General features: G+C 48.7%; 2 protein-coding genes and 1 long non-coding RNA gene across 13 annotated transcripts in view; 2 read left to right on the forward strand and 1 right to left on the reverse strand.

Annotated features, from left to right (window-relative positions):
* The first annotated feature begins 17,933 nt into the window (after positions 1–17,933).
* On the forward strand, positions 17,934–44,105 carry STX16 (syntaxin 16). Of its 11 annotated transcripts, none has more exons than XR_326704.3 (11): positions 17,935–18,757; positions 22,765–22,935; positions 26,549–26,560; positions 33,118–33,225; positions 33,839–33,979; positions 35,089–35,254; positions 36,284–36,375; positions 36,915–37,058; positions 37,792–37,978; positions 38,430–38,510; positions 41,235–44,105. XR_326704.3 is itself a non-coding variant. In XM_006049032.3 (9 exons), exons 1-9 carry the CDS (start codon positions 18,677–18,679, stop codon positions 41,337–41,339), a joined length of 981 nt encoding a protein of 326 aa, XP_006049094.1. In that variant the 5' UTR covers positions 17,939–18,676; the 3' UTR covers positions 41,340–44,105. The 11 variants fall into 11 exon arrangements, 4 of the variants coding, with proteins under 4 accessions (XP_006049094.1, XP_006049095.1, XP_006049096.1 ...); XR_326707.3 differs by having other exon boundaries at positions 22,820–22,935; XR_326705.3 differs by having other exon boundaries at positions 18,670–18,808.
* Positions 18,713–19,692, reverse strand: LOC123329190. The gene is made up of 3 exons (XR_006544500.1): positions 19,595–19,692; positions 19,202–19,269; positions 18,713–18,886 (listed from the first exon to the last, which is right to left on the reverse strand). It is a non-coding gene; the product is annotated as an uncharacterized LOC123329190 (long non-coding RNA).
* Positions 44,106–56,029: 11,924 nt separating the features above from the next.
* Positions 56,030–69,893, forward strand: part of NPEPL1 (aminopeptidase like 1) — a 16,793-nt gene continuing 2,929 nt past the window's right edge. The window contains exons 1-7 of the mRNA XM_025263755.3: positions 56,030–56,271; positions 56,936–57,121; positions 57,686–57,856; positions 60,841–60,930; positions 61,376–61,457; positions 63,098–63,240; positions 67,576–67,653. Of these exons, the coding sequence (XP_025119540.1) occupies positions 56,122–56,271; positions 56,936–57,121; positions 57,686–57,856; positions 60,841–60,930; positions 61,376–61,457; positions 63,098–63,240; positions 67,576–67,653 (900 nt within the window). The 5' untranslated portion in view covers positions 56,030–56,121. The remainder of the gene's footprint in view (positions 56,272–56,935; positions 57,122–57,685; positions 57,857–60,840; positions 60,931–61,375; positions 61,458–63,097; positions 63,241–67,575; positions 67,654–69,893) is intronic.

Below are 69,893 nucleotides of genomic sequence, written 5' to 3' on the forward strand. Positions count from 1 at the left end.
CACACACACACACACACACACACACACACTCACACCACATCTTCTTCATTCATCTACTGATGGACACCCGGGTGGTTTCCATATCTTGCAGGCCAGATCACATCTGGTAGACAACACAAGGGGCTGAGATACAGATTTATGGGAAGACCTGGCAGCAGGGTGCAGCCAGGGCACTTCTCGGAGGAGGGGACTTGCAGCTGGGACTTGGAGGCTCATAAGGAGCCAGCCATGGTAGGAGCTAGGACAAAAGCATTTTAAGCAGAGGGAACAGCAGGTGCAAATCCCCTGGGGAGAGGAATGTTTGGCCAGTTCTAGGAATGTATACAAGTTGCCCATGGCTGGATAGCAGTGGGTCTCCCTGAAGCGCAGGGATGCAAGATTGCCATGTGATCAAAGGCCAATGCACTAGTGAGACAGCCAACACATTGGCAAGCCACCTCCTCCAGGAAGTCTTTCAGGCTGGCTATGGTGGAGGCAGGCAGCAACCCCTCAGAAAGCATAGACCTCCTGCCATGGCCTCATCCGACCATCAACATTCATGGCTCTGATGCTCTAGGGTCTTTATTTTGTGAGGAGTGCATGTCTCATCTTCCCAAGATACCCAGACTATTTAGGGCAACAAGATGTCTGTTACTCTATTGATCACCAGGACAGATAAGACACATTTGGCTGGTGAAGTAGTGACCCCTTCTGTCTCAGAGCTACATACTGAAAGACCTTTCCAAGGAGGAGCTGCCTGGAACTGTACATCAGACCAAATTCTTGAGCTCCATGTCCAGTGATTGATTAGCAATGTCTGCTAGGAGCACGGGCGGGAAGAGCGGGGGCAGGAGTACCGTGTATTTGCCATTCTTCATCCCTGAGAGCCTCATTCCCCCCTTCCCCAAAGCCCCATACATTTCCCAGGTCTTAACCCAGTGGCATATACATGATAGATGCTAAAAATATTTGTTATTTGATCGATAGTTTATTCAACAGTCCTTTTCTAGCCCGGTGACTACAGGCTAGATGAAGCAAGGGGGAAGAAGAGCATGGGGGGTGGTGGGGTGGGCAGGAGGATCTGTCTGTCAGAGAGGAGACAGGGCAATGTGCTAGAGACAAAGACCTTGCCCATCTGGGTACAGAAGTCATCTGTCTCTGCCTACTAAGTACTGCTGATATGGGTCCTGAATGCTGGAGGCCCTGTAGTCCCTGCTCAGGAAGGCACCTTCCTGTCTCTAGTTTCATGAATCTGATGCCAGGAAACCCTCTTGCTTCCCTTAAGCCCAGGTCTTCAGGGTGGAGATGCCAGCCCTGGTGCGAGGGTCTCTGTGCTGCCTCCGGAGTGGGAGAGGGGATCCCAGCTGTCTGACAAACATTCATGTGAAAGCAGTCCTCAGCAGGAGAGAAAGGCCCTATTTAATGGGGCCGTGTCAGAGTCTGGAGCTTAAATTTTCTTCTCGAGAAAGGAAAAATGCCATCGAGACCCACACCAGCAAATGCATAAATGTGGGCGTGATTTATTAACCACACGTCAACCAGTGTTTTCTCTGAGTAACTGAAATCTTTCCTTCTCTCTGAACAAGACATCAACAGTATGGTCACTGTATACATTTTTCCACTTTTTCCAGAGCCAAGAACCAGGGGAAAAAAAAAGAAAAATGAAAGTGTAAGAAAAGAAAGCTCAGACCACAGGCACCCCAGTTTAGGAAGCCATGTATGTGGGGGTGGTCTCATAGAGCCTTCAGGCCCCCCTCCTCTTCCTTGGGGCCTCATGCCCTGCCGGGATCAGCTATGCTGGAGATCCGAAGACCCGTCTCCCCCTGCATTGAGCACCTGGGGGGACACCACTCACCGAAGGGGCTGGTGCTCCTGCAGGTCACAGAGCGGCAGGACCTCTGGGGCTTTGGGAGGATGCTGTGCACCCTGGGGGCCTTCCTGAGCTTTCAGAGGAGGCAGCACTGCCTCCCAAGAGAGGGACCTCCTGGGCAATGAGGTGTCCAGGTGAGGTGAAGGGCCGCCTTGTACCAGCTTGGGGCCTAAGTCTCTCCTGTTTCCCATGGCGTCAGCGTTCCCCCGCCCTTGAGTCACCAGGAGACCTTGAAGGGTGCCAAGTCCAGACAGTTACGAGGGGACACCATCCGGGGCCTTGGGATGTGCTGAGCAGTGGATCTCAACGTGGGATGTCTGGCAGCGTCTGGAAACATTACTGGTTGTTACAATTCAGGTTTTCCACTGGCATCTCATGGGTGCAGACCAGAGATGCTGCTAAACACCCCACAATGCATAGCACAGCTTTCCCCCAGAGCATCCAGCCCCCAGGTTGGGGAACTAGTCTAGAGAGATTTCTCTCCTGCTTCCCTTCTTTCTAGCCCTTGCAACCACATGGACAACACCCCAGCTTCTGTCTCTCAAGACTCTCCTGTGGGATGCCCATTTGAGGAGTGGACAAACTGAGGAATCCAATGGGGAAGTGACCTCCTCAAAGGTCAGGAACAGTCCCCGGATGGCTGTTCCCACCCCCGTTCCTTCCTTCTTCCCGCTCTCCTACTCTGTTCTTCGATGTTGGCCTGTTGCACCTTTAAAATCAAATGAAAGAGAGAGAGGGAGAGCCAGAAACAGTCCTGCAAACCTTTTCCACAAGAGGAAAGAATGTGAAGCCAGCTGGAGACCTGTGGTTGTTGAGAGACGAAAACAAATCAGAAAGAAAATGTTCTTCACGGTGAAGCTCCCTGGAGGAGAGTGGAAAGTGCTGGCCAGCCCTCGTGTCACACAGAGATGTTCCGTAGAAGTTTCTGGAGAAGGGCCTCAGAATCCTTCCATTCCAGGTGATGGCAAGGGCAGGCGGCCACAGGGATGGGGAATGAGACCACCCAGCCAGTGGGAGCCCGCCAGACCCAACATTGAAAGGCCGACTCAGATCCTCCTCTGTGGCTATAGCTTGGAGGGACTGGATGGATGCTTCCAGATTGGGGGGAATTGCTGATCTCAGACCGCAGCCCTTAGGGGAGTGAAGGTTTCACAACTGGAGAAGGAACCTGATTCGATTCAGCCAAATCCCAAGTCCTTCTGGCAACATCACAGATGCCACCATTCCCTTGCCCTGAGACACTCTTTCCTAGCCATTGTCTGCTCCAACATCACCTCCTGACACATTTGTCCTTGGAGGACTTGCTTACAAGGTGCTCTTGGCTGAGTGGGCTTAGCCAAGATCATCGTGGGTGGCAGTATTAGATTCCTTCAATATCCATAACATGACTGAGGAGCTGGGCATGTGCCCTGGAGCCAGCCGGACCTGAGTTCCATCTTGGCTCTGCCTCTCCACGACCTCAGAAACACTGGCCCCTACAACTATCAGGAGGGTTATTTGAGATGACTGCTATCAGGAGCAGTTGAGCCTCCACACCCCTCCCCGCAAGGAGAAGCATGGTTAGGCAGAGTTTCTTGAAAAATGGGATGCTTTTTCTTTGTGAGCCAAGAGCCTGGGGATTTTTTTTTTTTCCCCAAGCAGGTCCTTTGGGGGCTACCAAATCATTCCAGCCTTCATTCGCCTCTCATTTTAAAAGACCAAGGAGCTGTGAAAAAACCACTCCCACACATGGGAAACTCAATCATGGGATTTGCATGAAAAGCATCCCAAAGCAGCCTTGTTTAGCGTTCAGATATGCATGGCCCCTTCCCACCTCCCTTTCCAGATGTTAAAGACGGCCCATCAGAGCTTTTCACGCTGGAAACAACAGAGCTGTCTGTTCAGTCACTGTTACCTCTGCCCAGCATTGCTCCCAGGGGCCCAGGGAGCCCCACTCTGGCCAGGCCAACCCCCAAGGAAGGTATGCTTCCCCGCCATCTCTCCTGGATGCCGTTCAGGCCCCCAGAAACCCACACCCCCTCAACTCAGGAGATAAGCCTACCAACAATTCTCCATTCTGGGCTGGTGATGGCTCGGCTTCTCATCAGCAAGGAAGCCATCATTCCCCAGGGCCCCCTCCTATCACTCTGGATCCATCTGTTGCCATGAAAATTTCTCCAGGCCCAGGGCCACAGGCCAAGGCTGACATGGGGGAAGAACAGCCCTCATTTCACAGGGAGCTGCACCCTGAGTCCATGGCCCTGCCGCCAATGTGCCTGCTCACACGGCCTCCGGCTTAGCATCAAGCTCATGTGCCCTTGGCAGGGGGTGGTCAGCCTTCTGGGGCCCTGTGTGCTCTCCATGAGCCAGACATGGGGTCCAGGACCACCCCCTACAACTGTCAGAGTCCCTGCTCTATTCCCACCGTGGGGACTGCTTCTCACTTCCAGAAGGTCCACAATTCACTGAACAATTTATTTATTCTTTCATTCACTCCACAAATGTTGACAAAGCCCCTGCCCTGCCTGAGCATAATATAGAGATGAACACGTGGTCCTGCAGCTCTCTGTGGTTCTGAAAGGAGATGAGGAAATTTGTGTTTTCGGTCTTTGGGTCTTGCTGGTCCTTTTGCCAGCCCAGCTTCGACTTTCTCTGATTCTGGTGACAAAGCCCTAATGTTCCTTGGGAAGTTCTCCCCTGGCCTGCCTCAGCCCTGGTAGATGAACCAGGCCAGGACAGACAGACACACACCACCACCACCCCCACTGCCCCCAGTAGGAATGACGGATGGGTTTCCAGATGAGGCAGGTGACCTAAATCTGGCCAATGAGACTCAATTCTGGAACTTTAACTGGAATGACCCATGAGTCCAGAAATTCTGGTCGAGGCCAAAGAGTCCCTTCATCTTCCATCCATCCAGGAAGCTTCTTGGAGGCACCGCTTTGGGTCTTAAATGAAGGGAGAGGTGAGCAACAAGAATTCTCACACAGTGATCAGCCACTTTTTGACCCATCCACCCCAAACTGGTTGAAGACATACTAAGTACCGGGTGGCTCCAAGAGAAGCTGGCCATGTTTTAAGCCCATGTGTTTTGCAACCCACTCCAATACTCTTGCCTGGAAAATCCCATGGACGGAGGAGCCTGGTAGGCTGCGGTCCATGGGGTCACTAACAGTCGAACACAGCTGAGTGACTTCACTTTCACTTTCACTTTCCTGCATTGGAGAAGGAAATGGCAACCCACTCCAGTGTTCTTGCCTGCAGAATCCCAGGGATGGGGGAGCCTGGTGGGCTGCCATCTATGGGGTCACACAGAGTTGGACACGACTGAAGCGACTTAGCAGCAGCGGCAGCTTTGCTGAAGGGTCCGAATCCATCCCTTATTTGTAAGTGGTCCCCTGCTGTTGTTCTTTCTGACCCACTTCCTGCTCATGAACAGGCCACGATCTAAGTGATTTAGTGAGAAACAGGACCAACCCTTTATGAAAACCACACAGAAGATGGGCCGCCTGTTGCCAGGGACTCTGGGGAAAGACCAGTTCTTCTCAGAGGGACTCTTACTGTGCACCAGAGGGCTGCTCTGGGAGTCAAGCTAGGTTTACGGCCAAATCCTGCCACTGGGCAGCGTGTGACCTTGGCCAAATGGCTTCCCTTCTCTGGCCTCCATGGTCTATAAGCATCTATCCAATAAATCCATTATTTCTAAATCAATTAGAAACACTGAAGCCAGGAGGTCTGGAGTGGGAGTAAGGGTACGCAGAGCTGACCTACGAACCCTGGGGAAGGTGACTACCATCTGTCATGTTCGAGGGGTCCTTCCTGGGCTGAAAGGGGGGTGCTGTACTACCCCCTTCCCCGGCCCAGCTCCCCAAGACCGTTCCTCCCCTTTCGTTTCCCTTCTGTTCCAGGCAGAACAGGGTAAGAAATTCTGTTGAATACAGGCAGAAGGGCTCAGTGTTGCTAATGGCGTCCCAGGGAAATGAAACGTAAAACCGCGTGAGTGATTCAGCTTTGCGTGATTCTTTTATCCAGGGCCTGGAAAGATCTTCTTAGCAGGAGGAAGTCTGATTTCCTTGGAAAGATGGAATTCTGGTGAGACCAGCAGGGAGCCAGGACACAGGGCAGAAGGATCTGCAAGTCAGCCCGAGGCAAAGACCAAGACATGAAATTCCTCTCTGTCCCTCACAAACACACACAGAGCAAGACCATGGTTTATCCCCACTTTTCAAAGGAAGAGCTCTGTGTGGGCTCTCTCATGGCCAACTCTGAAAGATGCCTTGATTTTAGGATGCTTCTAGAATAAAATCCAGATGCTGACTTGCAAGGCTATCGAGGCCCTCAGCTCCAACCCCACCCCTCACTCTCTCTGCTCCTTCACAATCCACCAGCCTGTCCAGCTTCTTCCTGTTCCTCAAAGACTCCAGCGCGACCTACCTCAGAGCCCGTGACCCACAGTCTGAGCCTCTACAGCTGGCTGATGGGCAGGCCTCCCTGAAACATTCTTGGCCTAAAGCAGGCTACTTAGTTTTTGTTTTCTGCTGTCATGACCTTACTTTCTGATATGTTATTATTTATTTGTTGTGGTTTTCTTTTTATATAAACTTAAAAAATTTTTTTATTTGGCTGCTTCAGGTCTTAGCTGAGGCACCCGGACTCTTTAGTTGGGGCACTCAAACTGTTAGTTGTAGCATGTGGGATCTAGTTCTTTGACCGAGGATCGAACCCAGGCCCCCTTCACTGGGAGTGCAGAGTCTTAACCACTGGACCACCAGGAAAGTTCCCTTATTTGTTGTTTACTTTCTGATTCTTCCTTCTCGAAAGGGAATTGTAGGCGGGCAAGCAGCACACTGGTTTACCCATCCTGGATCCCAAGTTGGGAACAGGGCCTCCAGAAACTTGCAAGGACCTCCTTGTGGCCCATCCTGACTACAGACAGAGAAGAAAGGAAGTTCCAGGAAACGTAGTTCATCCTGGCCAAGTGCTGTGATCTGAATGTCTGTGTCCCCACTCCCAACTCCCTGGAATTCCCATGATGAAATCCCAACCCCCAAGGTGATGGTGTCAGGAGGTGGAGTTTTGGGAAGTAATGAGCTCCTGAGGGTAGAGCCCTCATGAATGGGGTCTCCTTACAAAGGGAGACCCCCCCCCCGAGCCCCCCACCCCACCTGAGAAATTAACCAGGTAGAGGGCCCTCACCAATGGTCGACACTGCTGGCACCTTTATCTTGCACTTCCTAACCTCCAGGACTGTGAGACGTAAATTTCTGCTGTTTATAAGCAGAGACATCACTTCGTCAACAAAGGTCCATGCAGTCAAAGCTATGGTTTTTCCAGTAGTCATGTAAAATGTGAGACTCGGACCATAAAGAAGGTTGAATGCAAAAGAACTGAAGCTTTTGAACTGTGATGCTAGAGAAGATTCTTGAGAGTTCCTTGGATTGCAAGGAGATCAAACCAGTCAATCCTAAAGGAAATCAACTCTGAATATTCATTGGAAGGTCTCATGCTGAAAGCTGAAGCTGCAATACTTCGGCCACCTGATGTGAAGGGTTGACTCATTGGAAGAGACCCTGATACTGGGAAAGATTGAGGGCAGGAGGAGAAAGGGGCAACAGAGGATGAGATGGCATCACTAACTCAACAGACATGAATTTGAGCAAGCTCCGGGAGATAATGAAGGGCAAGGAAGCCTGATGTGCTGCAGTCCACTGGGCTTCAAAGAGTCAGACATGACCGAGCAGCTAAACAACAACCAGTCTGTGGCATTTTGTTGAAGTAGCCTGTTGGATTTAACCTGGCAACTGAGACACCAAGTTAGCATACTTAAAAGCCATCCTGCTCGGTCTGCATCAGTATCGACTGATGGAGCGGATGAGTGTGTCCAGGCTAAGGACACACCTTAGCCAGTCCTCCAGGCTAAGGTGTGAACTCCTTAGCCTGGGACACCATTCTCATTAAGGTGCATCTTCTGCCTGTGTGTCTTCCTCCCAAGCATCTTTACCGGCCTTGGAACACTTCAGGCTCCTTTGGGCGTCCCCTCCCCCAGAACACAGCTCTTCACCCATCCACTGGCTGCTCTTCAGCATGTTTTAAACTTCAAGTGATGTCTCCCTTTGGAGTCATTTCACACCAAGGCTGTCACAGTCCTCCTCTGGGCTCGCCAGCCAGCTCCTCTCTCTGGAAACCACCATCAGTCCCTGTTTCTTGCATCTCTTTCCAGAGATGTCTAGTCATTTACCAGCAAAACACACACATCATTTTTCCTCACATGAAAGAGAGCAAGAGAGCATACAATATATTTTTTTCTGGATCTTGCTTCCCCCACCCCTTCTCTTAATACTACATCTTAGAGACCTTTCCCAATCAATATATACTAAACAGCTTTATCCTTTTTAACTGCTCTACAGGGATACCATATGGATGGACCATCATCTATTTCATCAGTGGCTTTTTTTGAGAATTCAGATGGTCCACCCTCTCATTGCTGTGAACATCTTTGTACACGGCCAGGTCATGCTTCTGCCTCTTCCACACCTGGATGATTTCCAATGCCCTCCAAGTTTCCCTCTATGAAGCCCATGTTAATCTTTGCTAAGTGAGGCTGGCTGCCCATCTCCGGCTCCCCAGCTCCTGGGGGGTACCTCCCCTGTAACACTTACTGAAGGATATTTATTAAAGTGTCTGACTTTCCTTGTATTTTCTTAATTTCTGAGCCTCCAGCATGATTCACAGTGCCCGTTACACACAAGATAAGTGCTTATAAATTGCATGAATGTCACATTTATTTTATGATATTTTAAAAATATTTAAAAATTTTATTTGATTTGACTGTGCCACGTGGGATCTAGTTCCCTGACCAGGGATTGAACCCAGGATCCTTGGATCGGGAGCACCAAGTCTTAGCCACTGGACCAACAGAGAAGTCCCTGAATGTCACCTTTAAAGCCCTGACATCCAGAGAACTCCAAGTCTGGCTCCACCCTGACTGATTTCTGCATTGTCACCTCCCCAGTGTGTACTGGGTTCTGGGGAGCTCTTTCCTTGTCCCTCACCCACCTTCTTCTTCTCCCTCACCCACCTTCTTCTTCTCCTGCTTCTCCAGCTTTGCATGTGCTGTTTCCCCCTCTCTGGGGTGCCCTCCCCTTTCTGAAGCCCTTGCCCCTCCTTCAAGGAAAAGGTCCTCCCCTGCCTCCTTCATGAAGGGAGCTTTCACTGAAATATCAATCTCTCCCTTTTCTGAACTGCGGCTGCCTTCATAGTCACTTCGGCATATTTTTTCAAGCTCCAATGCTCACTAATTGTTTCCCGTCTGTTGGTTTTGTGTCCCCAGCTAGACTGTGAGTTCTTTGAGAGCAGAGCATCTTTTGAAACTCCAGCAGCTCTACAATGCTATGCCCATGGTAGCTGTTCAATACTTCTGTATTGGTAAAGCAATGGGGGTCTCCATCAGTTGAGTTGGATCTTAATACCAAAGGCTGGAAAAGGTCCTTGGGGCACCCAGGAAGTGCTAAACATCTCCATCCTGGTAACTTTTGAAGTGGGAGATGTGACCCATGTAGAACAGCCTGTGGGAGCTTGGCTCTTCCCTAGCCTGCTTAGACTGGGCCTCCAGGGAGTCCTGTTACTCTGCAGTCCTTATAGGCCTGAAGATACCTCTCCATTGCATGTTGCACATAGCACATGCCCTGCTTCCCAGGATCCATGGGAGACACAGAGCACCCAGAGAAAATCGAATGAATTTCACCCAGACCCATGTCCAGTCATATTTCCAGAGGTAATTTGACTCCAGTCCGACTGGCTCAGCCTCCATTTCCATCAAAAAGACATGAAGCACACCATCCATCCCATCAGGGGAGAATAGTGAAGTCACATCTCATAGAGACAAAGGAAACACTTAACCAGTTTTGCAACTGGATTTTGAAAGCAACAAAAGGGAAAGAAGGTAACAGAGTCATGTGTTTACCACCGACAATCCAACGTTGAAGCTCAAATTGATTGGGACTGAGGCTTAGGACAAGTCGGCCTTTGGTAGATAGGAGATCTGCCAACTAGAGATGCAAAATTCAGCTGGATCTTTCTCCATCTCCACCCCTCAACCCCATCCTCATTTTATACTACCTTCTCATTAGCCGAAATACCTTGAGCCATTTTAGCTTATGGATGACGCCTGATCAGAAAGAGCTGGCCCTCAAGATATCTACCAGGACTTTCTTTGCCCAGCCTGGCTTACAAACCGCACATCCCAAACCCTGGGATTTGGTGGTTAAACAGAGATCCATCTTCACACTGTGATGTTCTGTAGCCTGCCTCCCTCCCCATCCCCCAACAGCAATGCCCAAATGTCACTCATCTGGTCATACTCCATGAGCAACCACTTCCTCTGGCAGTGCCTACCCTCCCCATGGTCCCCGTTGAGTGGAGGAGGCAGATGTGGAAACAGATCAACGCAAGACAGGGTGGCACGTCCTCCGTGTCATGAATGAACATGGTGCTTTGTGCTCCAAGAAATGAAAGTGACTGATGTTGCCTGCGGGGCTGGGGAAGGACTCACTGGCAACAGGGAGCTTCATCTTGAAAGGTGAGTGAGTTTTTCAGGAGGAGGGGGTGGGAGTGGAGGAAAGAATTCAAAGCAGAAGCTATCAAATGTCACAAGGCACAGAAACGGTAACCATGGAAGGTGCCAAGAACGTTCCACAAGGCGAAGGATTCCTGGCAGGTCTGGCTTAAGAGGCATGGGTACTACAGGTGTTTAGAGGCACAGTTAAGTAGTTCATTCTCCCCACCGTAGGCAGTGAGATGACAGAGCAGGCGTCTAATCAGGAGAGGTGCACGACCAGATTAATCTTTTTGGAAAGGTGATTGTTTAGAGAACATCCTGCATCGGGGACCAGCATCAGAGGCACGGAGACAAGGCAGAGGGGCTTCTTTTGTGATTTTCAAGGCAAGAGAGAGAATGACCAGTGGAGCGGCCGTGGGCAGGATGGCTGGTAGGTAGGAGGCAGAATCTTCTGCACTCTGATCGTGGATGGTATGTTTACCTCAGGTTAAGAGGAGCCAGAATGGCAGATGAGGCCAAAGGCTCTGTTTAGGGGGCAGACTGACTCTTGGTGCCATAGATAAGGGATCCAGGAGGAGGGGGAGCATACCTGGGTGGGAACCCAGCGGTTCACCAAAGGGTGGGCAGGACATCCAGGAGGCTCTGTGCAGGTGGACACGATGGAGTCTGTGGTATCTGAAACCACGGGCAGGTAAAGTCTAAGACACAACAGCAAGAACAGAACATCTGGGGACCGGCCTACAGACAGACTGAAAACGAGGGAGCGAGATTCAAGGAGAGGCAGATGGCCATGTGTGAAGGGCAGAGTAAGGATTGAAAACTGGCCTGAAGCAGAAATCTGCTGCATATAGTACCCAGCATTCTTTCTCTTGGGCCCAACACATGTTGTTGTGTTATTGTTGTATGTGTGTGTGCTCAGACATATCTGACTTTTTGTGACCCGATAGACTGTAGCCCACCAGGCTCCTCTGTCCATGGAATCCTCCAGGCAAGAATACTGGAGTGGGTTGCCGTTCTCTTCTCTAGGAGATCTTCCTGACCCAAGGACTAAACCCTTTTCTCTTGCATCTCTTGCATAGGCAGGCAGATTCTTTACCACGGTGGCACCTTGGAAGCCCTGGGAACCTTAACACAGTGATTTCAAAAAAGGGAGAGCTCACAGTGCATCTTGTTTGAGTGACCCAGACCCGGCTACCCTCACCTTCCTGAGTCCAGAAGTGGTCACATGACCCAAGCCCAACCAATCAGATGATCACTACTTTCTGGCTATTAGCTTGGCATTTTAGGGTCCAGGGATGAGGATGGGACTCAAGATAGGCCAGTGAGAGTCAGTTCTAGACTTTTTGTTGAAATTATTAAGAAAGAGAAGTGAACTTTCTACTGGGGTTGCTATGGTGTGAGACACCAGAGCTGGGCTTCCAGACGTCAATTTACCACCTCCTGGGGAGAACTAGCCTGAACATGAAAACCCTGCAGAGCAAGGAAGAGCTGAGAAATAGACTCTTATGGATACCATTTACCCTCTGGATCCAGCTACGTCTAGATATTTCTTTTATCTTTTTTCTATTGTTATTTGGGCCAATACATTTGCTTTTAAGCTTAAACCAATTTGCTCTGGGTTCTGTCCCTTGCAGCCCAAGGAGTTTTGACTCTTATAAGGTCACATGGTTAATGAGAAGCTGCTGGTTACCAGAGTGGCATCTGGAGAAGACTGGATCCAGGTCTGTACTTGACATCACTCAGAATACCATGTCATGTGGTTACTGCCATGGGGGTGGGGGTGAGAACAAACTAGAAATGGAGGAGCTGGCTGAGTCTCAGTACCTGTTAGCGAGAAAATACAATAATTTCTTCTATATTTTTCAAGGGTTGAGTCATCCCGGTCAGCCCCAGCTTGGCACTTCAACTAATTGTTCTTGCCAAGGAAGATGGTGAAGACAGGAAGGCTGATTTATTTGAGGATACACGTATCAACATCATCCTACAGAAGAAAACCAAAGGTATGCTTTGCTGGTGTGAGCTGTTACCTAAGAGGTTTCTTTGGAGACCTCTAAGACCAAAAGCCATGAGGTTAGATGTTCTTTGAGTCTTGAAGATGATCCAGCACAGATACATGGCATGATGGCCCAGGACCCTGGGAGAGGACATTCCTTTCCTGATAGCACCAACAAGGTTGGAGGATCACTTTATACAAGGTGATCTGAGACCCGGGTCCTGAGAAGGAGCCAGTCGTGTGAATGACTAAGTAGGCAGGAACAGCAACTTCTAAGGTGGTTTGAGAACCAGAAGGAAGGCCATTGTAGCTGGAGTATGGTGAGTGAGGACAGAGGCGGACGACTTGACCTCCTGGTATATGCTGGTTCTGAGTATATTTCCTCTCATCTTTCCATCTGTCAATCCATCCACTCATCTATTCCATAAACATTTGTGACATGTAGACAATGGATGATGCTAAGACATGAAGGAAATGTTCACAAAGCAAAAGGGGAAAGACCCACAATCTAGGCAGAGAAAACCACATTAGTCAAGCCCTGGAGAGGGACAAGCACACTGCTTGAGGGTTGGGGGATGTTGGGAAGGGTCTTGAATGCCTGGCCTCCCTCCCAGGGCATCCCCCACCATGTAGAACACATACGTGTGGAACAACAGGAATTTTTTTTTTAAATTTTTTTTTATTTTTGGGTGTGCTGGGTCTTCAGTGCTTTGCAAGGGCTTTCTCTAGTTTTGGCGAGCCAGGCTACTCTTCATTTCAGTGCACAGGCTTCTCATTGTGGTGGTTTCTCTTGTTGTGGAGCACAGGCTCTAGAGCAAGGGCTCAGTAGTTGCAGCACATGGGTTTAGTTGCTCCAAGGCATGTGGAATCTTCCCAGACCTGGTTCCTTATCCACTGCACCACCAGGGAAGTGCCCAGGAAATACTGAGATGTGAAAAAACAGTTTCAATAAAATTCATGATTCTGGAATAAATCAGATATAGTCTTATACTATATTCTAAACAGCCAAGGGGTAGCAGGAACCAAAAGCTTAAGAAAAGTGAGGGGGAGAAACACCTATCATGGAAGACTATTCCATCAATTAGCTTAATTTTTTTCTGCCAACCAAGCAAAGACCATCATTAGTTACTATTAGCGATGGCCTGGCTTGGAGAACACCTGTTTTCTGCTGAACGTCACTGGTATAGGCCAGAGGGAGCTGTTTCAGAGCCTCAATCAGGCGGTGACATGATGAGATTTGTGCTTTGGAAAGGTCACCATGGCTGCAGCGTAGAGGATGGATGGAGGGGAAGAGAGAGCATGTGTTAGGCTGCTGGAGAAACACGCACGATGAGAACCAGCATTTGGGCAGAATTAATGGAGGCTGCATTCCTTGAAGGCAAGAGTTGTGCTCTGTTTCAGCCCTTGTAGCAGCGCCTGGCAAGAGCTAGGCAGAGTCACTGGTAGATTTTTTAGAAATGCTTCTTGAATTGAATTGTCTGCTATAAAAACCTAATGGAGTCTGGACAAAACAAAACTTGCCTCTCTGCGGCATCTCTCTGCTCATGAGAGGTGTCGTGGCTAGAGACAGACAGAGCTAGGGAGTTTCCAGAGGTTGGAAGTGCTCAGGGTTTTGAGGAGCTGTTTGGGGTGACAGAACACAAAGCTCCTGTCTCCTGAATCTGGCCAGAATCTGCCTGTTATGTCAGATCTGTGCAAATGAGACATTCATTAGGCTTGGGGGCTTCTGTTGCTCATCCTGATTTAGGAAAAAAAAAAAAAAAAATGACCATCTGTCTTCCAAGAGGAGCTAGGAAGGCCCAAGTTAAGAGGTGTCCGTTTGAGACTATTTCAACCCTTTTTCCACCTGTTTAGACACATCTGGATTTCTAAACCACAGAATCTGAATCTTAAAATGTATTCAGGACCCACCCCCATGCTCCAAACTCTTTGGAGTTTGCTGTGAAGCTTTCCAGCAGGGAGTGTAGCCTGTGTGAACTTTGTGCTGCTGAACTCAAACACATGGCCATATATGGAGCACTTACTGTGTGCTGGCCCACGGAGTGAGGGCTCCATGAGACCTATCTCATCTAAACGTCTTCCCTGAAGGGTGTGGGTCTCGCCCTGCTGACCCATTTTGTCTAACCTCTAACCTGTCAGCACTTGAAAACCTCCTCCTGCCCCTGCCATTGTCTGTCTGCAGCTGGGAAAGTCCATGTTTATGGTTCCCTTCCGCACTGATTACGATGACAAGAAGACAATGAAACACTTGTCTCCCAAAGTGACTTCTTGGATCCACTGACAAAATGTTAGAAAGTGGGTACAAAGCCCAAGAAACAGGACACCCAGCCTCTGTGAGCTTGGGGAGTATTACAGAATCCTATCGCAGGCCAAGAATGAGTCACAAAGAAAGCTTTTAAAATATAAAACCATCAACCTAGATTTCAATTCCAAGGAAACACATACTTGGCCATGAGGGAATGCTTGAAAAAAAAAAAAAATCAGGCTTAAGCCACTTGACAGGAAAATAAAACAGCCAAGGAACATTCAAATATAATGATTTATATCCTCCCCCCACCAACCCACCTCACTCCCAGTATGGGTCAGGGTGTACACAGACTGGACATGGTCTATAGCAGGGTGCGTGTCCCAGCCAGGGCTTCCATTTCACTTAACACTATTTCCCGCACACGATCCCATGCCTGGATGCAGCCGGGTTCTTACTGCACAGTGCTGCCTTCGGGTTGCTATGCCAATCTCATGGATGCTTCATGGTTTCTGTGCTTTCGGGCTCTTGGGTTGCTTGAGGTAGCTGTTCTGGGAATACGAGGTTTTTTCTTCCATTATTTATGTGAGCAAGTGCCTGTTCATTTCTCTCAAAGAAATGGAAGCTTGATTGATTTCCTAAACGTAAGAACAAGATTGTCCTGCAAAAAACATTTAAGACTGACCAGGAAGGGCAACCACCATCTACTGAAACACAAGCCCAGGAGTCTCTAAAGCTTTCCCAGGAAAGGGAATGAATGAACAGCTATCCTATATAATATTTGCTCAGCACCTGATAGTTGACAAAGGTTTTCACTTAGCTCATTGGATCTTCACAATAGCCCCGGGGAGGAAGACAGGGAGCACATTACATGGATTATTAAAACCCCACATTTTCCCCCTTCCTAACCGTTAATGGCTCTAAAGGCTTAAAGTCACTCCAGGGCGGTCAGAGAGTTTGTGGAGGATATCTCAGGTCTCTAATTCACTCATGCACAAATTTAAAAAACATTTATCCGGAGCCTAGTACCAAGTAAATGCAATGGCCGAGGGTACAAAGATGAATAAAACACTAAAAACACGGTGCCCGGCAAGAATATCCCGTTCTAGCCTGGGGGAGAAAGCCACAAGTAAACATGTCCCTGCTTTGCAAGGTGCTGAGAGCTCCAACGAAAGGAACACGATGCCGACCACGTTTCTGTCTGATGTCTTGCCTAACACCCGCTCGGTTGTTATTTACATTGTCTATTCTCCGAAGCAGGAGTAGGGGGCTTAGCCATGCGCCTTGGGTCAGGTCTCACTGCGGGGATCGCACGCGCTGTGGGTGGAGATAGGACTTGTCCCTCTTTCGGCAAACAGGCACATATGTCCCGGGGTGCCGAGCTTGCCTGGGGTCCGCACACAGGCTCTCTGAATTTCCCTCCCCGAGATAACCGGGGTCCCTGCCTTTGGAGCAGCGGCTTTCTCCAGCCGCAGCCGCCCGCTAGGAGAGGCAGGCAGCTCGCTGTCCGCGGTGACACGCGGCGGCGAGGTTTTGTTTCGCCTGGGCATCGTCCAACGTCCGCGAAAGCCCGCGAACGAGCGCCCCTTCCCTGAGCACCCCACTAGCCCACAGTCTGGCTCCGGAAACCACAGCCCCTTCCTCCAAACCAACGCGCCAGCCCTGCTCTCTGGCTCTCCCGGTTCTTTCTATTTTATGCATTTGGACATTTCCCTCCCGAAGATATGTTTCACAGTAATTTTTCTTTACACAACAGATACACAGAAACGTTCTCCTTTAGAAAACAAAATTATATGTATGTATGTACAGGGTGCCGCCAGCGACACGGTGAAACCCGGCGGGACCCTCGCCCCGCGCCCCGCGGGTGCTACTGACATTCGCGCGCGGGTCTCCGCGCCGGCCCGGCTGCCGCCCTTTGTGAGCGCCGACACCGGCTTTGTGTTTCCCATGTTTGCTATCTTTCCTTTGCAAACTCGGCGCTTAGCACGGGGGAGACGCTCGGAAAATGCACGTGTGTGTGTGTAAAGTTTGTTTCATGCAGAAACAATTGCAGGGATCGGGCCGGTCCCGGGTGCCGGGGCGATTTTCCTTTGTTAAGACTACACTCTCGAGTGCGGCTCGGCGGCCCCACGGTGGTCCCGGCTCGACCCGGGAAGGGGAACCCGTTGCCGCCCCAGCCCCGAGCCCCTGGGGAGGGGCGGTTGCCCGACTCCACGACCCCGATCCACTCGGGCCCGCGCGCCCGGCCCAGGCTTTCTGGCTCGGGCTTCGGCCTCTGGGCGCTAGGGGCGGCGGGGAGGGAAGGTGACCTCGTACGGCCAGTAGGGTGGCCTCCTACGGCCCGTGGCGTGGCCCCGGGCAGGACACCCCGCAGGACTCGGGCCTCGCTCGCTGGGCGATAACCTGGCCCCCGCTTGCCGCGCTCGGGCTCGGGCGACTCGATTCCAACGCGCCCCGGCGCAGCCTCTGCCCAAATCCCGCCAACCCGAGTCCACAACCAAGTGCTGGGGTGGCGGAGGGCTCCCCGACCCAATTCCAGGGCGCGAAAGCGGGCTGGGGGTGCGGGGGGCGCGGGGCCCGGCTTGGCACACGGGCGCGCTGGCCCACTAGGCAGGGAGAAGTGGTTGGGGGCGGGGGGCTGTCAAAGTTTCGGGAACTTTTCCACTTGAGATTGTACAACCCTGCAGTGCCCCCTACAGAACGCGGCAGCCGGGCAGGTCCCCACGACCCCCTGACTGCGGGCGGCGGCACGGCCCAGGCGGCCTGCAACTCTAGCTGGAGCTTTTGCCTTTTTTTTTTTCCCCTTCTCCTGCTTGTTTTCCTGACACTTTTTTTTTTTTTCTTTCAGAATTGGGGAAAAAAAAAGAAAAAAGCGAGCGCGAGCCGCCGCCTGCAGTGGAGCGTGCTCGGCCTCCAAGAGGCAGTCGTCTCCAACTTTTCCTCTCCCGCCCCAACTCCGCGCGTCTCAAACTTCGGCTCTGCTGGAGCCCAAATCTGCCTGCCGCTCAACTCCACTCTAATAAGGGCGCCAAGGCCCCTGGCAGTTGTTTGCAACGTGGGGCCCACGTTCTCGAGGCTCAGGCCTGCCCGAAGGCCTGCTCTCAGCGCCTGGGCCCAGTTGGCAAGGGGGAACCTAGCGTCCCGGCTGCACCCCGGGAGAGGGCGGAGCGCTCCCGTGCCCCGGGGCAGGGGGGTAGGGATCTCCCGCGCCCGGAACGTTGCGAGCAAGGCTTGTGAACGTCGCAGGGGGGCACTCTCGAGAGACGGACAGGAAGAGGGCCAGGGGGGAACGCCAGAACCCGGGACCCACAGCACGGAAACGGCCCAGGGGCTGAGCAGAAGTCAGATCCCGGGATGGAGGGAGCCGAAGAAGAGTGAGGAGGCCGTGAAGGCAGGCTCTGCTGCCCTCCTGGAGGCCGGCAGCCTGCTGAGGCAGTGGAGGACCAGGCCACCCATAAAGGGAAGGGGTCAGGAGGTCGGGGCCCCGGCCTTATAGGGCTCAGACCAGGCCCCAGCAGGAAGCAGCAGGCGTTCAGGGCCCAGGCCTGGCTCGGTTGTCCAAAGGGGGGCCTCAAGCAGGCCTCTCAGGCCTCTGGAGGGCAAACTGAGCCAGAGGCAAGCCTGAAAGCACGGCCCAGACGCGTGTGAGCCAAGTCAGACATAGAAGGCTCGGGCCCTAGGGGGTGTCAGAGACTGATGTGGTAGGGGGCTTTCGAGTCTTCCAGTCCAAAGCCGGATTGGCCAGTTAGACGCTTGTAGATCCAAGGTTGGATTGGGGAGGGGTCTCTGGGAAGTTGGCTAGCAACGCAAGGATTGGGGGGATTTGAGTGCTTAGAGATCGGAGGCAGGCCCTGGGTAGGGGGAGTCAGACAATTGGAAAGCCGAGGTGTCATCTGGGGAGGGGTCTTTGCGCTTGGAGGAAGCACAGAGCAGCACCTGCTTGGCTGCAGGCCTGCGAAGGGGACCAGACCAGGCCAAGAGAAAGAAAGTGAATAAACCTGGACTCTTAAGTGGGCGGGGGGCCCCTGAGCTGGGGGTCACAAAGGGTGAGACATGGCCACGAGGCGTTTAACCGACGCTTTCTTGTTGTTGCGGAATAATTCCATCCAAAACCGGCAGCTGTTAGCCGAGCAAGTGAGTAGTCACACCACCTCCAGCCCTCTGCATTCACGTAGCATTGCTGCGGTGAGTCTCCAGGCGGCCTCCGACACACGCCCTGTGTGCACTGCGGCTCTGCCTGTCTGTCTGTCTGTGTCTGTCTCTCTGTTTAAAAAAGAAGATAAGACTAGCATGGAAGTGCGGGGTCTATTGGCTGGGGTCTGCGAGCTTCGATAACCCTGGCTGGGGAAGAAGCATCTAGATCCTGCTCCACCTCTGCCTTGCACGCTCTCTTCACTTCCGCATCCCTCTCCTTCCTCCCCCTTCCACCCCCCGGGTTGTCCCCGCGCGACCGGCGCCTCCAATTTACATATGTTTTAGCACTGAGATTTGGAGGCTTTTTTTCCTGAAGCCTTTTTGTTCCGTTTTGTTTTAAGCGCCCCCCCTCCTTCCCCCGTCCGCCCCCGCAGACAGCCTCACTTTGGTTCTGATGGTCGGTTTGCAGGCTGGCAGATCCAAATCCTTGCAAATGAACGATGCCCTCCTCCCTAGAGAGGAAGGAGTTGGGGTTTTTTTTTTTTTTTTTTGGTGGCTGGGGGGGGGGGGGGGGTTTAATGGCCTCGCAGCCCTCTGTGTGCCCGTGTTCTCTGTGAATAATTGCTTTGCTGTTTTTCATGGGGGTTCTTGTTTGTGAGGCTGTAAGGTGCTTGCTTCTTCGTTTTCTATTTCCCAGACAGGAAATTAAGCTTTTTCTTCCATAGGAACTTTTTAAAACGAACGTAATGTGTATGTGAAAATTAACCCCCCAAATAGCCCACGGTTTTGATTTAATTAACCTGAACCTTTCTTTAGCCCAGCTGTAGAATCTCTTACAGGGAGGGCCTGGAAGGATGACTGTTGTTTTCCTGTTTGTTTGTGATAAAGGGCTACTTTCCCCGTCCAAACCTCAGTCTCCTGCTCTGTTGAACAAGGAAGTGGGTGTAGATGGTCTAAACAAAGGGTGATGATGAGCTCTGGGTAGCCTAAATTGAAAAGTTATGATACTAATTTGTAATGGGGGGGCTCCTGCCTGTAGACAGGTTGGGTTTGAATAGAAGCAGCATTGGGGGGAGAGTAAAATCACTCCAAGACTGGATTCTTGGAGGTTATGCTTGACATAAGCAGTTTTGGGGCTCTCACACTTACTTCACCTGTTACGGATTATATTCTTTTTAAATTTTTTATGACTTGATCTAAATGCTTCACACCAAAAAATGGCCATCTGTCTTGATTATTGACAGAGCACCTACAAAGACAGTTTTTCCTTTTTGTTAATCACAAAAGAAAAATGTATTTGTCCATCTTGCTTATGTAGAAAAGCTATTGTAAACTGTGTGAACAGCTTTAGGAATAAAATCACAGTAAACTTAAATCAAAAAGCATAGAAAACAGGGACCAACTGAGTGTGTGTAGGTTTTCAGTTACTTGAGAATTTGAAGATTTTTTACATTTGTAAACTGAAAAAAAAAAAAAGGTATTATACTAAGTGCAAAATTGAAAACAGGCTAATTCCAGCGCTAATTTTGAAAAGAATTTTCTGAAATAAACTAAGAAATAGGGAGTAGAAATTCAGTGGGGAAAAAAACAATCCTTAGTGGAACCTTAGTTTTGCTAAGATGTAAAAATTCCATGTTCTTCAAATGGCTTGATTTTATGCTACCTTGAAAGGAAAAAAAAACAACTAGAACTCATGTTAATATTTCTAAAATATTAGTTTTTAACTGATTTTAAAACGTTTGCTTTAAAATTTTTAATCATATAACGTTCAAATACACTACACCATAGGATAACGTGAGGCTTTTTTGTTGTCGTTGTTAACCATTTGGTCAGACAGTTTAAAAACCTGATGTCCAAGCCGGCAGCTTTTTAAAAGTGCATCTCTAAGTAAAACCTATTTTTTAAATGGATTTCTTAGGCAATTTTAAATATATATATAAACTAAGTCATATAATTTAAAATATATAGCTCATGTGTACAAGTTGGAAAAACAGATATGTCAGAAAATGTACAGGTATATTTAGCTAACTCAGACATTTTCTCAAAAATAGATTTCTAAGTCAAACTAAAAATACATACCTAATTCAGAACACTAAAAAATATTTTCTACATAATATACCATTGAAAATTTTACATATATTGGTTTGACTATTTAAAAATTTTCTCAAATGCTTATAAAAATCAGATCTTTTAAAATATCCTTATTAAAAAATCCTTGTAGTCAATTCAGATTATCTGAAAATAGGTTTTGCAATTAAACAAACATAGTTTGCCTAATTTAGAATTAAATAAGTCACATGTTTATATATTTTTATCGTGTGCATTAAAAATACATGGCATGTCATAGATTTCTGAAGTGTTTAGGGGTAAATTATTATATTTTCAGCTTGCTTGCAATTAATTCTACAGAAACCATTTCTGCATTTACACACAGAAATAAATATGGCAAGACAGCATGACTACATAGAGGGTACAATATTTTTCAGCTTTTCTGCAAGCTGAAAAAATGTTGTAAACATTTTGGGGGAAAAGCCGTGTCTAACACAATTTTTAAAAACTTTATTAAATAATATTTTTAACTGCATATCTAGCTCATACAAATTTAAAAACGTCGTTTCTGAGTTGTAAATTTTCAAAATCTTGTAGCAAATCAAAATTAATGCTGTCAAATTTGACTGGGTTTTAGGTGATATTAAGAAATTAATTAAAATTCAATAAATTTATTAGACTTATTAGTGAGATCTACTGAAATGTTTACTATTGAAATGTCCAAATATCACTTACTTTATATATTTAATCATAATCCCCCCCACACACAAAGGAAACAAATAAGGCAGAGTGTTACTTACTAATTGTTAAGTCTACTGATGAGTATTTCAGGGGAGGCTGTTTCATTTTACATACTTTTCTGGGTGTTTGAAAAAGCATAAATAAAAACTTAAAAAATAAATACCTGTCATGTTGAAAACACAAGTAAGACAATTAAAATACAATTTGTATATATTTACTAAAACTCAGGTAATTAAAAAAGAAGTAACAAGGCTCTAGTGTCTAACTTAATTAAAAAATAAACTGAAATTTCTACTTTCTAGTTAGAAGAAAAGGCTGTAGAAGTTGATATTGGGGTGGGCAAATTATCTCACAATTAGAAATAGATCACATTAATTTTTTTCTTTTTTTTTTTCAGTTTTAAGCCTGAATTTTCACCTCATTTGGGTGAAAGCTGTGGAAATTGATTGTAAAGTGGCATTTGTGCATGAATGTATATATGACACACCTCAAAACAAAGCTCACATAAAACTGTATTCTTCAGAAAAATTAAACAGGCTTTTTTTTTTTTTTACATCCCTGTTGGAGGAAAAAACTAGAAGTTGGTGGTTGAGGGTGGTGTGGTTCATTGTGTGCACCTATAAATGCACACTAAAACAGGTTTTTGCATGCTTCAGGCAAATATGTCACAGCTAAGCAGGAATTGAAGGAGGATATGCAGTGACAAAACAAAGTCCCAAGGGCCAGGGGGGACCTAAAGGTCATTTGACCCAACATCCCCTCTGTGATAACCCCTCTGCCTGCTTGCCTTGACTGCATTCTGTGATGGGGATAGGAAATTCCAGCAGGCGTCACCCCCACCTCAATTACTACCAAAAAGCGCTTGCCTCCGTGAACCCCATCTGTCAGTGTCTTGCATCCTGTGATCCCTGGCCCTGGCCCCCGGCCCCTAGGGTCTGACACAGGAAGCCCTTTCCTCCTCCTGCAGGACAGATAACCCTGCAGCTTGCTTGTGCCCGGGACCTTTCTCTAGCTCAGCAGTCCTGGCTCAGGCAGGGAGGTTAAGTTTCTTGCCTATGCATGAAGTCTAGTTTTCTGGTTTTTTCCTGTGGGCATTTTAAAGTTCAGCGCCCAGAACTGAACAAAATTCTACTTAATTGTGGTCTCCATTGTGTTGATATTAGTAAAACTAATTGTGAAAGGCCAGGGGTTTGATTTTTTTTTTTTTTTTTTTTTAGACTCTCAGCAAAATGCAGCTGTTGCCATTTCCCATTCATTCTGCTTTGGCCTCAGTTTCAGATGCCCCATCACGGTTGTGCCTCAGGGCAGCATGAAATACAGGGAAGAGCACTGGACTCCAAACCTGGGGATTTAGGGCCAAGTCACACTCTGGCTGGCTCAGAATGCAGGTCTCTGGGCAAGCTTTTAATCTCTTCTGACATCTTTTGCCTGATTTGTAAATTGAGGGTTTGAGTTAGGGGAGATTTCTAGTAAGTAGTCCTGTGGATTCAGCAGTGCTTTCTCAAATTCTCTTTTAATGCATTGTTTCTCCTAACCAAGCCTTGCAGTCTTAGCTTTAATTTGAAAAGGAGGAAATCATAGTCAACAGCATTGCCCTGTCCACCAGCCAGATGTTACCGCAAAAATCCTCAAAAGTAGCTCCAGTACTGTGGAGAAGTAGCTTTGACATTCCATCTGCCAAGTGCAGGTTTTAAGGCAACACCTCATTCAAAAAGTTACAGGCAGCTTAGCTTTAGGAAGCTAAGAATTTATAGTGTTAAATAGTCACTCAAAAAAAAAAAATGTGTAAAGTCTTAAACGAATGACAGGTAGATGCTAGGTTGCTCTTCTGATCTGATGAGGTGTTATGTGGCCTGTGTGATTCCCTTTCATCCCTGGAAACAGATCTTATGAGGGGACTTGAGCTACTTTGCCTAATCTATTCTCTGCTTTAAAATAATACACGATCTATAAATGGAAGCTGAAGTTAATTGGTCTTAGATTAGTTTGAAAGTAGCACATTATTTTTAATAAAATACATGGTGTGTTTTGTGGGGGAAGACTGAAGGTTAAATATGTTTATAAGAAATCTGAAGTCCTTCTTCAGTCTTGACAGTGATACTAGCCCAAGATTTATTGAGCGCTCACTATGTGCCTGGCTTGGGGCTTGTCCTTCTGCACGTGTAGCCTCACTTAGTCCTCATAGAGCTCCATCACACAGGTGCTGCTGTTTTTTTCTCTTGATACAGATCCAGAAACTGAGGTTTCAAGGAGTTAGGAAACTTGCTCAGTGGTGCCCACCGGACGAGCCAGGGAGCTGGGATAGGAACGCAGGCAGGCCTGGCTCTGAGCCTCTGCTACCTAGTGGGCCACAGGCGTGCTGGCAGCTTTTCCCAGACATGTGCTGCAGGTCCCGGAGAAAGGAGGAACCCATTTAAAAGAATATATATACACACATATATACATATATATTTTTTTTACTATAACATCTTTCTTTATCTCACTTTACAATCACGCCAGTCCATTTTAACTTGCACATTGAAGATTCTAAGTTTTAGTCCATGCCGAGTCTGTTGGAAAATTAGTCCCCTGTCTTTAGAATCCAAATATGAAATCATTGTATATTTCTCTTTAGATCTATTTGCTTTTCTGCTTCTAAAGATTCCATTTGAGCAGAGAGGCTTACTTGAGCATAAGGGTACTTTGTTGGATGAAAGTGAAGCAAACTTTTATTTTGGCAGTAACGGAAATAAAGTAAATATCACTATAGCATAGACCTGTATTTCCAACTCATTTTGCTCAACTTTTCCAGACTTCCTGAGTAAACACAGATGGGTTTCCACTTATTTTTCAGTTTTATGTAGAAAGTTCTTTAGACCTTAAATTCCACATGCTACTTGGAGTTTTCAGTATTTGCTTGATTGCACGCCATTGGCAGGTCAGAAGCCTAGATTTAGACATTATAAAGATTTAGAAGGTGATGATGTGTAGTATCGTGTTTTTCTTTGGCTCTGTTTTGGTTTTTCCTGATGGTAATTCTAAATGTTTTAATTCAGGTCTTGACAAAGTTTCCTGGTGAATTGGTGGCAGGGGGAGTTTCGAAACCTGCTAATTTTAAGTAGCAAAGTCGGAGGGATTGATGCGCTTCAAAAAGATGATCTCCTGAATCTAGTTCCTGATGTGGTAGTAGCTGCCTATCACTAGTAACTCCCTGAAGAGCTGGTAAAAGTAGAGAGGCTGGAAGGTGGGGTAGAAAGAGGCCTGAACACCTGGGTCTGTCTGAATCTCAGCCCTGTGCCTTTGGGGAAATGAATTTATATATTCTAAAACTTGATTTTCTTATTTGTAAAAGAAAAAAAGAAAAATATACCCAAGATTCTGATTTCACCTCTTGTCAACTAATAATTGCAGAAACTGAGAGATCAGGCTGTGTGCTTCATTAATAATCCAAGAGGCCAGGCTCCTGTGCAGCAGAGATCTTAACCAGGGTTTGCAGTAATATTTTATCCAAAGATTAGACGCCAAGGAACCCCTGCAAAATGGGTAGATGTGCAGGTTGAGATACCGAATTAGAGGTTTTGCCCTGTGTCTTGTATTACTAATAAAAACACCTCAATGCTTTCGTGCTGAAATGTTAGCTTTTTTTTTTAAAAAAAGGAGGTTTTTCTTTTATTAAAGTAAAAGGTAATTAAATCAGATTTCCATTTGACACTATCTCCTCTATTAGCATCTTATAGAACTACTGTCATGGCAGGGTATACACAGAAATACAGTTCTTGCTCTCATGGCAAATTGTAGAAGGAATGAAGGGGCCTTTCAGCTTCCTATAATGTCAGCTAATTGAATTTTTACACGGAGGAATGTTGTGTGGTTACACTGTTATTACTGTCACTGTTTAATAGTATTTTGGCCCTGATAGACCAGTTTCATTTGCACTATTAATTTTTAAATAAGGAAGTTATGTTTTTTTATTTTCTAAATTTACTGCTCAGGATAAAAAAAAAATCAACACAGTTGATTATTGAAATTCACCACTAAGTATTTCAGTGATCAATACTGTTAAAAAAAAAAAGGACCTATTTGTTCACATTATCTACCATTAGTAAAGATCTGTTCAGAAAATAGAGTTCCACGTTGATTGTAAAAAGATCCTTTCCTTTTAAATTGAAACTTAATCTTCTGCCTGCCGATGCTTCTTCCTTTCTGCTCCTCTTAAAAAAAAAAACTCCCCTTTTTGTTTTGTTTTACTTTTTTAAATAATAGCCTTATAATAACAGTGTGCCTCCTAGACTTATAATATATGCCAAGCAAATGGGGAGAGTTTTTCTTTTCTTGTACCACCTGTGTCTCTCTCCGGGGACAAGTGGTTTCTCGGCTTGCTTATTGCCACGGAGGAAGCCGTGTCTGCGGGATTTAATTTGCAGAGCCCTTACATATGTGGTCACTCAAATATCATCTGAATACAGCCATAGACAATTCTTGTGGGCTGTTCACGTTCTGATTTTGCTGCATTTGCAGTGCTGATTTACGTGCTAAAATTTACTTTTATTTGACACAGTGAAATTATGTTTTAGCTTTGCTCTCTTATCTTCCTAAGGGAAATTTAGAATATTGTATATGCTATTTGACATTTGTGAAATAGAAATACCATTATATTTTATTGCATTTAAAACAAGTATGTTTTATTTGTTTCTATTGTATTTTAATTTTTACAGCTGTTTATTGTTTGATTCCTACCTCTCTTACCAGAACAAGCACAGTAAATGAAAGTAAAAAACACAGTAAATTAAATATTGATATAGCTTTTTTTTTAAAGCAAGAATTAGAAGGGGGAGATTTTTTAAAAGCTTTGATTAGTAGATCTGTATTTTTAGTCAACTTTAGAGTTGCTTGAAATCTCAGTGTTTTCTCAACTGACCATCCCTTATCTGTCTGTCTGTCTGTCCGTCCCCATCCTTTGTTTTTTTTTGCCCCCCGCTGTCCCTAACTGGATGGGCTGATGGCAACAACATATCTCTTCAGGAGCTGGATGAGGTATTGTGTTTTCAATATTTTTGACTGTCAGTATATACAATTAATGCCTGTTTCTCTTGAAATCTTTGGTTATATGTAAAATGCTAACAGAGTTTACACATATTTTAGCATTTGTCATGATTACTTCTCCTTGTTGTGTTTTACAGTTTAATCCTTAGGATTCATTTACTGTGTTTTCACACCAGGTGAATTGACGATTTAGAGAAGGGCTTGGTAACAGTATCTGCTACTCTTGGGAAAGTGTCTCAACTCTGGAGGCAGTAAAGGTTGAACGCGTTCTCCCACTTAAAATCAGCCAGATTGTTTTCAGATGATGCACGAAGCTCCCTTGGCTCCCCAGGCTGTGCAGGGGTGTCGTGGGGGCGGGGTGGTGGTGGTGCAGGAGGACGTGATGTCTGGCAGAAGCCCTCAGGAAGCCGGCCCCAGAGCCACCAGACCTGTTGAGCTGTCTGCTGAGGTGTCACTGGTATGGAGCTAGTGACCCTTGGGTCGTGCTGGCTGACTAATGGTTACGTGGCCCCCTTCCTAGCAGCACGATTTTGGCCTTTTCATTACTTATTAGCAATTCTCCCGGAAGATGGAGAGGGTACGTGTTCACAGCACTTTATTCCAGTCATGCTAATAAAGCGTGGAGGAAAAAAGAGATTGAACTGTGATGGTTGGCTTTGTGTTTTCTATTATCTGTTTCAGCCAGGAAGGGGTTGGAAATACTTTTCCTCAGGATATACGTTTTGAAAAGGGCCCTTTTAAAATTGGGGGTGGGAGGGTGTCCTTGGCTTTTGTTTTAATTTGGAAGTATGAACTGTGAGGTGGGGTTAGACCCACTCACTGTCTTTGAAACCAGTGGGTCCCTTACTTGTTGGTAATAACTGCAGATGGGACACAGCCTGAAGACCCTTCCTGGGGAGCTGGTTGCCTGAAGTGTGCAGCCTCACTTGCTCCCTGTGCTGCGCCTGTGAGAGGCTCCAGCCTGTCTCAGGCCTGCGGGGCAGTGAGCTCCCAGATGCAAGGCCACGTGGGAAGAAGCCTGATGTATAATGATGGATACTGCAATTCCCACTCTTTTTAAAAAAAATTATTTATGTTTTATTTATTTATTTTTTTTTTTTTTTTAAGAAAAATAACTCACATTCAGGCTTGTGAGTACTTGGGAGATTTTTGAAAAGAGACACAAGAAGCTGTTGACAATGGATAACTTCCAGGAAGTCTGGGGTGGAAGGGAAACTGCCAGCCCTTTTCTTAGGTCGGGCAGATAGTTTTAAACCATGCGCGTCTATTGCTTGAGTCATTAAGAACCAATTAGTATTGAAAACCAAACCCATCCATCTAGGAATGGGTGCTGCCCTTACTGAATGGTTTGGAAACGTGGAACCTGTGGCCCCCAAAAAAAAGTGTGCCCTGGTTGGGGTTGAGGGGGGCGGTGCTGGGAAACAGTCACAGTGGCCTAAGTTTGAACACTTCTCCCACTCGGCTCATCAGGGTCATCTTTCCTGAGGGCTCCGCCGTCTGAACCTATTTCCAGGCTCTCCTACTTCCTCTTCAGGCAGCAAGTTCCAGACACTGGCTCCCCCCGCCCCACCCCAAGTTCTCTCTGCCACATTCTGGAGCAGAGACCCAGAGTGAGAGCCACCTTTCCGGCCACATGCCCCGAGGCCCAGCCTGTCCATTCTGGGGCCGCATGGCCCCTCAGCCCGCCATCCGCTCACTTCCCCTTCTTGTCCTTCATCCAGAATCAGCACATCAGTTACGAAGTGAATTGTACATGACGTGTCTTATATTTACTTCATTAATTCATTGCATTTAGTGTTGACTCACGCACTTAATTATGAGTGTGTGTTTATTACGACTGCGTGCCCGGTGCAGAGAAAGAAGCGGGGCCGTGTTGTGAACAGCGTCCAGAGTCCCAGCTTTGCCAGGGTGCATTCGGGCTTCCAGTTGCCCCCGACGTGGGTCAGATGGAGGCCATCCCTGTGTCGGTGAGGCCCAAGCACGCTGTCCTGACTGTGTCATGGTGGCCACATGGGTTTGTCATTTCTCCTTCTCAAATCACCTTGAAAATCAGCTGTACCCTGGGGATACCAGGCTCTGTTCTTCTCCAGAAACAAGTAAGGGGTGCCCCGGGAGAACACCACCCCCGTCACTCTCCTGGCCTTGATCTCATCTACTCCCCACCTATGACAGAGTCATCTCCCAAATTGTTGGCTTTTTAAATTCATAGAAGGAATGATTTTTAAAATTACAAGATGTAAGCATCAGGTTCCCAAACCACATAGCCTGGGAAGGGCAGGGTGAAGTGGCTGGAGCGTGGGGCCAGCCAGCATGGGCTGCTCCCTGGTCCCCCTGCTGGGGGCAGCATTGAGAAGGGAAGCCTCAGCCCCTTGGTATCGGTGTTTGAGGAACAGGGCGCCGTCTTCTCTGCAGGTCTGTCTTGGGCTGAAAGTGGGGGTTCAGTCCATAACCTATGATGCGTGCAGTTGTTGCTTCCTACTTTTTTTTTTTTTTTAAGTTTGTTTATGAGAGTTGAGGGGGGGGAAGGAAGGTTAGTGAACCTAGCAACATTTTGTCTGGGTGGTGTGGTTGTCAGAATTTTTAATTCTGTATTTTTTGCACACATAAAGAAATGACTATCTTGAACATTTATTGTTTCATAATCAGAAAAGGTAAACACTATTTTAAAACGATCACAGATCAGAAAGAAAAAACTGTGGTGCTGATAGCCCAACTCTTTTATATAACATGCTTCTTCACTTCCTCCAAGGAAGGAGGTTTCTTCAGCCTTAAATGTCTGTTAGCCATTTGAGCACAGTGACTTGACTACACCATGTACGTGCCCACCTTGTCTCAGGTGGAAACCAGAGCCGCCAGGCGGTGTTTGCCAACTTCCTGTCTGGACTTGCCGCAAACGATCCAGAATTGTCAGTACTGGTTCTTATTACCAGTGCATTATGACTGAACTTAGTTTATTTTTTTTTTAGATGAGTGTGCATGTGTGTGTGGATATATTTGACTTTTCTAATCTCTCCAGAGGCTTTGCATAGCCTTAATCTTATGGAACACTAAATCAGACTTCTCATAAAGGTCGGGTTTTATAAGAGGAAGAAGGCTGTATAGTTGGAACAGCAAGATTTATAAGACAGTGTCGTGCGTGCGTGTGTGTGTGTGTGTGTGTGTGTGTGTGTGTTTTCTGTCCATAGATCAAGCACTTGTCCGTGCTGTCTGGTGTTCTTTAAAGGGACAGTTGTCGATGTCTGAAGTGGACCAAGGGCATAGATAACTTTGATGAACTCAACAAGAAGCCAGTGGGCGTGCCATTGTGAGCAACCATTGGAATTTTCCTGCACTGATGCAGTTGAGCTGGGTGACTCTGGGGTGGGGTCACACACCCTATAGTTCTTAGAAGTCATGAGTTACAAATAAGAATTCTTAAATTCTTAATTCTCAGGAGTACAATTTTATTTATATATTATTTTGTTATTCAAAAAACATGGAAATTTTTTTTTTTTTTTTTACTTCAGAAGCATAAGTTCATTTAGAAAAGCTTTAGTGACCATCATCGTCTCTTCATTGGGGGGACATGGAATGGAAGAGCAGCAAGTAAAGTGAGTGAAAAACCTGACAGCTTTTTAAGGCCTGAGTTGACTTGGATGGCAGCTTGGAAACAGACATATTTTGGATCTTAAAAATGAGAAAACGTTGAAATGGGAAGTGAGGTTTCTGAAGTTGAAAGGGTGATTGTTTTGCATTTAAAATGTATTTTTTTAATGTTCATCTTTGTTCCCAGTTTTAATTGACGGTTACCTTCCGTTAGATTTTTCCCTTCCTAAAACAGTCTATTTTTTTTTAAAAATGGTACATACTGTGATACGTATTAAAAGCTGATTCCAATCAAATAAATGACACGTTTCTTGTAAGGCTGCCTTTCTTAATCATGATAAACTCTTGCTATAGATGGTATCATAAAGGGGACAAATTATTCCCTGTTTAAAGTTTTTAGTCTTAGAGAATCAGCTATTCTGTCTCATTGGCACAATCCTGATACAGCCTGTGGGAAAGCTGGGGCTGGCTAGCTGGGGAGTCATCTCTCCCCTTGGTCCCCAGCAAGCTTCCTTGGGACGCCTGAAGAGGGTGTGTGTGTGCGCTCTTTTACCTGCATTTTTGGGGGGCACAGGTCTATTATGTAAAACCAAGTACTGCTTAAAAAAGAGTTGAATCCACTTCAACTGACTTCATATGTGATTTATAAAAATTTCTCACTTGTTTCAGAGAAATTGATAGTAGTTACTACTGTGCAGATAAACTTAGGTAAACCCTCTGTATCTTTTTTGGTTTAGTGTATTTTGGTTAACAGTCACAACAGTACAAAATTGTGAGTTTAGCATCTCTTAATAAAACAAATGACTACCATCATTTTACTGAGAAATGGTGTAACAGGAACAGGCAGTGTGTTAGATGACCAGCTGGCGCAGTGGAAACTCAGTGACCCACAGATGTCGCTTTGTGGGAACAGCTGGAGGTTTAAGTTCTGCTCCAGGTAGGCAGCAGCTCTGTGTCCAGTGCCTGCTGTCCAGCCAGCAGGTGCTGGGTGCTGGTCTATGGTTGGTCCCTTTTGGTTTGGTCATTGTGCCCACTCCAAGACTGCACAGCTCTCGGTGGCTTTGGGGGCAGTTTTGAGGAGTACACAGCTGTGTGTGGGGTGGGGGGCTGTGTCTGCAGAACTCGAGAGAGGCCAGTGTGTCCATGCCTCTGTGCTCAGCCGAGCCTATCCTGTGGTCCCTGGTGTTGCTGGTGGGAAATGGATCCGAGGACTGTGTCTTGTGTTGTTGCTGTTTGAAGGTGAGGGCTTGTTATCCTGATAACATTTTCTTAGCAAATTGCAGTTGTATTTCATGGGCCTGCCAAAGTGATTGGCAGCTGGTGGGGTGACTGGGGCTTCCGGAGTCAGCCAACCCAGGTTTTAATCTTTCACATAATAGCTTTGTGACCTTGGGCAAGCTAGTTAACTTTTCTGGGTTTCAATTTCCTCATTTATAGATTGGAATAATAGCCCCTAGCTCACCTAGCTTGTGTGAGGGTTAAAATAATAAAAGGAAGGTAAAATTCCTATTAGTGAACTCTTAAAAACAAACAAGGTGGCTGTGGTTGAGAATTACACAGCACAGACGCAGAGCCCCGATAGCGCAGGTGGGGTGACGCACCATTTGTTCAGGACCTGAAATGACACTGGCCCTGCAGGGTCCACGCCACTGCGGAAGGCGCTGGGCCTGATTACGATTCATATGCCCAGGGAGCACTGCTGGGGCGGCTGGTCCCTTCAGCGTGGTCATTGCGTCAGACGCCCCCCCTGAGCCAGTAGGGGCAGCGCCTCCCCCGCTGTGACAGAGCCCGATGCAAGACTCCAGTGTGCTTTTAGGAATTTTGCTGTAATCTCCCTGTTCCGGGTTTAGGGCTTGTTGCCTGAAGAATTCTTTTAATGTAGGCTTTTCCTTGTGTGATTTTTTTTTTTTTTTTACCCCCTTTTATCCTCATCTGAGTATGTTAAAAATTTTGCCTTGTTCCTTTATTGTTAGAAGAAAAAAAAAACTATTTGCTGAATGAGTGAAAAAATAAATTTAGATAAATGCAGGGAGTGGTGAAGAAAAGCAGTATACATTCTCTACCCGGTTCTGCAGTGCGATTTAGAAAACGTACAAAGTCCTACCTGTAGCAGACTTCTATATGCTGTTTTCCATTATTTCCTGATCATCATTTGCATCTTTTGAAACTGGCGTTATAAATTCTGAACTCTGGAGGGGTACCTCAAGATCCTTTCAGCTGTTCACTGCCTCCAGGCAAGAGAACAGTTTAACCACACCAAACCTGTGATTTCCCTCCCATTCTTAAAAGCTTTCCAAGGCAGTGTATTACATAGGTAAAATAAACAAGTACTACGGAGATCATTTGAAAATAAGGGAAAATGTTGCCTGTGGACATTTAAACAAAGAAAGGGAGTGACAGTGTAAGATTTCCTTGAGATTTTAAGGATTGCTTTTGCCAAATGGTAGATAATTTGCGGACTGTTTTAGGCAGCTCTTTCACACGTTTTAAACCTGGTTAATGATCTTGTGACTAAGATAACTGGATCAGCCCTATTTACGAAATAAGCTAAGTGTCTGTAAGTAAACCTTGAAATGTTTGCATTCGTTCCATTTATAGCCTAGAATATTTTCTTTTTTAATGTGTCTGATCAAATGAATTGCTGAGTTTCATGCCACCCCATCATAGTACAATACTAAGGTTTTTCTTTTAAGGATCTCTTGTTGACTTTTTCGTTACATTTTCATAGCCAGATCAAGTCAAATTCATATTCACAAGTATGTCCAAGGAAATTAGGAAGTGGTGCGTGGAGGTAGGAAAACAGTTCCATATCCTAGCAGTATCGAAAGCAAGTTTGTAATCCAGGCAAGTGCATTTGCTCCTGTATTTCTGTGTCTTAGTGAGCGACATTTAAAAGGGAGTAAGAGTGTGCTTGTCTGGACTGAATTTGAATAATTTTTTAATGTCCCTTTATTTCTTTGTAGCTCGCTGATGATCGCATGGCTCTGGTGTCAGGCATTAGCTTGGACCCAGAAGCCGCAATTGGTGTGACAAAGCGGTCCCCTCCTAAATGGGTGGATGGAGTGGATGAAGTAAGTGGAATGTTCGTTTCACACTCTCTTATTTATTGAGGTAATTATGACATTAACATGTTTTAAGGTATCTGCCATAAAGATTGATTTGGCTGCACTTGAATGCATGTCCTTGTAAGTGTGTTGGCTTTAGAATTATTCAGGTCACACACCACAAGAAAGGTGTGTATGTCTGTGGGCATGCTTGTGATTTTGGTTTTAGTAGTAACTGGTGGCTCAGTGGTAAAGAATCTGCCTGCCAATGCAGGAGACTCGGGTTTGATCCCTGGGTTGGGAAGATTAACCCCTGGAGAAGGAAATGGATATCCACACCAGTGTTCTTTCCTGGGAGATCCCATGGACAGCGGAGCCTGGCACGCTACAGTCCATGGGTCACAAAAGAGTCGGACCTGTCTTAGTGACTAAACAACACCCGAATTACAGAAAGAAACTGAAGAACTGTGTAACCAGAAAGAGTGGTATTTGAATGTCTGGTGGTTTGAATTAAAGGTTGCTCAGTCAACTATGAATTGGCTGAAGACTGAGCTCCATACTCTTGCGTGTAGCTGGTTGTCTCAGAGGCAGCCAGACACTTGGAGGGAGAGAGTAGAGCTCTGGGATTTCATTTGTTTAGATACAGTATGATGTTGGGCGGATTAAACAGAAGATGAAGGAGTTAGCCAGCCTTCATGACCAGCACTTAAACCGACCTACCCTGGATGACAGCAGCGAGCAGGAGCATGCCATTGAGATAACCACACAGGAGATCACCCAGGTGAGCAGGAAAGGGGTCCTCAGGTGGGAACTTGGTCTCCCGGCCTCCTCACCCTCTCAAAAGCCGGCCCACGGTACAGTGCTAAATGAGGCCTAGAGTTTCGCTTCCCAGCTTGAAGTTCACAGAGGGATCCAGGAGGCCCTGAGCTCCTCCAGGTTTCAGCATCTGCACTCCTTGTCCTGCAGGAGTGGGGACTGTTTTTTGATTGTTCTTAAATACTACTGTGGATTGATCTGAAAATTAAATTCAGAGCATTATTGAGTTCAATCATTTGATTTTAAGATGTGTAACTTCTATTGTATACTAGTTTGCAAATTTTTTTCTTGTTAAAGGGTAGTTGTAATTGAACAGATGGGGAACAGTTGCCCAGACTGAATCTCTTGATATCCCAGAGAAACTCAGCCTCCTGGAAGTGTCTCTTGTAAAATGTTAAACTTGAGTAATTTTAAAATAATGTGACTCAGGACTTCCCTGATGGTCCAGTGGTTAAAAATCCGCCTTGCAACACAGGGGACACAGGTTCCATCCCTGGTTGGGGGAGCTAAGATCCCACATGCCCCCTTGCCAAAAAAAAAAACAAAAACATAAAGCAGGAATGATATTGTAACAAACTCAATAAAGACTTTTTTTAAAAGATACTTTAAAAATCTTAAAAAAACAGTGTGACTAGTCTATAAACAAGCAGTTACATTTTTCATTTGTTTACACCTCCTGGGTTGCTGCTGCACAGAGATGGGGCATGATGCGTGGGGAAGCCCTGGTGGGGCGTTAAGAGCATTTGGGTCCTGGCTTTTAGCGATTAACAGTAATATGATTCTCATTTAACTTCTCATTAACTTCTCAGACCCCAGTGTTCTCGTCTGTAAAATGGAAATGATAATAATAACACCTGCCTCTTAGTTAGGGTGGCTGTCGGGATTAAATGAGAAGGCTGTGAGGAGCAGTGCACACGCATGTGCACACGCAGCATCTGTTCAGGTCTGGCTCAGCTCCGATTTCCTAGCCATCCTCAGCGCCAGCCTGTGCTGCCAGAGCCCCTGTGTGTCTCACTCCGGCATGCAGGCACCTCAGGGCCCCCGGCCCACTGTGAGCGCCCCCTGTCCTCCCAGCTCTTCCATAGGTGTCAGCGTGCGGTGCAGGCGCTGCCCAGCCGGGCCCGCCGGGCCTGCTCGGAGCAGGAGGAGCGGCTCCTCCGAAACGTGGTGGCCTCGCTGGCCCAGGCCCTGCAGGAGCTGTCCACCAGCTTCCGGCACGCACAGTCCAGCTACCTCCGACGTGAGTGTCCACCCGCACCAGGCTCTCAAGTGACGAGCGTCCCAGCGCTCAGGTCACAGGACAACTCTGTGTTTTGTGTCCTCTTCTGCTGGTTCTCCGTTTTGTCCTTTGCTTTTCATGGTTAGCCTTTGCATATCCTCTTACTTCGTGGGGTAGAAAGTAGCTCTTTCTGCCCCCAGTGGTAGCCACATCCAAGTTGAGGCCACCCCATGGGGCATTGACAGTCCTCCTCTAAAACAACAAAAGAGAAACTTACTCTTTTGTCAAGTTTAAAGTATTCGAAAATCAATCTAGCATATTGAAAACATGTAGTTTTCTACGTGTTAGGCTTGCGGGAGCTGCTGATAAATGGGTAAAAATAGTTGTAATCATGTTGAAGCTTTATATTTGCCTATCTGTCTAAACACCTTACTTGGGAATAGTTAAAGCAGACACATTCTCTCCCAGCCTCCCTTCCTTCCCAAATAGTGCAAAGTCAGGTTTCAGCTACATCCTCATTCAGAGCACCCATAAACTGGCTTTTTCTGTATTGCCATTGTAATCAATGATATCCCCATAGGCTCCCCCAAAAGCTAGTTCTCCCTCCTGACAACTGGCATATTTGTGTTTGTGCTTTCATTTTACTACTTCTAAAATTTGATTAGGGCCACTTGGAATTCTTAGCAGAGATACTTTTAGAGAGAAATACTTAATGTTTTAAATGTTTTTAACAGCAGCTGAATGTTTCTGCTTCACTTAGAGAGTTTCAGATGATGGTGTTGCAGTGCCATTACCTGGCATCCAGTGAATTGTTCACACTTGCAGTGTGATTTCTGTCCTAAGTAACCCCGAATGCTTGCCTGCTGTTGCATGGTTGTGGTCCTTTACTGTCCCCCGTCTCTGCTGGAGGTGAGCAGGGCTTCTTCTAAAGTGGCCAAGAATGTCTCCGTTTTGACTGTTGAGTTTTACTCTAGATGCCCCCTTTTAATGGTGGAACAGTAACCAGAATGGTTTCCATATTCAAGTAAAGTGAATTCCTATCCACGATAGGCATGAAGAATCGAGAGGAAAGATCCCAGCATTTTTTTGCTACATCAGTACCGCTGATGGACGATGGCGAGGATAATACTCTGTATGACCGGGTACGTGTCAGGGCCACAGACCCACCTGCTGCTCGTGTGCGCTCTGCTGTTTCCTTCTCTTTGTGGACCTTTAGCTTCCCTGAGACACAGCTGGATTGGCACTGCGTGGCGTGCACATCCATCCAGTGCTTTCAGCTGGTGGGAGAACAGTCATGGGGGCCATACTGTTTCTTCCTTTCTAAAGACTGCATGGAGACCTTGTCAGGTGCCTTCCAGAACCTTCTAGAAAGCAGTCTGCACACCCCACTCCCAGGAAGAACCCTGAGACATGCAGGCTTCTCCCTGGTGCTTTTGCCACTTGGCTCTGGGGCAGCTGCCGACAAGGGGTTCTCTGTGTCCCCCGCTTTGGCCGGTGGTGCTTTAGAGCCCGCTGATTCAGGGAGATCTTTCTTGTTAGGGAAAAATAAGTGCTTGTGTGTTGTGTGCTCTATAGAAATAGTTTCAAATTTTATTTTCTTTAAGTTATATCTAAAATGGTACACCATCACTTTCTTGGGAAGAGATCTCATGTGCACATTTCGTCCTTTTTGTTTGGCTAGGGCTTTACAGATGAGCAGCTAGTGCTGGTGGAGCAGAACACGCTGCTGGTGGAGGAGCGGGAGCGGGAGATTCGCCAGATCGTGCAGTCCATCTCCGACCTGAACGAGATATTTAGGGACCTGGGAGCCATGATCGTAGAACAGGTGTGTGTATTTACCTGCCTCGTCAGTGGGCTCTCCTGCCCTGATACCTCATTCTTCCCCAGGCTTTTCAATTCTGCACTTCTGTCAGGAAAGCAGTTGTAACCCATTCCTTCTGTGTATATACAGTGTGTGTGCTCAGTCATGTCCGACTCTTTGTGACCCCATGGACTGTAGCCTGCCACGCTCCTGTGTCCATGGGATTCTCCCAGGCAAGAATACGGGAGTGGGTTGCCGTTTCCTACTCCAGGGAATTTTTGCAACTCACTATGTATGTGTGTATGTATATATGCGTACAAATTATATGCAGACTGCTGTCATGCCCCATAAAAATACTAATAAACTATTTTTTAGATAAGAAACAGGTGTCCGTGACAGTGCTCACGTTCTCTGCCTCCATCCCAGGGCTGCTCCCAGGAGCACCCCGTGCCGGGAGCCTGGCTGGCTCTGCCAACGCTCAGCGGTGATTGTGACGATGGATAAGTTTTCCCATCTAATTTTGGCAGGTTATTGTGTAACGGCAACTGGAACCACTAGCCCTCAAGTAGAATTAGATTGTTTGTTCACTGTTACAATCTGATTAGGGTGTTTTATTATCTTGCCAATGGGGATTTGGGTCCTGATCCCCCGAAACCAGCTGCAGACTGGAGCAGACAAGGCTGTGGAAGATCTAGTTAGGTTAATTACTCCCGTGGCTCTCATGGAACTGTTCGTGCTGTCGTCTCTCCCAACGCAGCGCATTTCTGTTCAGAGCCCCATCCTGCCATGGAGCCTGGTGTTCTCTTCTTCCTGTTTGAACCCAGCAATTAAAAAATTACAAGCAAAACTCTCCTGGAGGCGAACGTGTGATTTTACATGGTGTGTTGGAGCTAGCCGTGTTTGCTCTGACCCATGGAGGCGTGTGGAGATGCTCAGACATGATAGTAAGTTTCCAGACCTCATTCTAATCAGGCCCGGCTTAACTGGCCTTCTCTGCTTCCTTGAACCTGTGAGTTTAAGCCACAGATGGGCACAGAAGCAAGCCCTTCACCACTCAGAGCCTGTTTCCACTGAACCATATATTTCTTAAAGCCCCAGTAAGCCTGAATATGGAGTATCCTGTAGTGGCTAAACCCAAAAAAGAAACCTCAATTTGTCAGTATTTTCTTCTCATGAGCTGGGCTTTCCTGCAGCTAACGGCGGCACTCTGCCACTGAGTACCTCACTCTGCTTGGTGATGGACTCCAGAGCTGACAGGGTGTCCCTTTACCCCACAGTCAAGTAGAACAGATAATCCCATGGATGCCAATGCCTGCAATCTGCATCTCTCGTTTCTGAAGCTCCATTTTCCCAGTTGCGCTTGTTGATTGTCTGTGACTGTCATTTATCACCCAGGGTACCGTCCTCGATAGAATCGACTATAATGTTGAGCAGTCCTGTATCAAAACTGAAGACGGCTTGAAACAGCTCCACAAGGTAATGGCATATCTTTCAGTAGCTGAGAATTTGAAGAATTGTTTTCCCATATCAAGAATTCATACGAGGCTTGTCTTCTGTCTTAACTGTCCCCAGCACTTTTGTCTGTCATCAGCTCGAGATGGGGCTGTGAAAATGCAGCCTGTCGTATTATTCAGAGCCCACCATGGGGGCTGTGGCCATTTCCCTGCAGTTAGTGAATCCCAGTGCACCCCACATGCAGAGTTGAAGTTACTGAGAACCCCTTTCTGTGACAGGAAACTCTGAAAGAGTCGGGGTTTTCTTCCTTTTAGAAAATATTTTATTCCTTGGCTAGGCCCTCTTGTTTTAGGGAATCGATTTGAGTGGGTATTTGTTAAAATCAGTGTTGTGCATTCTGTCTGCTGGTAGCTGCTGACTCAGGCCTCCCTTGTTGTGATACTTTTCTGATGAATTGCTGGTGGGGATTCATTCTGGAGAAGATAAAAATCTAATTTTCTCTTTTAATTACCACAGTATATCTGTGTACCACCTTGAGGAGAGAGTAGTCTGTTGAAGTGAGAGTATTAGCTTTCTCATTCTTTGCTAATAATCCGATGGCTGTCTCCAGAATGTTTTTCATGATATTTGTTAAAAATAAACGGAAAACATACTTAAAAATCTTGTAATCAACCACGAGAAACACGTATGTACACTGCTGAGTGACTCTCATATATAATTGACTGCATGTTTTCTTCAGAAGGAATGAGGAATACTTCACAGATGAAATAAATTCTGTCCATCTCCTCATGGACAGCAGTACTCCTAGCCATGTGTAATGGTCATTTTCTCAATTCACTAATGTACTTTGTCATCTCTCTGAGACCAGTCGCTTCCTGTGGGAGAGGTGACCGTACCTGGCCGTGGTGCCAGGTTTACGGAAGGTGAGGCCTCACACAGGTCTGACCAGGAACCCTCACCTTCCTCTTCTATATGCTTGTTACCACGTGCAGGGCAGGAGTGGGTTGGGACGCCAGCAGACACTGAGAAAGAGGAGGTCTGCCTTGTGGACATAGGAGGCTTTTTAATTTTTTTAAGCATTCGGTTCATTTGGTTGCCACATTTTATGTATTAAAAATGTGAAAGCTAACTTTAGTTTCTCACTCTGTAATATCTGGGCCTTCATATGCTGTTGAATTATGCATCGGTTTTGAAGTTTCTTAAATAAAAACTAGCAAAACATGTTTTGTAATACAACAGAGATAAAGGGGAAAAGCTTTCTCCACAGGGGTGTACATATCTAGTGGGAACTACAAAATTTGTTTAAGGTTTGACTTTATAAATCATTTTGAGAGGTTTTAAAGTGTATCACCTGGTGTCAGCTTCAGTGGTGGTTACTGACTACAAGAGTGAGCACGTACTGTCCTCTCTTTGGCTTGGCTGGCCATTGCCTTGGCGGTCAGCTCATCTGAGGCTGGCAGGGCCTTGGAGTCACTTCTTCCGATGGGTGAATGTGTCCTGAGGTTTCCTCCTGTGGATGAGTGGCCTGGTGGGTGGGCGGGCTCACTTAGGACACAGAGCTGCTGGTCAGAAGGTTGGTGGGGATGCAGAAGTGGGTGTGGGAGGCTGGACCTTCTGAGCAGGTGCTGCCCTCGAGCCGTCTCCTCGCTTTCGCTTTCACCTTCGCCCTCGCCTTTGCCATGAGGCAGTGCCGTCCACAGAAGTGTGGGGAGTGTGCTCTCCCCATGTGGTCAGGTGGGGAAGGCAGGGGCACCCCACTCCAGTACTCTTGCCTGGAAAATCCCATGGGTGGAGGGGGAGCCTGGTAGGCTGCAGTCATGGGGTCGCTAAGAGTCGGACATGACTGAGCGACTTCACTTTCACTTTTCACTTTCATGCATTGGAGAAGGAACTGGCAACCCACTCCAGTGTTCTTGCCTAGAGAATCCCAGGGATGGAGGAGCCTGGTGGGCTGCTGTCTGTGGGGTCCCACAGAGTCAGACATGACTGAAGTGACTTAGCAGCAGCAGCAGCATGTGGTCAGGGACACCTTCGCTACTCTCTCCTCCCCTCTCCTTTCTCTGAGTCACGTTTCTGCCAATAGGCGTGTGTCACTAGCCACACAGGATGACTCAGCTTGGGTGGGTTCTTTCTGCACCTGACCCCATGGGGCAGCTTTCCTGTTTCTGGTGGGTTGGTGGAAAAGTCTGTTTGGGTTTTCCTGTAGCATCTTATGGAAAAACCTGAATGAACTTTTTTGGCCAACTCAATACTTCCATGGATGAATTTCTTCTTGTTTGCAGACTCAGAGGAGGTAGAAGAGCTTCTCTGGGGCCCTCACTTCTCTCCCTTCTGGCTGGTGTCATTGGAGCCAGAAATTTGACTTCTCAATGAAGGAGCTGTGCATTCCTCCAAAGAACCATGTCTGGAAGTGAGAGGCTTCCATAGAAAGAGTGGGTCCTTGCGGTCAGTGGAGGGGGATGTAAGGAGAGGCAGGCTGTGTGGAGCTGAAGGCAGAGCCTTAGACTTCTCCCCCGGCCCTCAGGTGATGGTGGATCCCCAGCAGGTGCTTCGTGAAGCTTGTAGGTAGGGAACTCCGGGGTCATGGGAGTCAACTGAACTCTAGGAGTTAATGGCAGTGATTGTGATGATGGAGCCGGTGGCAGAGGTGTTGGGTGTGCAGGTACAGCCAGAAGCTAGGACCAGAAACGAGGCAGACTTGATTTTGGAGAAAATGATGACCCTTTCTCCTTCCTCTTTCTGTAGGCAGAGCAGTATCAGAAGAAGAACCGGAAGATGCTCGTGATCCTGATATTGCTCGTCATCATCATCGTCCTCACTGTTGTCCTCGTCGGCGTGAAGTCTCGCTGAGCGGCATCGGTCTGGTGTGTGCGGTGCGTGGACCCGGGCATGAGGCCCGGCACCCAGGGGCTCTGGCAGAGGTGCGGCCCCGGCCTAGCCGGGGTGGTGGCGGTCCCATGGACTCCTCGGCCCGGTCATGCTCACACGAGGGGAAGGGGCATCTGTTTTCCTTCATTGTCAAGACGTGAAGGACCTTGGATACTGCTGCGGAATAGAGATGAGTTCTCGCTTTGGTGGTTTTTTTTTGTTTTTTTTTTTTCCAGAAAGAAAATATCAGTTGAACGTTTACAGGCCTCGTCACGCTGTTGATGTATCATACCTGTATATGCTCTTTTTTTTTTAAGCAATCATGTTTGAGCAGCATGTTAAAAGAATTTTTGGAAAAAATTTTTTTAAACCATCTGGTTTTCAAGAAATTTGGTACCAGAAATTTATGGGTAGAGGCAAAATTGCCTCTTCATCTTTGTCTATGTATTTTCCAGTTGAAAACAAACTGAGAAGTCCTTTAAGAATTTATAATCCGTTCCCCATTAACTTAATTTAACTTTTCCATCACTGTTAATGATCAGAGTAACAAAGTGTGAAAAATAAGAAACTATCATTGATGTTAATTAACACATTTAGATGGGCCAGTTAAAACAGCTTCATAAGTTTAAATTAATTGTAAATGGAGTATTCCTCATCTCAGATTTGTGCACTGCATTTTCTCCTGTAAACCGAAAGGGGTTACTAAGCAGAACCAGCCAAATGCAAGAGTTGATGATTTGAAAGAACCTCACATTAAAAGGGCGCTCGGCAGTGTCGGAAAAGTCACCAGAGCTGGCCGGTATGTCCCCGTGCCCGTCCCCAGCCATCCTTGCTCAATCCATTACTTATATAATAACTACATAAAGACCTGTTCAAGCCAGACACCATTTAATGGACTGTGAATTTACATGGAGGCCATTCTAAATGGGTCACCCCATTTAGGATTAGTGGGTCTCAAATTATTAACCAAACATGACTCCATTTCAAAGTAAAATATTCCCCCAGTGGTTTGATTTATTGGCCCTTCCATTGCCATTGAACATGCCCAGAAGGTAGGCATATTCCTGCCGTTTGTGAAAATCTTGGCTCAGAAAACCCCTCATTTGTGTGAGCATGAACCGGGTCTCCAAAGCAGGACTTTGTTGTTCACTTACCTATTACAATATGGTGCTCAAACATATTCCTGGACCTGTGGAGTAGTGTGGAAAGTGATGATAACTTTGAAACCTGAAGTTGTTCGTGTTTTAACGGGTCTTGAGACACCAGTATAGTTTTAATGGTCTTTGTGTCATTTTTGATGGCTTTCCATTGTTTTTACCTCTTGTAAAATGTTTTAAAAGAGCATGACCTCATTAAGTGTGCTACGTTTTATTTGGACCAGTCACATAACCTGTCTCTCTAGAATTGACTTTGAAGTTATTTCCAGAAATTTAAACTCAAACCCCGAGATTCAAGTTGTCCAAACAGGTCATGTGCTTAAAACCCAGACCACTGCCCAGCCTTCCCATCCCAAGCGGTTCATGAAGCCGGGCAGTCCCTGGTTCCCTGTTCCTGACGTGGGCGTGGGGTGATCTAAAGGCATCCCTGGCATATCGGGAAGTAGCATGGCATTCCCTGACAGCTACTTACTAAGGAGGAAGGCCGGGAATGAGGTCCAGCCCCTCCTCAATTGCCCCTGAGATGGGGGGCTTTCTTGGTTCCTGAGAGCAGCTGTGGGCTCTTTAGCCTCAGTGGTTTTGAGCTCAGGGAGTCAAGCTGCTCCCAGGATGGGGGCTGTCCAGATGAGGGGCTCCCCTCCTAGACAGCCTGGGATGGTGTTAAGGGTTATTGTGGGTGGGAGCTTTTCCAGTGCTTAGGCTCACTGACTCTTGAAGGAACGTAATCCTTTAAGAAAGGATCACTATTTATTTGTATTTATTTTTAGTGAACAGGGTAATTAGTTGGATTTTTTACCCAATTCCTTTGGGTAAAATAATGAATCTGACTAGGGATGGCTTGAAGGATCCTGTTTGGGATCCGGACAGCTGCCCCCCTCTGACTGGATACCCAGCAGCACCAGCTGAAGCCCAGCCATCCGCTGCCATCACCGTGTCCCCAGGCCAGCAGCAGCTGGAGCACGTGTTCCAACTTGCCAGGCTCCACCAAACACTCCTGTTCTGTTGCCGCCTCTTGGGGACAGATCAACAGCAGGCGGGCTGGAAGGGGAGGTTAGTGATTAGTGTCCTGGCACCCAAGGGTCCTCCTCTCTCTCCTTGTCTCGCCTATGGCTCTGGTGGCAAAGGTGGCTCTTCCTGGCTCGGCCCTCGCTGCTGCCCGCTGTGACGTGGCCTGCGCGGCTCTGTTGACTGGGGCTGGAAGGGGACCCATCTTTCCCAAGATGGGGACTGAGCACTGCTGTCTCTTGTTTTATTAATTTGGGGTGGGGGAGGTGCTGACTTGCTGGCCCTGGGTGTGAAGCTGCGTTCATCTCGAACGAATTTACCACAGTCTCTGCTAATTGAGAGAGCATTATTTATTTGTTTTGACACAAGTGCTTTCAGTGTTTTATCCTAGCTAATGGCTTCTTAAAGGTAATAAAAACCTTCCAACCTAATTGGTCAGATAAGACTTTTGTGTGTGTGTGCTTAAATAAAGCAATTAGTGAAGCGCTTCTATCCAAAACAACTTTTTTTTTGTCCTTTTTAGAAAACTAATTTACTGTTACTGGAAACTTTTTGTACAATAAAGCAATCATCAGATTCAAGAACACTCTGTTATCCTAGTAGTAATTTTAATGATGGGCTGCCTGTTTTCCTCAAGTGCGTCCATGTTTCAGGGGAGCCTGGCCTGCTCTGTGACTGTTGGGGACCGATGACTGTTTGTTGTGTGCTGAGGCCTTGGCCTTAGTGTTGGGGAGTCTGTCTGTCTGATGAATGCTTTCAAGGGGACCCATCAATATGCTACCCACTGTCCCATGGACAGAGGAGCCTGGTGGGCTGCAGCCATGGTGTCACAAAACGTCAGACATGACTGAGTGACTAACACTTTGACTTTCATACAAAAACGGCAGATAATTACATTTCTTAGAAAAATGTATGCTTTGTGTACACACCAAGAAGCACTGGAGATCTTCAAGGAAACCTAGTTACATGTGCCTTGTTTAGAAGTAATTCTTACACACGGGCTCCCAGAGACTTGAACTTCTTTGAAGTCCTCCTGCCCTGCTAATCTGAAAATTTCAGGGGTAGTGTTTGCCAGTATTACTCAAAGCCAGGACTGTATTTCTTCTCAAAGGCCAGGATGGTTCTGTGTTAACTCAGTGCTAACTCTCACCCATGTGTGCCTGCTGGGAGGTGCCATCGGGGGATGGGGTGCACCAGGCATCTATCTTTGGGTACACCCCAGGGTCTGTACACATGGATGTATAAGCTGATTGCAGGTGGTCCCCTGGGCCAGCTAGGCTTTCAGTCCTTGGAGGTTGCCCCATGCTCAGGGCAATGCAGTATTTTCAGAGCCCATTGAACAATGTGAAAGAAACAACCACCTCTTCCTGTGCGCTCACCTTGATTCTGGACTAGAACTACAGCCCCCAGCTTGCTTGTCAGCCGCTGGCTCTGTCCACTGTCAGTTCTGCTCTCCAAGGGCTTCCCTGGTGGCTCAAACAGTAAAGAATCTGCCTGCAATGCAGGAGACCCAGGTTCAATCCGTGGGTCAGGAAGATCCCCTGTAGAAGGGAATAACAACCCACTCCAGTATTCTTGCCTGGAAAATCCCATGGACAGTGGAGTCTGGCGGCCTACAGTCCATGGGGTTGCAAAGGGTTGGACACATCTGAACAATGAACACAAGACATTAAAGAAACCTTCCATCCTGATGGGCTGCAGGAGAAGTAGCCGCTTACGTGTGCCCTGCTGGGCTCATGTTCTCAAGAGATGATCTTGTGGGTCATGTTCCCACTGAGGTTTGGGTGGCTTTCTCTTGAGGTGGCCCTCCAGGCATCTGCAGGAACGGTGATTGGAAGCATTGCCTGCTGGGCAGCGAGCTCCCTGGGTGCTGGCCCTCAGGCGTGACTGTGCTGCGCGGACCCACATTGGTGGTAGGACAGGCCGTGTGCAATTGACCCTGTTGATGTCCTGAACATCCTCTCAGGACTCTGATCCTAACCCAGAGTTGGAGCCTAGAACTCCTCTTGGTTTGTCTGTCTGAAGTCGTGTAGCACAAACAGAATGACTCAACTGGGCTGGCACCATTTGTTTCTCATTTTATCAGCATGTTACTTTACATGCTTAATTTTGATCACCAGGATCCCCTATTCTAGTCAAAATGTGGGCACCATCTGGAGAAACCGGCTCCCTGTCTCCACAGAGGAAACATTCATTAGTTTGGTGTAGGGAGGATGGGACAATCCTTTGGTACTCTGATCCATTAATTAGTTTTCCTAAGTGTCCTCTTCTCAGACTTAGAGGACTTGGTATGTTTAATGTCAGTCACACTTTGAAACTCAGCCCTGTGGACATGTGGGCTCAAGTTGTAGATTCCTGTGTGTGTGAGCCTAAAATACTTAATTTCCTCTCTCCACATTCCCTTGACCACCCAAATGCTACCTCTCACCTTGCTGCCTGATGTTTTTGTTTAGTTTGTTTTCAATTTGAGGGACAACACCCCCCTTCAAAATGATGGGTAATGAAAGTAACAAGGGCGCTGAGTGGGCATGTGGAACCTCCACGTGTCGATGTCAAACTTCCTGAGTCCTACACTGACCACCCCCACCCCCAATCCTATAAGTTCACGGGTGTGATCTCAGTGGGCAGAGTCCTCAGCAAAAAAAAAAGTTTGGGGGTGGGTGATGGCTGACTTCCTCTCAAGTCTCAGGAAGTTTTCACAGGTCCTCTCATCCTGCTGGTTGGGAACAAGAGATTTAGAGAGCTCTAGGTGGGGGGAGGCATTGGCACCCCACTCCAGTACTCTTGCCTGGAAAATCCCATGGACTGAAGAGCCTGGTAGGCTGCAGTCCGTGGGGTCACTAAGAGTCGGACACGACTGAGCGACTTCACTTTGACTTTTCACTTTCATGCATTGGAGGAGGAAATGGCAACCCACTCCATTGTTGTTGCCTGGAGAATCCCACGGACAGAAGAGCCTGGTGGGCTGCAGTCCATGGGGTCGCACAGAGGCGGACACGACTGAAGCAACTTAGCAGCAGGTGGGGGAACTCTTGGGTGACATTTTAGGATATGTCTACTTAAAAACAGTTTCTCTAGATCTTTTGGGTCCCTTGAAGCCGTAGAGTTTGGCTAAGTGGAATGATGGGGAATGATAGATCATTTCCAAAGAAGATAACGTCTGAAAGTGCCTCCGACTCAGGACCTGGAGTTGGACAGTGGGCATCAGCTGTATGCAGAGCCCTCCCTGACTCCACGCCACTGCCGGCAGTCTACCAGTCTTCTTACAACACAAAGGGACATTCCACAGCATCAGATGGCAAGGACTTGTGTACAATCATCTGGTCAATTGAGGCAAAAGAAAATAATCGTTTGTCCAGTTGTCCAAATGAGCTTTCTGGCCTGTTCTGAATGTTGAGGATAACTGCACAGGTCCCTGTCTCAGCTCCATAATCTGCCTAAAATGGATCCCTTAAGCAGGATGGCATTCAACACAATGCACGTTTAAACAGGACTTAGTTAACATAGACTCCTGGGCTTAGCAGTTTCTGTTCATCACCTGTTTTTCTACAACTGCTTTTAGCTAATTGTCCAAATTCCACCATCAGCAATCATTGTTTCTTTCGTTTTGTAGATGTTGTAATGGAGGTGGAGGCAGAAGGCCTCTGGTTAGCATCATTTCATCTCTTTTTCTCAGAGGAAGTGCTGAGGGAATCAAATGTATTTGTGTGTGTGTGTTTTTTAACTTGGTGCTCTGACTCAGGGCACCATAATAGACCTCCATTTTCATCAGCAATCAGGGAGATAGAGCAACTCCCTTTCTCCCCCAGAAACTTCCCCCTTTTCCAGATGGGGAAACTGAGAGCCCACAGAGGGCTCGCCAAGGTCACATGACCAGCGAACCCCATGGCGGGAACTCGCATCTTCAACGCTGTCATTTCCAGACCAGCACTGTTTTTGCTTATCCCCTTTTAATTGTTCATTTCTTTCCATAAAATTAAATGACCTTCTTCCAGAAAGACTTAATGGTCAAGATGTGATTTGGTAAAAGCTTCAAGGATTTTTTTTTTTTCTTGTTACAGAGATTAGAGCAGACTAAGGCTAAGAGATTTGCAAACAGTGGTATGTCATTACCCCGAGTTCAGTTTTTTGTGTAATTGATGTGAAGAGATTGCTGCCAATGACTCAGGTTGCCACTGAGCAGACAGCAACGCTGCTTTGGTGACCTGCCTCAGTGTGCATATGTGTCCGTCTGTGCTTGTTTATATAAAAGGTGTGCGTCTACACAAAATGCTTGCCGAGATGGATCGTGTCATGTTCGTGTTGTAAATAATAAAAAATAGTCCCGAGCAGAACTGATTTTACAATTGCCTGAGAATGTAGCGCTTCATTTCCACGCTAGGCAGTGGCTAGAAATTGATTTTTTTAAATCCAATTAAGCCTCAAGGTTGGTTATCCATTTAAAAGGTCGGCTGAGTTAAACGATGACAGTACCTTCAGTTCATGCTAATAATTAAATTTACACAGGACTTCAGCACTTACACAGTGCCTTGTGGAGGCCCATGTTGTATGTTTCTGCACAATAATGCCAGGAAAAAATCCTCACTGGGGGTGCATACACAGGGCAGATCATGGTACCTGACTTAGTAAGTTCCAGAGCTGGTTGCCACCCAGCCCTTGTCACTCCTTTCCCCTCCAACTGCCAAGTCCCCCACAGCAGACACTGCTCCCCACCCACCTCCCCTCTCCCTAGACTATGCCTCCAAGAGTAAGATGAGAAGTAGCCACTCATTGAAAGTAAAGGGGGGGGCACCTCTTGGTATATGTTCCTTGGTTTCATGTGCTGCTGAATTTATAACAAATCAATCATGTTTTAAAAATAGCACTTTATAGTACGTATGTACTACACATTCCCTAACGTGTTAAGAAAAAGACTTGAGAATGTCTTTTATGGTCCTCGTAGGTGATATTTAAGTGTTACTGAATTTATGAAGATGTTAAGAGAACCACAGACCTGATTGGAATGCTTTTTACTCTGTTTGGGTTCTAATGTCACTCAAGTTTCATTAAATCACTGAGAAGGAATAAGTGAGCTTATTTTAAACCTAGCATTTTAACCTGCATGGTGATACAGGCAAGGTTGCTCCATCTTTGTACATCCCATCCACAACTAGGAATTGGCCCAAAATAGGCAGCCTTCCAGATCCAGTGAGAAAAAAAAATACTGAATTTCCTTCTCATGGGCCTTTCCAAAAACCCAAAAAACCAACAATTTCTGGATAGTTTTCCCTTCCCCCACCCTTACCTCCACCCTGCTCAGCTGCTAAAATCATGAGCAACAGATTCAGGGTTCTTTTTCACTTTTTAAGAGATCCACATTTAGTTACTAAGATAGATGTGCTGCTTTCCACAAGAGCGTTTCTGGGAAAAATGTGACTCAGGTTTTTGAAGACTGAGTCATTTTCAAGGTACTTGCGAAGTCTACTCTCTCAAAGGATTCAATAATGAAGATTTTCTTAAAAGAAACTATTTCTTTTGTTTTGGTTTGATTTTGTAACTTTTAATTTTGTATTGGGGTATAGCCAATTAACAGTTTTGTGATAGTCTCAGGTGGACAGTGAAGGGACTCAGCCATACATATACATGTACCCATTCTCCCCCAAACTCCCCTCCCCTCCAGCCGGCCCCATAACACTGAGCAGAGAGTTGCCTGTGCTATACAACAGCTCCTTGTTGGTTATCCATTTTAAACACAGCAGTGTGTCCATGTCTATCCCAAACTGCCTAACTATCCCTAGCTCCCCTGCCCGCCCCCCACAACCATAAGTTCACTCTCTGTCTGTGGGTCTCATTCTGAAGAAACGATTTCTTGATCAAAAATAAACACAGACCCCTCATTTTGCTTTCCTATACGTCTTCATTTTATATGCTGGGTTTGCTTCAAGGAATGTAGAACCACGTTTGGTCTGTTAATGATTTCTCTCTTATTTCCTTCAGCCCCCTTGTCCCCAGGCTCCAGGTCTTCAGTATGCCCTTGAAAACTTTTGCAACCATGAAAATAATTTTGCTGGTGTTGAGAAGTAAATAGAAATTTAGTTCCCAAGACGTGAGGGTTATTACTATCTGACACTCTGCCCTTCCTGGGAGAGTAATTTCGGCTGCTAGCACACCAGGGGACCTCAGAGCAACTCATTCAGCCCCTCATTTTATCTAGAAGCCCTAAAAACTGATGTTAGAAGGAATGCTTTTGGTTGTTAATAAATGATTCCACTAGTAACATTTTTATTAACACATTCTGTCATCTAACTGATCCTGAAAGGTAAAAAACACAGTTTAGATGAGATTACAAAATGTGCTTTTAAAGCAAAGTGCAGGATTCATTTTGATATTTGGCAAATCTAATACAGTTATGTAAAGTTTAAAAATAAATAAAATTAAAAAAAAAATAAAGCAAAGTGCAAAAGATTTTGTGTAATGTGCTGTCTTTTGCGTAAGATCCATGAATATACATAATCTTGTTGTTTTTATTTTTCAAAAAGAAACAGTTTTTTTAATAAACTAAAAAGTAATAAAAATGGTTCCCGTGGGAGAATGTGAAAAGGGATGGACTTCTTTGAGCGTTCCTTTTCACAGCTTCATCTCTGGAACCATACAAATGTTTTACATACTGAAAAACTGAAAATGTAAAAAACCACACATACACAAAACAGCTGTAAAACAAGAATGTTGCCCACCATCCAGTTCTGGCTACTGTACAGCCTAAGAGGAATTCAGGATGGAGATCAGGAATGAGGCCCTCTGTGTACTGAGAAAGCAAGCAGAACTGGCCCTCAGATAGATACTGTCAGGAGAAAATTTCATGAGCATAGATTCTTACATACTTAAAAAAGCACTGAGATCTTGAACTGAGATATCTGTGCCTCGTGACTAACAGTAACCTACCACCAATAAGCGTGCTTGATTTCACCTACCCCTTCTCTAAAATGCCACGTATACTGACCTTCCCCACACCTCTCGGGAGCCCTTCTCAGAGCTGAGAGGCTGTGTCCTGGGCTGGAGTCCTCAGTAGGTCCCCAGGTAGAACCGAACTCAGGGCTCTCATGTTGTGCGTTATTTCAGTTGACCCAGCAAACCCTTATGTTGAATAGACAGAAACAGGAATCTTGATGTACATCAGATAGACCACACACGCACAAAGGAAATTTGGATATATCCTTGGGATGCATTCTAAGGACAAGGAAGGGAGAGAGGAGGAAGGAAAGAAGGAAAAAATCTTGATGTGGTGGCTTTATCGTCAGAGTGGAGGCTATTTGGTGAGAACTGTAGAAATGAACAACTGATAATCCCTATAAAGCAAATCCTACAGCCCTCCTCTAAGAGGATCAGAAGCAGTGACACCCAGGGAACTGTGAGCACCTCTGGTATGCAGTTCTGCGTTTCTAAATAGAAGCTCTTACTTTCTTAACAGCAGTTATCCCAACCAAAAGGTAACAGGGTTCTTTGGAGAAATGACTGATTCTAAACTTGGGGCAATGAAGGGATAATATGAGTCCGGGGATTGTCTTACTGTTCCCGAAAGGGCAAAAGTACACAACACCCAATAGGAACATGTGAAAAAGACATAGGAGCCTGCCTGATAGGCGATCGCTTGCCTAAATGGAGATGCTTGAGCAGAAACACTGAGAGAGACACCCTTAACTGCGTCCATTGGGCTTCCTTGTTGGCTCAGACAGTAGAAAATCTGCCTGCTATGCCAGAGACCCAGCTTCAATCCCTGTTCCTAGTTCAGGAAGATCCCCTGGAGAAGGGAATGGAAACCCACACCAGTATTCTTGCCTGGGAAATCCCATAGACGGAGGATCCTGGTGGGATACAGTCCATGGGGTCACAAAAGAGTGGGACACGACTGGGCAACTAACACTTCCACTGTTCATGGTGGGGGCAAGGCCAGGTCCTGGGTTTGCAGCCCTGTAGTCACACAGACCCTGTTTTGGATTCAATGCTCTGTCACCATCTTGAAACTCATTTTTGAAAAAGAGGCTCTGCTTTTTTATTTTTGCCCTGGTCCCCACAAATGATGGTGTTCTTTACTCAAGAACACCAGGCAGCAAGTGTAGAAGGGATGAGATAGCTGGAAAATAACCACATTGCAACCAATCCTTGATTCAGGCAGAGATCATTATTGGATTTGAAAGCCGTGGGGGAGAGGTTGTCAGGAAACAGAACATTCTAATAGTCTCAGAGTGTCACTCCATGCATTATAAAGAGGAGGCTGATTTCCACTCTATCAGTTATAAAGGGGCACATTTACCTTTACCATGAAGAGATCTGGCTGACCCCACTCAAGCCAAGTAAACAGCCTTGGCCAGTAAGGCGAGACGCCTAGGTTATGTGGCTCCTGATGGGGTGCCGTGGGAAACGCAGTGGGCACAGTTGCCAAAAACGTTTAACCCGAATCTAATCATAAGGAAGCAATCAGGCGAATCCAGGCGGTGGGACCTTCTGGGAGTCGAGTCAGTATCAGAAAAGACAAAGGCAGGGATTGTTCTGGATTAAAGGAGACCAAAGAGACTTGACAGCCCAGCAGAACGCCTGATCCTTATTTGGATCCTGGATTTAAAAAGAAAAGGCCATGAAGGACATTTTGGGGACAATTAAAGAAATTTCAATGTGGACTGTATATTAGATAACATTTAGAATGGCCTCAATGTTAAATTTCCATGGCTCTTGTCATCATGAGGGCTAGAGTCTCCTGTTTCTAAGAGATACACACAGGCATTTAGAGTTAAGCATATGCAGCTAACTTTAAATGATGCAGAGAAAAATACCTATATGTACACAAATACACACACACACACATATATATATGAACCTAGGTAAAGAGTATACAAGTTTATTGTACTGGTTTCTCAACTTTCCCATAAGTTCATGCATTTTTCAAAAAAAGTGTTTAGGGAAATGTGATGTTTATGGCAATTAGTTAATTTTTAATCCTTTGAGGATTGCAAATCTTCCAGCTGGCAAGTCAGATGCAGTATTTACTAAATGTTACAGGGAGGCTCCCGGAGCTCCAGGCGTGGTGATGAAGGGCACACACTGGATACAGGCAGCCTTTGGGGAGGTCGTGAACAGGTCTCCCACCGCCTTTCTTGGATGGGGGCCACTTCCAGGCCACCTGCCCCGTGGAGAGTGGTTGGAGCTAAGCCTCCCTCCATGTCCTCTGGGCATAGGAAGTAGCAGGCCATTCTCAGCCAGGAACAAGCCCTCCTTTGACTTCAGGGTGATCCTGACTGAGGCACGTTCACTGGCTTTCAGTGGCCACAAGGTCAAGTCCAAAGGCCAGGGCTTAGCATACATCTCAAGGCACACTGTATGTGCAGCCATGGGAGCCACAGTGGTTCCAGAATGCCCCACATCTGCCTTCAAGACACACACACACATACACACACACACACACACACACACACACGCCATCCCCAATGCCTGATCTGGCTTGAAGCTCTTCACAACTGATAGTTATATATTTTGATTTTATGTAGATACTCTGGCGTGAAATTAACACAAAAATGCACATGTCATACACTGAGAGCCATCTAATATGATATGACTAAAGAAATATGTTCTATGGTCTAGATGAACTTATTTGCAAAGGAGAAATAGAGACACAGACATAGAGAACAAAGGTATGGATATCAAGGTGGAGAGGAGGGTTGGGATAGATTGGGAAATTGGGATTGACATATATGCCCTACATTGGAAAAGACCATGATGCTAGGAAAGATTGAGGTTAAGAGAAGAAGTGGGTGACAGAGGTTGAGATGGTTGGATGGCATCACTGACTCAATGGACATGAATTTGAGCAAACTCAGAGAGAGAGTGAAGGACAGTGAAGCCTGGGGTTCCTGTAGTCAGGGGTTGCAGAAAATCAGACATGACTTAGCAACTGAACAACCACAAATGTATAAAAAATACATAACTAATGAGAACAACAACAACAAAAAATGTTTTAGAATGTGACCTGTACCAAAATCTTCCTAATATGTCCTGGGAACTTTATTCTGATTTCTTCCAGAAGTTTTTAGTCTTTTCCTCAATTCCTAAATTAAGTTTGAAGACACAGTTGAGTTGGGAATCAGTTTCAAGTCGTCAGAAACATGAGTTACTTCTTGGGTTGCATTAAAGAGCCTGGTAAGTTGTTTTAAATTTTCATTTTTTTAAGAAAATTAAATTTAGGTGAATTTTTCATTGACAGTGAAGTATATACTAAGCCATGGATTAATACCTTCATAAAAACTTATCTAAACAAAGTGGGGCCTGCCTTATTTATGTTGAAGTCTGCAAAGTCCACAGTGAAAAGGGGGGAAAGTACTTTCCTGGAATATAGTTACATCTGTCACAGGCAGCATCTTGAGGAAATTGGCAGGCATGTGAAATGGAGTCATTCCTCAGTGTCTGTTTAGTTTGGATTTCTTCAGTTCAGGAGTGGCTTAAAACCAGAATCAGGAATATCTGCTTCTAACAAGCGTCTCCCATTTTCTCTTGCATTGTGTACATAAGTGTTCAATAAATGTTGGTTGGATTGAATCATCTTGTTCACCCTTTCTTGGGGCCATGGGGGTTATTCAGTGTATTCTTAAATATAGAAGAATTCTAAAGGGAAAGGTGCTCTCTCTACCAACAGTTTCTCTCCCCCTCCAACTCCCTGCACACAAAAACTGCCAGATCTGGCTTTCTAAAACGTGGCTTGGATCCTCCCTCAGTTTGCAAGTCTGTGGATTGAATCAGACTCCCCATGTTCCCTCCCCACCCCACCCCCCACCCCACGCCCTTCCTGTTCCCTAGTCTCTGAGCTCTGGTTCCAGAGCCCTGTGGACACTGGGTCTGTCTTGTTAGCCTGTAAGTCCTGTTTCACCCATTTGGGCAGGGCTTATGTCCCTCACCTTCTAGGAAATCAACTCCCCTGCAGAGGGCCAACTGCCTGTCTGCAGTGTATTTGCAAACAAGAGTGAGAGATCCTCGTACATGCTCTTCATACCCTTTACAAATGTGTGAAAACATTCAGCTGCTGTAAAATCTTTTGAGGAAAATAAGATCCAATTAGCACCAACTTTTGTGTTAGGAAAGCTGAGGGTTTCGAAGGAATTCCTTACACTCCGTCAGAAACTGACTGCCAAGGCCCTGGAGAAAAAGGCAGACACAAAGGCCTACCTTCAGAAGGCTGGAGCTCTAGTCCAGGGCGATGCTTGGGGCCATGGCTCAAAGCCCAGGGACAGACAGGGAGGGAGCAGACAGGGAAGATGAGAGTGTGGCTTGAGGGTGGGTGGCAGTTCATGGAGTCGGGGACACGCTGGGAGGTCAGTGGCCTTGGCTGCCATGCTAGACAGTTGGCTTTGCTGTTCTTTGAAGTTGATTATGAAGAGGAAATTCTAAATATGAGGATGGGTGCATGGAACTAGCTGAGGTTACAGAGAGGGGTGCCAACGAGGGGCCCTTGAGCAATGAGGATGTGGACACCATGGGGCAACAGGTTCTTTTAAATGACTCCTGGTGGAGGAGCTTCCTCAACTGCGTCCTTACCCAGCGACCCTCGTATCTAAGCCGGGAGCTGGACATACCCACTACCCACCAGACGCCTGCTAGCTTCATCCAGGTCTGCCAGCCCAGTCCAGGGGCCCTCCACTAGCCTTAGATCCTCAGTGAGGTGGGCTCAGGGGTCTTGTAAGCTACCAGGTACCCTTCCTCTCTCCCTAAGTGAGTGGGAGGCTGCAGGGACAGCTTTCAGCCCAGGGTGGGCTGGACAGGCCCCACACACCCACCCATAGGTGACGCCTGGCTTTATAATTGGCCATCCCAGAAGTAGCGACCTGGATGGAAACCCAGACCCCCATGCCCTCTCACATCAAGGTCAGTGCCCAGCAAATAGTGGGGGTCTGAGAAAGGTTAAGGAACTCACTGAGTGAGGAGAGGGGACCGTGGAGTCCAAGAATCCCCAAGCAAGTCCAAACTGACAGCGTGTGGTGGGAAGAGGAGTGGGGCGGGATCCCCTGGACCACCACTGCGGCTCGGAGACCCGGGGGCGGGGCGCGCCTGTCCTTGGGGCTGGGCTGGCTCAGGCCTCACCGATACTCTGGTCTGGTGGACAGGGCTGGGGCATACTTGACGTTGGGCCCGCATCTGCTCAGGACCCGCTGGAGGTCAAAGCCACCAGGGTCCACTGGCAGCCTGCCAAGGCCGGGGCCCCATCCCGGAAGTGCAGTGCTTCCTCCCTGGCAGCGGGAGGACCAGGGGATCAGGGCCGGGGTGGGCCGGCCTGCGGCGATCTGAGGCCTAGCCGGGCCTGGGGCCTGCCGGGGACAGGGCCTGGTCGGGCCGGGCCTGCCCCGCGCGGTCAGGGGCCTGGCGGAACTCGGGGCCCGCTCCGGGCCGGGGCCTGCCCTCCGCCCCGCCGGCCCGGCGCCCCCTCGCGCCCCGGGCGGGCCCTGCACGTCTCGCGAGCGGCCCGGAGCGGCGGGGGAGGCGGGGCTGGCGGCCGGGCAGGGCTGGGGCGGCGCCGAGGCCCGGCCGGAGCGGGAGCCCGAGCGCGGCGGGCGCGGCGGCCGGGCGGGGGGCGCGGGCCGGCGAAGATGGCGAACGTGGGGCTGCAGTTCCAGGCCAGCGCCGGGGACGCGGACCCGCAGAGCCGGCCGCTGCTGCTGCTGGGCCAACTGCACCACCTGCACCGCGTGCCCTGGAGCCACGTCCGCGGGAAGCTGCAGCCCCGGGTCACCGAGGAGGTGAGCGGGCCGCGCCGGCCGCCATGCGCCGCCCCGCCGGCCAGCAGAGCCCGGGCGGGGCTGGGCCAGCGGAGAGGCCGCGGAGGCCCCGCCTCGGCCGCCCGGCGCCCCCAGCCCGCCAGTCAGCCGGCCGGGTGCGCCTGGTGGACTAGGCCTGCCGGCGAGGCCCGGGGCCGCCCGCCTCCCGAGAACCCGAGGCGTTGGCTCCCGTCCAGCAGCCTCGCCCGGAAGCCACTCATGCCCTGCACCCACCCGGGCCGCAGGCTCGTGGGCAGAGCTGGCAGAGCCCACTAGGTGCGAAGGAAGTGCCCTCGAGGGGCCCTGACGCCGCCTTCCGAACCCTCCTTCCGGAACCCTCGTGGCGGTGACGCTTGCCCCTTTCCAAGACCCCTGACTGGTCTCACCCCAGTGCCTTTGTGGCAAAGCAGCCCCCAAACTGGCCGTTTAAGTCCCCAGTGCTTAATCCCACGAGGGTGGACGTGTGCCAGCAGACGCACACGCGCTTATCTAGTGAGATGTGACACGTCTTAATTAGGGATCCACGGTGCCAGGGAAGCTGCAAAAGTGCCCATTTAGCGAGCGATGCCGGTGTCCACACGCAGTGCTCCTGGCAGGCAGCCGTTTGAAGCCTGGTGTCTGTCTTGTGTCTCCCCTTCTGATCCAGCTCTGGCAGGCCGCGCTAAGCACGCTCAACCCCAACCCCACGGACAGCTGTCCCCTCTACCTGAACTATGCCACCGTGGCCGCCCTGCCCTCTAGGGTGAGCCGCCACAACAGCCCCTCGGCTGCCCACTTCATCACCCGCCTGGTGCGGACCTGCCTGCCGCCGGGGACCCATCGGTGTATTCTGGTGAGTGCTCCTGAGAGGCTGGCCCCACACCACCCCCACCCGGGCTGCCGGTCGTGTGCAGTGTGCTGGCCGTGCTGGTCATGACCTGTGTCTCCCACGGCTCAGTCCTTGGGACCGCAGAGCACTCCGGCCACAGTATCTTCAGAAGTGGACGTTGCTCCACGGCTGGACATTGCCACCCCTGCTTTACAGACAGGGAAACTGAGGTCCCAGAGATGTAAGCACCCCAGACCAGTGTAGGTGGCAGATGTGAGACTCCGACCCAGACCTCCTGAGCCCACGTCCACCGTGCGGCCCTGCACATCCGGCTGTCAGGTCTCGGGAGGCGGTGGACCACATCTGGCGGCTGACATTTTCTTTCTCCCATCATGGGACCATGGTTCCGGGGAAGGCCCCTGGGATGCAGGCCCTGCTGGGGCATCTCTGGCCAGATTGTTTCCACAGTGGCCTCTGACCCAGCTGTGGGGCCCAAGCACTTCCTGACAGGGGCTCCCATGGGGCGACCCCGGGGTCCCCTCCCCCGCTCCGCTCCCCTCACCACAGCTCTGCTCTCTGGTGCTGCAGATGGTGTGTGAGCGGTCTGACGCCTTCGCCTCCGCCTGCGCCCTGGCCCGCGCTTTCCCCCTCTTCACCCACCGCTCAGGGGCATCTCGGCGCACAGAGAAGAAGACCGTCACGGTGGAGTTTTTCCTGGTTGGACAAGACAACGGGCCAGTGGAAGTGTCCACTTTGCAAGTGGGTGTCTAGAAGCTCAGACCGTGCCCCCTCCACCGCCCAGCTTGGGCAGTGCTCTCTCCCCGACACTCCCTGGGAGGACAGGACAGGGCTGCTGCTGCTGGAGAGAGCAGGCCCCCCGGGGCCTTTCCAAAGCCAGGCCACAGGCTCCCTCCCGCAAGGTGGTCTTGTTCTCAGGATTCAATTCCATTCAGCCAGTGTTTATGAGCACCTACCTTGTACCAGGCGCTTTCGTGTTTTAATACTAATAATCCCGCCCGTGTATATATCACATTACCCTTTATGGTGCGCTTTTACATATGTTATTTCATTTGGTCCTTTTGAAGGACCAAATAATCCTTTTGAAGCGAGGCAAGGCTGGAGGTAATTTCCAGCTTTGAGTCCGTGTGTGGGCTGACTGCCAGGTGACCCTCCCAGACCTGTGGCTATGATTTCGCCCTCCCACCTGCAGCCCCCCTTCCAAATGCCAGACTCAGGTGGTCCTTTCTGCTCCCTCACCCTTCACTCTGTCTCAGGCCCTGTTAGCACCCCCTCATCCACTATCTCACCACCTTGCTCTTCAAACCTTTAATAACATGGTCTGATTGCTTGGCCTGTCTTAACTCCCTTCCTCACTCAGCTCACCAGCGTGGAGTTCGCCCATCCCCTTCCTTCCATTGTCTTCTAGGGGCCAAACCTGCCAGACTAGAGCACTTCTCATCCTTCCTTGAAGGGTCCCCACCCACCTGGAGCCCTGTCTCCTCCCCACACCCTTCCCATCTGCCAGCTGAGAGACATCCTCACTTGAGATTGTACATCTGAGTTTAGCCTCTGTGCCTCTCACTGGTGTGGGAGCCCCATGCCCACCTCCAGAGTGGGGGGGACTTGGTCCCGTGCATATTAGTTCTCTTGTGTGTGATAGAGCCAGTGGGCTGGTGGGTCTCCCTGGCTCTGACACCCCACCCATCCTATGGTGCCTGCCTGGTTCTCTGGGACCAGGCAGCAGCCTCCTAATGGCCTGGCTGCCTCAAGATGCCCCACTCTGGTTCCCGCTTCCCACCACCTCATGACCAGGGGAGGGCCAGTGCTTCATGGGTGCTTGTCAGATGTCAGGCTCTGCTCCGAGCACACCTGTGTACAAACACCTGATTTCCACAACTGCCCCGTGAGATGGGTCCTGTTATTATCCCTGCTTGAGAGCTGAACAAGCTGAGGCTCAGAGGCACTAAGTGATTGAGCGCAGGCACGCCAGCAAGGGGTAGACCCGGGCCTTAACCACAGCTGCCATCCATCAGCCGCCTTTTCCTCCTGTCGGGGATCGTAAGTGTGAGGCTCTGACACCGCGTGTGGCCTTTCCCTCCCACCTGGGTCCCTGTGGCCTCGCATACCCTCCTCCTCCGTAGCATTTAATGTTGTGAGTCTCTGCTGGACTCACGTCCTTGGACCTCTTTGGATTCAGAGTCTAGTGTGGAGCCCGGTGCATGACAGGTGCTCACATAGACGTGGATGAACGAATGAGTGAGTGAGTGATGCTGCTTTCTGACGAGATCAAGGCCCAGCGAGGTGCGCCCTCTCACCTGAGCCACTGCTGCGTTGCGTGGAGGAGCCCTGCATTCACAAGGTCATGAGGCCGGCATCCTGCCTCCCTTGAGACAACCCTCAGGGTGCTGATGCACTCCCAGACAGCAGCCAAGGGTCTCTGATGCCCACAGGTGGGGACCCTCACCCTTCCTGGGGAGGGCCTGCTGCCAGGCTGTGGGGACCACATGGCATGCCTCAGATCTGAGCTGTCAAGTCTCTGCCTCTGAGGTTTAGGGGTTAATTACCTGGGGACAGGCAGGGACCTGAGAGGGGACTGGGCTGTTGTTAGGGACCCAGAGCTGGCCTCCCCACTCCTGTGGGCCTGGAAGAGGCAACAAGAAGCTGGATGCTGTCCACATCCCTGCCAAACCCACACTCCATTTCTCTCTTAAGGCAGCCAGGCCCTGGGATGGGTGCTGGGGGCCCAGGTGGGACAGAACAGGGAGGCAGAGCTGAGCATCAGGGCTGAGTCAGGTGCATGGGAGCTCTTGGCAGAAGCTTTGAGGGGAGAGAGACATGAGCATGCCCTCTGCACAAGGCCCAGCTGTCTGTGTCCTTCCCTTCTTGCCCTGTGGCCAGAGCAGTGTCGCATCAGGTGCCCAGGAAGAAGGGTGAGGCTCTGGGATACTCCCATGGGGCCCACGTGAGAAAAACGCCTCCCCAGCAGGTCCTGGGGCCTTTTCTCCATTGCAAGGCTCCAAGAGGCTCCTGGATCATGTGGCCTTTGAGAGAAGTACCTCAAAGGGTGTCTGGGACCCTGGCTAGAGAAGCAAAGGTGTTTGGTCTGCCTGGGCAACCATGACAGCAGCCCCTCAACAGGGGTTTAACCCACAGATGCTTGTTTCTCAGACTGCCAAAGGCTGGTCATCTTGGAGCCTAGCCATCCCAGATCAGGGTGGCTTCTGCAGCTGCGTCCTTTTCTTACAAGGGCGCTAATCCCATCATGGGGTCCCACCCTCTTGACCTCACTGAAGCCTGAGCACCTCCCCAAACCCTCCTGATACCCTCCCCTGGTGGTCAGGGCTTCAGACTCCCATAACAGAGGGTATCACCTCCTCCTGGGAGAAGGGGATGGGGTTGGCAGAGGCTGGATGAGGTGTGCACTCAGGGCTAGGCAGGAGGCCACCCACCACCAGAGTAAGGGGCAGAACAGGAGACGAGGCTCCGAAAGCAAGGAGGGCCCCATGTAAATCAGGAGAGGATGCTAGGCCAAAGGGCTACTCTGTGGTTCTGCAGCCATAGGGGTCTTTCTGTAGATGGCTGGGGTCATGGGTACAACTCTTGCTTCCCTTCCACCTGCTCTCGTTGCCCAGCCTCCCCTGGGAGATGTGTGCCTCTGACACTTGTGGGTCCTGGCTGTTGGCAATGAGGGACACTTTCCACCTTGTCCCAGGACCCCAGTGACAGCCTTTTGTTTCTCCTAGTGTTTAACAAGTGCCACGGAAGGCGTGCGGCTGGCAGCCCGAATCGTGGACACACCCTGCAATGAGATGAACACAGACACCTTCCTTGAGGTTTGTGGCCCTGGGGTCCGCTGGGGTGGGATGGTGGTGATCGACCCCAGGGACAGTCAGGAATCCCAGGGCTGCCAGGGGACGGTCCACAGTCTCCGCACCTCATCTGGGGAAGCCATGGGCTGCTGCAGACAGAGTCCTGCCGTCCACCCAGAGCTGAGGGGCCCCCGGGCCTCAGCCGGGGGTGGAGGGAGGACACAGCCTCCTCCTCGAGGCCCCCATGCAGGACTCGAGCCATGAGCCACAGGAAATCGCAGAGTTTGGAGGTGATTAAACCTCCTCTCCTGGGTTTAATCATGCTTAGAGCCGAGAGTCAGGGCCTCAGCTTCCCGGCCCACCCCTCTCCCACCACAAGGCATCTGCTCACCCCTGTCCCTGGCCTCACCCTCATTTTAAGCCATCTTCACGTGTTGTGTGTTGTTGTTTTTTCCATGAACGCATCCAGGAGATTAAGAAAGTTGGAAAAGAACTGGGGATCGTCCCAACCGTTATCCGGGATGAGGAGCTGAAGGCGAGAGGATTTGGAGGTGGGTGGGGGCCAGTCCTCCTGGGTCCTGGCCTCAGCAGAGGCCTGGGGTACTTGGGGGTCTGGGGGGCTGCCAGGCCATATGTTGTGCTGTCCCAAGCTTCACCCCACAGGAAACCAGCCTGTGTCCAGCCCCCAGGCCAGACCCTGGGAAGCAGCCCATCCCGGGGGGAAAGAGGAGGCAGCGATTCAGATCCTGATTCAGATCCTGGAAGCCACAGGGTCCAAGTCCTTCCCCATCCGCCCCCTCTGCAGCCTCCCCCGCACTGCTCTCCTGCTTCCCAGGCCAGCCCAGCAGGGCCTTTCTGTTCCTCGAATACACAAGCTCATATCCCCATCAAGACCTGTTCTCATGGCTCTTTCTCCCTGGGATACTCTCCCCCAGTATGATCTCACAGACCACTTCTTCAGAGAGCCCTCCCTGACTGCCAGGCCCATCCTTCCCACCTCCCAGGCACCAAGGCACAGTGACAACTAGAACAGGGTTGGGAAGGTCACTGTGGTTGTTATCTGTGGCTGCAAAACCAGTTACCCCAGAAGGCAGCAGCTGAGAGCAGCACGGTCCTTCGAGTGCAGGTCTGTGGGTGGGGAACTGGGTGTGACTTAGCTGGGTCCGGCCCAGGGTCTCTCCAGGCCATGATACCTGTGTTAACTGGGGCTGCGGTCACCTGAAGGCTCAACCAGGGCCCAAGACGGGCTCACTCATGGCCCTGCCATCAGAGACCTAGCCGGCTGCTCCTTGTCATGTGGGCCTGTCCTTGAGCAGCTTGCAACGTGGCAGCTGCTCCTCTCAGATTGAGGTCTCTGAGCAAGAGACAAGAAAGAGCACACAAGCCAGAGGCCTTGTTTCTGTAACCTCATCCTGGACGATTCCTGCTACGTCCCGAGAAACTGAGGCACGCCGTCCTGCCCTCATGGGGGAGGGGAGACAATCCACATGATCATGAATGCCCAGGGGGGATCCGTGGGGGCTTGTTCGAGCTGTCTATCACAGTCATATAAGCCAGTTGCAGCTGGAGGCAGTTCTGTCAGGGAGCGCTTCACATAGGAGGTGACATTTGCAGCAGGTCTTGCAGGATGAGTAGGAGTTTGTCAGGCAGCCATTACTGGCTCTTGTCCTGGTTGCCACAGTTGTTAGGTTAGATTATCAGGGGACCTTGAGGTGTGACCTCTGCCCACAGCAAGCCATGGTTTTCTCAAGAAGTTGGGGCGTGTAAACTGACAGCAAGGCAGCAGCGGGGGTGAGCTGGGAAAGGGAGGCGCCTGCTGAGTGCATGGAGGGGTCAGTGATGGGAGGGTGAGCGGGGCTGGAACAGCCTTGAAGCATTATCCAAAATCTCTTCATTTTGCAGTCCTGTTCACTGCTTTCTGGGAATGATACAGTTTGTTTTTTTTTTTTTCTCAGCGAGTCTTCTTGCCTAACACTACTTCACATAGAACTCAATTGCATCCCCCAATCCCACAGCAGCCAGGGGCAGGAGAGGGCGGGGAACTTGGTTCACATGGCCAGACTCTGTGGCCCAGAGGAACACCCACAGGCCAGCAGCTGTTTGTGGGGAGAGCAGTGTTTCTGGGGGACTCCCAGGAGTCCTCCACTTGGCCCGGCCTGAGCCTCACTGACGAGTCCTGTGCTTTCCATAGGAATCTACGGTGTTGGCAAAGCCGCCATCCATCCCCCGGCCCTGGCCGTCCTCAGCCACACACCAGACGGAGCCACCCAGACCATCGCTTGGGTGGGCAAGGGCATCGTCTACGATACCGGGGGTCTCAGCATGAAGGGGAAGGTGAGGTGCAGGACCAGGGCTGGGGGGACGTGGGGGGGAAGGGCGGCCCCTTCTCAGGTGTCGGAGGAAAGAGCAAGTTGTTGGGGCATCCAGGAGGGAGGACCCGGGGCCCCATCCCCTCCAAGGGGCAGACCGTTCACGCCTGCACTGAGTCAGGACAGAAAATCTGGAGAAGAAGAAGAAAAGGTCCTAGGGTGATGCCCACTGTCTTCGTGACCATCTGCAGTAAAATATTATGAGTATTATAGTACAGATAAAGAAAACAGTCATCGGTTAACACTTATAAATAGCATTAAGTAATTTCTGACAGAAAAAGCTGACGCCTCCATGTCATTCTCTTGTGGTGACGTACGCCAGCGTCACAGCCCTGCCGTCCAGCCTTCAGTTCAGCCAATGTGTCGGTGACTGTATCACATTGGTCTTCTTCACATGTTTCTGTTCGCTAGATGGAGATGCCAGGTTTGTCAGTCTCTGCACTCTAGTTGATCCAAAAGAGCACTGCTGCTGCTAAGTCACTTCAGTCGTGTCCGACTCTGTGTGACCCCATAGATGGCAGCCCACCAGGCTCCCCCGTCCCTGGGATTCTCCCGGCAAGAACACTGGAGTGGGTTGCCATTTCCTTCTCCAGTGCATGAAAGTGAAAAGTGAAAGTGAAGTCTCTCAGTCGTGTCCGACTCTTAGCGACCCCATGGACTGCAGCCTACCAGGCTCCTCCATCCATGGGATTCTCCAGGCAAGAGTACTGGAGTGGGGTGCCATTGCCTTCTCCGCCAAAAGAGCACAATTAACTTTAATTTTGAAGACTTTCTGTCACATGAAGCAACTGATACACTCAGGGAAAGTCTCTAACAGAAGGGTCCCTCGGCAGAGACCAAAAAAGACCCCACTTCCCAAGAAACTCCCCAAATCGTCAGTGTCCATGTTTCTGGTTCTTTGAGATGGACCCCAGTAGCTTTCAAACGTCTGTGGAGTAAAAATGTCTTACACAGCACAACCCCAGTGGTTCCCCAAGACTGTGGGCAGCAGCAGGGCTCACTGCTCCTGGTGTTTACGCCGAATCCGCCATCCGAAGGCAAGAACTCACTGTCAGAGGTGCCGTGGACACCAGCCACCTCCAGAGCCTGCCTGCTTCAGAACCAGAGTGCCTTGAGGAGTCTGTGCCCCTGGCAGTGACTAGTGTCCACGTAGGATAATGTTTCTGGAAGGAGGAGGAATTAAGACAGGCAGGTCTGAAGTTTTTATTTATGTGGTAAGGACTCACTTCAACCAACAACAGGGTTTCTTCTGGAGGAATTCTTTTACCACTGATGACAACAAGCAAACAAGCTTTTGTTGCTGTTCAGCTGCTAAGTCGTGTCCAACTCTTTGTGACCCTAGGGACTGCAGCACGCCAGGCACCTCTGTTCTCCACTATTTCCTGGAGTTTGCTCATATTCATGTCCATTGAGTCAGTGATGCCTTCAAACCATCTCATCTTCTGTCATCCCCTTCTCCTCCTACCTTCAATCTTTCCTAGCATCAGGGTCTCTTCCAATGAGCTGGCTCTTTGCATCAAGTGGCCAAAATATCCGAGCTTCAGCATTAGCCCTTCCAATGAATATTCAGGGTTGATTTTCTTTAGGATTGACTGGTTAGATCTCCATGTAGTCCAACGGACACCCAAGAGTTTTCTCCAGCCCCACAATTTGAAAGCATCCGTTCTTCAGTGATCAGCATTCTTTCTGATCCAACTCAGCTTTTAGTTGGTTTATTATTGTTCTTAAATTCTTAACACCTGGTGTTGACCCTCCTCCCACACCCTTGACAGGGGCTCTTGCCCCATTAGCAGCTGAGTTTTGGGGGATGGATCTGTGGGCTCATTCAGACGTTGGCTTGTTAGAGGGTGGAGTGAAAAGCAAGGCTTCATGAGGGTTAGTCATTTTGCTGGTGGCACCCTCTCCCAATTTTGCAGGAACAGTCCTGGCTGTTTTCAGAGATTTTCAAGGCAAATCAGGATCAGTGTGAATTAAGGGGCCTCAGATGTGTTCATCTCAGGACTTCTTCCACTCTTAAAAAATACTGATCTCGAAAGAGATTTTATTTATAAGGGTGATGTCTGCTAGCTGTCTACTAGAAATTAAAATTGGGAGAATTTAAAGATAGTTATTAGTTCATTAAAAAGACCAATATGACCCCATTGCATGCCACTGTAAATAAAATGCAGTCTTATGAATAGGAGTGTATTTTCCAAAATGAAAAAAAGAAATTAACCAGAAGACTGGTACCGTTTTACATTTCTGCAGCTCTCTTTACTGTCTGCCATAGTGGACAACAGCTGTGATCACACATCTGCTTCTGCATTTAGTCTTTTGCGATATGTTTTAGTTGAAATATAAAAAAGAAAATCTGGCCCCAGTCCTTCAGCAGTTAGAAAAAGGAGAAGCATTTTAATACCCTCTTCAGGTAACTCAGGACCTTCTTCTTTGCTGTTACACCAAAACTCAACAAGTGGGAGTTTTTAAAAGGTAAGTTATAACGGAGGATCTGAAGCCATGCCTGTGAGCTCTGCCACGTTGAAATCTGTGGGTCCATCCTGAATTCTGAATGCATGGTTTTATGATATCACATATGAGCCATTTGGAAAATACTGTTTAAAGAGTTATGCCGTACCTCCAGATTTTGACACTTTTCAGTATACAATATTTTAAAAAGTTACATTTATTAATATCATCATCTATCTCATGTAGCTTGAAGTTGAGTATTAGGATGCCATCATGGAAGCAGATACAAGTTTTCCAAAACCCTGATTTTTTTTTTTGCTTGAAAGCTCCAGTTTTACCAAGTAATGCCAGCTGTCCTCCTGGAGGTGAGAGGCTCACTCTGGCCATTTTCGAGAAAATGTCTGCATACACCTGCATCTGGATCCCCGGAGTCTGTCAGTGGTCCCCCCCACCCCACCTCCAGGACAGTGGTATTGGGAGAGCAGAGGCTTACTGAGCTCAGGACTTGGCACCCACTCTTGCTTGGGCTCCAGCTGCCTGGCCACAACCGAGCGCCGGGCATCAGAGAACAAGCACAGGACCTCCCCTACCCCTTCCATGCCACCAAGACAGTGTTGGGAATGACTCTTCTCTACGGTTGAGGTTTTTAAAAAGCTAATCATTTCACTGCTTCGGCAAGAAGACTTGAGTGAAATGGCCACCACCTTGTTTCCTAAAGGCCTGGAAGTTAACCCAGTGACCACCAGTTCCCACGGGCCCCAGGTCGCCACTGCCCCATCGGTACAAACAGCAACCCAACGGTTACGAAAGCGTTCCCGTGGAAATAGTTTCTTTTATAAAAACAGGAATGCCAGGTGGGGTCCACGAGGCTGACTCAGTCTATGGAGCTGTGTTGGTGGTGCGACATTTGTTCTGTGTCCAGGGACACGGGGATTCAGTGGCCATCTCCAGCCATTTTCCATGTGGCCATCCTGCAGGGGGGTTGATTCTCAGTTTGAGGCCCCATTATTCCATTTAAACAATCTCGTGGTTTCTCGCAGGTTAGGTCAAAACAGCTTATTTCCAATAGTGCTAGCTGAGTCATTTTTGCTCAACTTAATTGTAAAAACAGCTCAGTTTATATCTAAAAATACTTTCCATTAAAACTCTCAGCTCGTGTAATCCAATAAGTACTCAGAAAAATTGGTACATTTTGGTCCCGAATCCTTACATCCGATGACCTGTTGTTAATTTAAAATATGAGCCTGTCAATTAGCATCAGGAGCCTATAAACCGTAAAAGTGCTTAGCTGCCCTCAACTAGTGTACAGGAAATGGTGTTTACTTCTGTGGCAGGAGGGCCCCTCGGTCTCCAGCGACTCCCTCACTAGACCCCGTCACCCAGGAAACGTGAATGCAGACAGGTGGCAAGTGCCCTTGGGGCAGGAGTGGGATTGATGGTATCACAGTGACTAATGATATTTGGGAAGAGCTCACATTAACCTGGATGGGTGGTCAAGGTCGTGACACGGAGGAACTGCGACAGACCCCCAGGCTGACTTGGGCACAGCTCAGCCTCTGACCCAGGCCACTCTGGAAGTCCCCACTGAACCTCACACAGTTCTGTTCAGTAACCCCCAAAGCTCTGCTCAAGCTGGACGTGCGCCCCCAACCTGGTAAATTTGACTCTGGCTTCTCATTGCTTCTGGAGGATCCCTGGGTGACTAGTGGCGTTTCCTGGGTTCTGTAGGCACTCAGGTGACTTGGCGCCAGCTCCTGTGCCTCTGGGGCCCTGGTGTGGGGACCGGAGTGGAGAGCACTGTTGCTGGGGTGTCAGCATCCACTCACCTCTCTCTCGCCCCTTCCTGCCCCCACAGACCACCATGCCAGGGATGAAGAGGGACTGCGGGGGCGCCGCGGCTGTCCTGGGGGCCTTCAGAGCCGCCGTCAAGCAGGTGAGGGGGGCCCTGTCTTCCTCCCTGGTTCTCCTCCCCAGAGCCCCCTGAGTCTGCGTGGTTGGCACTATCCCCCTCCACGCTCCTGCGCCGGGTCCCTGGGGCCTCCAGAGCTCCTTGCTTCAGTCAGGGCTCCTCACGCCAAGAGTGTCACCCCACCCAGGCATGTCACCTCTCTGCCTGACGCCCGCTGGCATCATGGGCCCTCCGCTAAGTCCTAAGACCCTGCCCGCCCCAGCCAAAATGGGAAGGGTGCTTTGGAGCAGGCTGCCTGCCTGCTCACCCCTGGGCTCTGGCACTCAGGGCAGGGGTCTTTGGAGGGGCTGGCTGCTGTTTGGTGGAAGAGGTCTGGGGTCTGTCCTGGAATACCAGGAGTGGCCACACCGAGCCCAGACACCTGGGCAGCCAGCGGCCTCCGTGCTCCCCACCCAGAACACACAGGCCTCAGAGAGCCCAACAATTGGAGCCAAATTCCTGAGCTGGGGGCCTGGTCGATAAGCAGTGCCATGGCTGTTCCCCACGTTTGCCCTTTGACACCATAGAGCGTGTTTATGGAGCAGAGGCATGGGGCGCCCTGGCTATCCAGGGCCACTCACCTCTCAGCATGGCTGCTTCAGGTAACTCTGAAAAGCCCAGCCCTTCCGGTCACCAAGCATAAGCCCCTCTTCCTCAAAGGCACCACCTGAGCAGCATGACCCCCAGGGGGAGACTTCCAGAGAAAACAAAAGCAAAAAGATCTTGGCAAATGATTTCTGCCCAGCCACGCCCACGAGGGGAGCAGAAAGGCTGGAGGGGAGGAGGGGCTCGGCCTAAGGGGTGCTGGGTGGGGGGTGTCTCAACTCTACTGGGGGGCGTCATGCAGCCCCCGTTCAGCAGCACCCAGCCCACCTGACCAGATTCAGCCAGGCCTGCTACCTACTCCATTAATGAGCTCGTCAAGTATGCAAGAGACATACCCGGCCTCCAGGGCTGGGGGGCACTCTGGGAAGGGCTCACGGGAAAGTGTCCAACAATAGGAGCCAAATTCCCAGGCGGCTGCACTGCCTGGTGTCTCAGCTATGGGTTTGGGGTGACTGCGCCCATGGAGGGTCCATCCTGGCATCTGGACAGGTGGCTGGTGCCCCAGCAGGTAGACCCTTCCCATGGGCGAGGAACCACTTGGCAATTAAGGCTGGTTCATCAGCTGGTGGTTGGAAGTGGTCCTCGGATTCCTCCTGCTTTGTAACTCATTTTTTAAGAAGAGGAATGTGCCTCCATTTGAGCCCCAAAGTATATAATGAGGGTCATCACTCACGGAATGAAGTAAGAGTCCACACTCACGCCAAGAGGAACAAGTCATCTCCTCACAGTGGCCTCCCAGTTGCTAACAGTACAAGGGAGAGAGGTGGGAACCCACCTTTTGGCAAACAACAGCATAGTAATTGTCTCAGGTGAGAGTGACCAACAGATGCTAACGTCAGAGTTGAGTGTAGTGAGCGTGGGAGTGAGGAGGCGCACCCACACAGGGGTTTCTGTGGCTGCCCTGAGGGACACTGAGGGGTGGTGGGGGGGTCACTGTGCCCCTAGGGACTTAGTGCACTCAACCTGAGTGTAGGTACAGGGAAACAGCAAAGGGTCAAGGTCATCAAAGTCAAAAGCCCAACCTCAAAAGCTAAAGATCAGCAGGTTTGTGAGGTTAGACACTGTGACCGCTGACCACATTGTATGGATAGGAGGCGGGAGCTGAGCACAGACTCAAACCCAGCAGGCAGCTCCGCTTCTGGGGTGCATGCTGCATCTCCTGGCCTCTGTTGGGACCCTGCCCTAGGGCCCACCGCCAGGATGGTGGGGAGTGCAGGGGGCTGTGATCTCTGCTCCTTGGACCTGTCTGTCTGTCTCTCTGTTGTGGGTCAGAGAGCTCCAGCCTGTCACCATCCTTCCTGCCCCTGATGCTCCCAGCCTATAACTGGAGCCTCTGCCCTTGTCCCTCCAGGGTTTTGTGGGCTTTTTTTAATTTATTTATTTTAATTGGAGGCTAATTACTTTACAGTATTGTAGTGGTTTTTGCCATACATTGACATGAATCAGCCATGGGTGTACATGTGTTCCCCATCCTGACCTTCCCTCCCACCTCCCTCCCCCTCCCATTCATCAGGGTCATCCCAGTGCACCAGCCCTGAGCACCCTGTCTCAAGCATTGAACCTAGACTGGCAATCTATGTCACATATAATAGTATACATGTTTCAATGCTATTCTCTCA

Source organism: Bubalus bubalis, chromosome 14, assembly GCF_019923935.1.
Source record: "Bubalus bubalis isolate 160015118507 breed Murrah chromosome 14, NDDB_SH_1, whole genome shotgun sequence".
In the NCBI taxonomy this organism is placed as follows: Eukaryota; Metazoa; Chordata; class Mammalia; order Artiodactyla; family Bovidae; genus Bubalus; species Bubalus bubalis.

Bases quoted from the DNA above. Each gene is read 5' to 3' on its own strand.
- STX16 (XM_006049032.3), top strand. From the start codon at position 18,677: ATGGCCACGAGGCGTTTAACCGACGCTTTCTTGTTGTTGCGGAATAAT. The intron at 33,226-33,838 runs GTAAGTGGAATG...TCATTTGTTTAG, and splicing joins GGGTGGATGGAGTGGATGAA to ATACAGTATGATGTTGGGCG. The intron at 33,980-35,088 runs GTGAGCAGGAAA...CTGTCCTCCCAG, and splicing joins CCACACAGGAGATCACCCAG to CTCTTCCATAGGTGTCAGCG.